The sequence below is a fragment of the Pyxicephalus adspersus genome, chromosome 2, assembly GCF_032062135.1.
Source record: "Pyxicephalus adspersus chromosome 2, UCB_Pads_2.0, whole genome shotgun sequence".
Taxonomy (NCBI): Eukaryota; Metazoa; Chordata; class Amphibia; order Anura; family Pyxicephalidae; genus Pyxicephalus; species Pyxicephalus adspersus.
In genome coordinates this window covers 68,947,866-69,019,954 of record NC_092859.1, presented here as the reverse complement: position 1 = coordinate 69,019,954, position 72,089 = coordinate 68,947,866, and the positions used below count along the sequence as shown (strand labels likewise).

The following is a 72,089-nucleotide window of genomic DNA, read 5'->3' as shown; positions in this document are numbered from 1 at the left end:
AATTTCAAACTTTTCAGTTTTCCATTTTTTCACTGACATAGACACTCTACATAAGTTTTGCATACCATATGGGGAGCTCAATACTTATCTTGGTCCCCCAGTTTAATACCAAAATATGCAAGATATGCTTGTTTCACACATTCCGTAATGTTTCTTCTCTGTTTTTGCTGAGAATATGTAGCAAAATACATTAGGGTCATTTAAACAACTTCTTCTTGAAGAACTCATATTTCTGTAAAAAAAAAAAAAAAAGGTATGCAAAAAAAGGCAAATGAAAGTTTCATGAAAATAATGGTACATTTAATATATAAAATGCAAAACATTGGTGTAAATAAAGATTGATAATAATATGTTGTGTTAACATTTGTTGTTGGTAAAATTGTCTATTCCGATTCCTGTATCACAAGAATGTCATTTCTGGATTCAGCAAACCTGAAATACACTAAATATTTAAAAAAAAAATTTTTTTGAGCTGTGTAATCATTGTTCTTTACTAAATATAGTAAAGGCCTATGTATGTTAATTCATAGGGGCTTATTTAAAAAGATATAAACAAGCTGTTCCTCACTTATCTGACGTCAGTCAATAAAAAAAGTCCAGCACGAGAACACCAATGGCAACTTTTGTATTTCATTAATGACAGGTTTTCTCCCAAAAAGTCAGCAGTTTTTTACATTTAAAGCTGAACTCCACCTTAACTTCAGTCTTGCCCAGTTGTACAGGTTTCTCTCCTCTAATGGAAATGCTTGCTTTTATTTCTCTGTACACTGTGAGTATGCATTCAAAGTGGCAGTAAATCAGACAAATCTTCCTTATTTCCTTCTTGGAGGACATCCAGTATCATTTAGTTCTTTCCTTCTTGGCCTGACCGTCCCTGGCCTGCCCCATTTTTTTCACTGGACTTCAGTTAAGTGATGAAGGCTCATCATTATATGTGGACAATTCATTGGGTGGTCTCCATACAAATGCTGCCTGCCTCAAAATGCCCACTCCTCCAGCCAGATACCCACTCATCAAGATATTTTGTTATTTACATACCTCGCCTTAAGATCCAGCTCACTGCTTGCATAAAGGCAGATGACTCTTGTTAGACGTACTGCAGGGAGCTGTGGCATCAGAAAGCTATGTATAACAACCTACTAGCCTTTCTCACGGGCCATGGTCTGCTGCACTGCATAAACTAAAAGCACATAGACCCACTGCTAATCTGCTAATATCACTGGGTCCTAAATATTGTAATTTTATTACATACCGGTAGTATAACATAATAGCATGTGATGAACTATGAACTAAGAAAGGAAAAAAAAGATTAAACTTTCATAAATATTTTAGTAGCAAAAAATATTTACCACTATGGACATTATTGGATACTGCAAAGTGTGGATTTGGAGCTTCTTTAGCTAAAGACCAAAACTGCTAAACCCCATGTTGCTACACACTGTAACATGTAGCAGTCCATTAAATACACTAGAAATGTGTTCTCTAGAACAGTTAGGCAGCCGTTTTTTTCGTCTTGGATTTACCACCCCACATGCTTTTAACTAGTGGACATGGAAAAGCTTTAACACAATCCTGTTAATGTTTAAAGACATACATTGCATCCCTCCAAGTGAAATATTTCACTATGCACATTTAAAGCAACTAAGTTAACTTTTTACCTAAATACCACCTTATAACATACCTCCTTGCATTAGGTCTTTTATTTTTCAAATGTTCCTCTATTAGGTCTACTAAACGTAAATATTAGAATGAGAGAAAGAAATTGGTAAATCTCTACTAGATGCTGCGTTGATAATTGGACCTCTGCAACCAAAGATTCTAGAAACATTGTAGCAGTAGAAAACTCTATAGTTTGTTTTGGTCTGTAGTTGTTTTATTTGCTATTTCACCCTATACCCTAAGCAAAATATGTACTCTTTTTTGCTTTTCAAGGCTGACAATCAGAACAAACCACATTTGGAGGAACTGTCCACAAGCAAATCATCTATGGATTTAAAAAGAACAAATCAATCCACAAAACAAACTATAGGCAGTTCTTGGATATTTACAACTTTGATTTTTGAAGCATTATGTAATGCATACATGTAACCATGATTAGGGAGAAATTAGTACCTTGATTGCTTTATATTGCTACATTTCCAACATTTGGACCCCCTTGGCTGGCAGATTCCAAATAAGACCCATTTGCAGCAAACCAAAAAAATGCAGTTCACTACCTCTTCACCCCAACACATTTTATTCTTTTAGCTTGCTTCTTTTTTATTCTCTGCTTTCGGTTTCATCTGTTCCTAACTACAACCCCACTATACCACACAAATAATTATTAGACAGAATATTTACAATTGCTACCCCTGAAACCAGTAGTGTGCGCACTCCGCTTTCTTCTCCTTCACCCTTGATATCCACTAGCTATGAAGCCTTTGGTGACCTGTGTATTTACGCTTTTGCTTCAGGATGAATCCAGATTGCCAGATTACTAAACGCCTGCGCATCCACCATTCCCTATGTGACTTGGGCAACTCAACACTTGTACATGCTAAATTTCTTGTCTTGGGTTTACATATATCCTGTCCTTGATTTTATAGATCTATTACATGTACATCTTACCTGTCTTATTTTATGGCAAGGGAACCCCACTAATAACTTATTTCTTATAAGATATTTTAATAGAGGTTGAATCAAAATCAAGAAATTCAATAGAATGGAATAGAATTCAATATACTATTTGACTTTTTGGTTGACACTTCTGCCTTATATCCCTGGGGTCCCAGGTTCAAATCTTGTCCAGCTATGACACTAGCTGCATGCATTGAGTTTATATGTTCTCACCCTCTCAAGCCTGTTTGTTTGGGAGAAAAGTATCAACCCTATTAATAAATGTGTGATATTCTTTAATTAAAAAACAATTGTTTATAGGCTCAAATGGGAGAGCTATGGTCTGTGAAATCCAGCTGACTGGCTGAGAATCTTTAAAAAGTAGCATAACCTAAAACTGCAAAGCAACCTGGTCATCAACCAAGGTGTAGTATGTTCTAGATATTGAAGTGTACATCTGCAGACATCCAGACGGTGAAATTGCATTTCCTTATCATTTATGTGGATTTTGATAGCAGCAGAGTAGGTCTCTGCTGACTGGTCTTGTGCTGTGTGAAAGTCTAAAACAACACTGGGGTAGAAAGTTGCCTCTAGACCAATATACATTCTGTCTTCCATAACAGACTAATGTTTTTCTTTTTTTTAAATATTTAGACTCTCGTGTTAACCGAAAATATACTCGGATTATAAATAAATCTGAAAGTAGGACATTTTAGGACATTTTTATCACTTATCAAATTTAAAATGACATAAATGAATTAGATCTAGGCTAAGATTCAACTAAGCCCTTCAAGATGTTGCTCTGGAATGCTTTAAAGTAAAGCTGGATACCAGTTGTCAATCTGTAGTCAAGAAACCAATTCAATGCAGCCACTTAGAGTTCTCATTTCAAGGTTTTCAATACAACTAGCTAAACTCAAAGTTTTCAATACTTTTAAAAAGTATTTAAGATTTTCTGGTAAAAGTGAAGATATGAAATTAATTCATTTTATCAGAGTACTTTCCAAACTGAAGTTTAATCAAAACTTGGACCAAAACTATTATTTGCAGTTTTGGATTAAGATCCAGTGTAGGAATGTTTAACCAATGACAAGCTTTGCTGCAGGTGAACAGAGCTGCAGGTGCAAGAAAACCTGTTCAATGGACAACTGTCTAAAAGGAGAATTCCCTCAATTCAGAAAGGTTTCCACTTAGTCCCTTCAGAACAGGAAATGAAGGCCTTTAATATATCAGGCAGCATCACAGTAATAATATCATCAAATACAGTGATTAATATCACACTGAAGATATACAGACATAAGATTTTAGATAGGCTTATATTTAGATTTGTATTGGTAGATTTTATTATAACAAGTGAGTAGTGCCACTATGGTAGTTGAAATATAATGTTCAGCCTTAGTTATTGGTGTGTCTAAAATAATAAAGGCCAAAAAAAACTAAACAGACCTGCACTGAAAAATGTATAGTGAAAATTTACACCTGAGCTAATAAAAACTGTTAGACAATGCAGATATGTTTTATATAAAACCTATAGATACTGTATATATAAATGACTTATCTAAAAATGTTTATGACATACCTAATAAATATATTTCAAGAGGAATGTGCAAAGCACAAATGCATAGTACATGACACCATGACATGTTTGGCTGCTTAGGGTCACTGCCCTTCATATTCTTTGCAGTTGTATTACTTTATTAAATAAGACTTAGTCATACTTAGACTGAGTTTTTCTGCAGTATCCCATAAAGGGTGTAAGAATTAAATTGTAATGTCAAAGTTTACAAACACATGTCTATAGTAAGATGAGTAAACACTGTTTATCAAGTGCCTTTTATGAGTTATTACAAAAGTTATTACAAAGACAGCAATAATCTAAACAAACTAAGATTTAACACACACACACCAGATCTGACAGCTTGCTGTAGTGGCTATGGAATGTAACCCACCATGTACAGTATACACGGACTGCTTGTTGATTGCTTAATAAACTTATCACTCTGCTGACCTAATGAGGAACAAAAATAGGTTGGGAGCAGGTGGCACAGCTTGCTTTGACCAATCAACAGGCAGTTCCAGGAAAGGTTGTCCTTTTGAATAGTGACTGGGTTCATCAAATATTTATTTTGGTTTCTATTTATCTGCAATGTGTCCAGCCTGAGGATTTTGGAGACAGGTTGATAGTTTAACACATGAGGCACCGGACTAATTTACATACAATTTTTTTTTAAGTAGCTAAAAAATAAAACAGACAATATGTGCCTTGTTATGCTAGATAAGACTTATAATATTAAGTTACCTTAAACTACACAGCACGTAACTACCAATAAGATAAACACGGACTAAAGCTAAGATTAGATTTTGTATGTAATTTTTCTGTACATCCTGCTGATCTCTTTAAAATGAAATTTTTATTGAAATGATACTTAATAATTGTAGATGCAAAAGAATATCTCTAGTGATGTTTAGAACATCTCTGATGTTTCTAACTAGTGTTTCAGGAGCTGTGTACTGTCTATATCAGCTACACTCCAACAGCTGCTCTACGTAGTACCTACGAACTTTGTCTAAATTATGATCCAATGCAAATATTTAATATCTGTTAACAAGTTTATATGGTTTATATTGATAATTTTATATATTTCTTACAGTAATTTATAAAATCTTAATTTTGCTGCAACCAAGGTTTATGTTTACTGACATCATATTTCATATATAATTGACAAACTCTGCCTTTAGTTGGTCAGGTCTAGGTTTAACAATGTTATGTGCTCCAAAAATGTGGTCAGTTGATTACCTGAATATACTGAATGATCAAGTTTTTGCATCAATGTTTCTTCTTTGTTCCCTGATAGCACATTCTAAGAGACAATGCTAGGATTCATTGGGCTTAAATTGTGAAAGCATAGTTCAGGGAATAGGGCAAATTATTCACACATGGATTGGCCACCACATAGTGCATGTCCTAACCTCATTGAGAATTTTTTGGGATGTGCTGGAGAAGACGGAGTCTCCCATTATCAATACAAAATCATGGCAAAAATCAATGTTGTGACATTGTGCTTATTTAAACAATACCATGGTGAACGTGTTTAGTAATTAAAACTAAAGGTAGCCCAAGGAAATATTAGAGTGTGTGACAGTATACATTAAAATATTTGTTCAGCAAAATAACTGTAGTAGGTTTTAAACTTTCTGAAAGCATCTAAGCATTCCCTATGCCACTTTCCATCAACTGATGCCAACACAACCTAAAAAAGACTACCAGGGGCAGTTATACAACTAGTAGCCTTTACTGTAGCAATGGCAACCAATCATCCTGAACAGAAATGGAGAGTCTGGAAGACTTTTATTGGGACATTGCAGACTGCATGTATAGATAAATTGGGCAGTGAAAGCTGAGACACTTTAAGTTAAGCCATGAGATAGCTTTTACACCTAAAAGCAAAAAAAAATTGCCTTGTTTTAAAAGGCAGCCTGTCATGAGAAGAATATGAGGTCTGCCTCTTATGAAAATGCCAGTTGTCATAACAAAGGCTCATCTTAACAACTAGAAAGAATTTCTTCCTCACCTCCACTTTCCCCTTTGCCCTGTGTACTAAATGTTACACATCTTATAATAATAATTTCTATATGTGTTTGTCATTGTAAGATTAAGGTCATTGCCACGTTAAATTGAAAATTCTTCCAACAAACCAAAATGGACTAAGAACGTAGCCCAGTTACCCAAAAGTATTAGTACTATGATTCAGCCTAGGCATGGCCCCTTTAGTGCCTTTGGAAGTAAACGGCACCTCAAGGGACTAATACATGTATGATGCATTGCTGAGTGTCTCCCTGCCACAGCACCAAAGGATAGGCCTAAATGTATGTATTTTTAATTGTATTGTGTCTATTAAAGAAAATACTATTTGACTGGCTGTTAAAATGTGGTTTCAGTGCTTCTGGGGCCTAACATTTTTTTCTGAGATTTGTAATACAGGAACAATATTGTAAAATTCACTGCAAAGGAAATACTGCAACTGAAATCATTAGATGACAGATCATCTACAGGAAACCTCTAAGAGCAAGGCATATTCTTTAACACACTATTGTACTCATTTAGGGCTACTGCTTGTTTCTAATTTACAGTTTTCAGAGACTGCCATATGGTAGTTGCAGAATGTTCATTCTGTCAACTACAAAATATTTGGCTATCTGAGAACTATGTTCAGGTGTTAGCAGTTGGTTATCTAGGTTCAATCTTCAAGCAGTCCACTGAGGCTTGGTACCCCTTGGTTCATTATTTTTCTGGACCTTTCTGTAACTTACATCCAACCATTTGCTGCCAATGCTCTTCCCTTTATAGATGTTGATTGCACTCCACCTGCTGCTTTTTTTCCAGTCAATTTATCTCTGCCTGTCTTCTGAGCCTGCTATGATACTAATTGTAAAAACATTTCTTACTAAGTTGATTTTAACTACCACAGCCAACACCTTTGTATGTAAAGAAACAAAAAGATACATAGAGCAGGCTTTATGATCCTGACAGTATTGTATATTGTGACTTAAGAGCAGTATTGTACGCTAGGACAGGAAGTGTGTTAGTACTAGAAAACACATCCACTTATAACATGAAAGTGTTCTAAACTTCACAGAAATGAACTGGGGAGGGCGGATAACATTACTTGAGGTTTCCATGAGCAGGAGCTCTATAGATTTCTGAGGAACAACAGTACCAAAATGCTTTTAATGGTATGTTTAAAAGACTAAAGGAGAGCATATAAGAGAAGAATAAGAGATTGTTAGGAATTACATATACTTTGGTATAAACCAAGGCTGCGTACACACGTGTGCAGAGGGGGGAGGAGGGAGCATGGGTGAGTGGCACCCCGTTTTGCTTTCTTCCATTGATTTGTATTGTGGTCATTCCCCATCAGTCATTCATGGATCCATCCATGAACATTGTAAGGTGACCACTGTACAGATGTCAGATTCTTGCCCACGAGTACAATTCAGGAGAAAATCATCTGACTTGTGTAAATTAGTGTAAGTGGCCTGAGGGCAGTGTTGTGGAATACAACTGTTTGCTTTTACTAGTAGCATCAATTTGCTCTTTAACTAATAGTAGTATTATAACCACAATTTTTAATAAATAATAGGATTATGGAATTTTATGGACTATATAGAATTTTGTCAACCCTGCACAGGAACATCTTTTATATTTATCAGTATGAATGTCTTTAATTTCTTCACTCTGGTACTGACATATATAAAATAAATGCAGAGTCCATTGTAATTCTGTGGTAAATTTTGGGACAAAAAGTCAGTGATCAGTCTAACTACAAATTGTGTACTATGTCCCTTAGAAATAACATGTAACATCATGGAGCTTTGATATTAACTGCAAGCCCTTTCTGTTTTTGTCATTTGGAGGCTGATTGTAATTATGTGATTGGATGAAAAGACCACAGCAATTTGGCAACATACATATTCATACTTGTTTCTCCTGAAAAAGCTTTTCAACAAAATGTGTAAAGAAACATAATAATGTCTTTGACTGTAAATAAAGATGTGTTGGATGGTATATATAACAGAAATGACAGTGGAACTAAATTACTTGGATATCTGTATGTAATATTGTAAAATGTTTGGGTAAAAGACTTCATTGCCAACCTATGGCCTCCCTTTTATATGATGTTTTAAATGATGGGGATGTGAAATAAATGTTTAAAATCATTGAACCTTTTTTATTGAAGCTCACCAAGACTGGAGAAGAACCATTATAGGAGATCCTGGGTGATCCAGTAAAGCAGAAAATGATTTCCTAAAATAATTTGGTATTATGTAGCAATATTTTCAAAATATAAAATTATAAACACAATTTACAAAATTTACAATATCAAAATAATATTATATACAATTCCAGGTTTGCTAGATCACGCAGGTTCTCCCATAATAGTCTATTTTCTCCAGTCTTGGGGAGCCCTGATAAATCAGGTTATTGAAGCGTTTGTTTTTATGCAGTTGTTTGTAATAAAACAGCTACAAATAAATGCTATTTATATCTAAAAGTCCTGGTTTTACCTAAAAGTCCCACTTATGATGTTGTGCCCAGCACTGTCTTACATCAATGGGACATTGTAAAGACCTGACAGTAACTACACAGCATGCAGGATTGAAATGGTGTAAAAAGAAGAGAGTAACAAGACTGGTGGTGGAGAAAATCAGCAGAGGGCTAAGGAAAAGTAAAAAGCATCAGGGCCAAAAGGTCACAGATGGAAAAAAGGAGCAATTGGGAATGTAAGCTAACTAAGGCTTACCAGTGCTAGAGCAGAGCAGGGACACAGCAGCTGATCAGAACTTGTGAAAGATCTACAGCTACCATGCTGATAGGTTACACTGTTAGAATGTTAGAGAACAACAGGAATTGCATGCATGTCCAAAACAGTGATAACACTAAAAATAAGCAAAGGACATATAACGATAGATATGGTCTATAAGCCAACCCTTAAATGAACAAGCCTATACTCTTGCTGTTCCAACTTTAATTCAATCTTATATACAAACTAATAATGGAGTAAGCTACTATATGAGGCATATGCCTAAATGAGTCAAATTACGAAAAGGCTACATGATACTTGCAGGTTGTGTCATGTTGCTGACACAACTTGCTAGTATCATATAACCTTAGTAGTTAATATTCCACAGTTTTTTTTAGCAAGTCCCATTTTCTCATGTTTTATTGGCAGTATATTAAACACTGCTGCATTATCAGTTTTAGTGTACAAACAGAAAAGTACACTTTACAATTGAATACACACATTGTGACCCAAGGAGAAACTGAGTTTAGTGGTGCATGCAAACCTTATACAACACAAAGCAACAATTTCAGTACTGTAATTTATTTCCTAGAAATGAAACTATACCACCAAATTCACAGAAGAGCTGCTTTATGAGGAGTTTCATATCTGTACTTTGAAGACTTTCAAATACATTAGGGTGTTGGTTACTAGTTAATCTCCAGTTTAAAGCATTTCATCTTAAATAACAAAGTAGTTTACACTTCATTATGGAGAAGAAACAGAAATCTGGACTCTCCAAACCTTCAGGTTTTCATACACAACTTAAAGGAGAGCTATAGGGACAACACAAACTTTGTCATAAATATGTAAAGTCAGACTCTGTTTACTTGTTTTTGATTGCATTGTGTGCTGCAAAAAAATGATACGCTTTAAGATGTTTTGTAAAATTCCTAAAATCACTTCCTGATTTTACTGATATTGGATTATAAATTAGTGGAGAATTGCATTAAAAAGAAGTTGACTTCTAACCTTTCCAATTCTGCTTGCTGAACCTGTAGCGTGTTTTTGAGCCTGCTGATTAGAAATAAATTGTCTACTGTGTGAAATTGTCCTCCAAACTCTCAATGCATTTCATTGTAGCTTCCTACAGGAGAATGGAGGATACTGTTTTGTACAAATGTCAAAAAAATGTTTTCTGTGTGTTATATTGTAATAGAAATGTCTTGATGAGACATGTGTTCTTGCTATTTGTAATAAAACAATTGGTTTTAAATGGTTTTAATTATTTATTATGTTCATATTGTACCTTTTACTTATCAGTACCAGTAAAAATCCCTATCATACTTTAATTGAATTCAATATCTAAAAAAAAATAAAATAAACTCCTAACAGTGATAGCAGTGACCCCTACTAGTACTACTGTATATATATATATATATATATATATACTGGTATATATATAAAAATTTGTCTATATTTATACTGCTCTGTAATGATATTGGTATTTGCATTGTACGTGTTGTATATTGAATGTGTATCCTGTTAGCAGACACCTGTTATTTATTAATATATTGACCAGCTCATGGAACTCAAAGCAGAGAGCTAAGTACACAACTGAAATACACATGTGTTTAATGATTATTCATGCAAAAGAATTTGTACTGACATTTTTTGCTCTCTAAATATGGTGGAAAAGTCATTCATACAATATGTGCCAATAATTGACTAAGTAATGATGCCACCAACTTTAGACAAAAGCCATTTTAAGGATGGCCATGCATAGGCAATCACCACCCTCAGAATGATGGGTATGAAGTTATCTAGATTAAGCGGTGCATATGTGGTGGTACTGTTTTCTGTTCTTCACCACTGAATACAAAAAGAGCAGAGCCTGCTCAAAGACTATTATGAAATAATGTGGATTATGCATGATAACAAGCTCCTCTGACAGCAAATGTATTTGTTATCATCTTCTAGGACAGGCGTGTCAACTGCTGTTTATTGGATAACATGTGGCCTTCTTTCTTCTCCTTTGTGGTTTAAGAATTAGAATTGAATAAGGCCTTTTCTGTCCATCAATTGATAATGACTACACTTACATCATATATATTTTATGCATCCTTTTTTTGTAAGTGACTGATACATTTATGTTAATGGGATTAAGTTCATTAGTACTATTTTTATTGCTGTAACTTGATCATAATGATCGCTCAGATTTCCTTTTTACCCAATGTAAACATATAAAACCCTAACCTTTCTTATCAAAATTATTCCTGCTTGAGATTAAACTAATAAAAGATGAGTGTGTTTGTTTGTGTATGCAAAGGGGATCAATGTATAAAAAATGAATTCCATTTGGTCATGTGGTACATAAGGACTAACAATTTCTAAAAAGATCAAATGAACATTATATAATTATTGTCACCCATTCCAGTCATTATTGGTAGTTTGGATGATTACCGATATATATAAATCTCAGGAGAAGGGTTTACTGACCAAACTGGATTTTATATACTATAGTTTTCTGAATTTACACTGGCCGGACATATAGCTGAGCACATTGACATGTTTCCTTGTGCAATAAAAGCATCCACTTCTACATATATCATTGTGGTATGTGATTAGGCTCTTGTTTACTCACATTTAGCATTATTTAAATCCCTGTTGTCAAGAAGTAATGTCATGCCAGTAAATGATTTAAAGCAGGACTAAAGTCAAAATAAAAAAAACACTTACCTTTATTCCAACAGATCCGTCGATCCATCAGGAGGTTTCTTCGATTGTGTCTTGTCTTGTGCCCTAAATTGGGCATGCGCAAAAGGATCAGCCACGAGCCTCCAATATATCAATATCACACAACGCGGCGATCAAGACAATTTTAATTTATACAATTATTACTTTAAATAAAAGGGTTTTCTACTGTTTTATGTAAAGTAAAAATTTTGAGTTTAGGTCCCTTTAAATACACAGTGCAGCTTCTAATGGTGATAAATAGACAAAATTTTCCGGCAGGAGAGAAATATACCTCCCCACAGGAGTACTAGGACCCACCACAATCTGTGCACAGCACTAAAGCTTTTCATACTGTATATAGTGCCTTAGTAGAAGATAAAGGAGAATGAAGGATTAGACCACACTCTCTGGGGAAATTTACGAATCTGTATGATAAAAATCACTGCTGATGATCAGATGAGCTTCTGTTGCTTTTTTTACTTAGGTCAATAGGCCTGATTTTTTAAAGCTCTCCAAGGCTTGAAAGGATACACTTTCATCAGTGAAGGTGGGTGATCCAGCAAACCTGGAATGGATTTCCTCAAAGTCACTAGCTATTTGCTAGCAATTGTTTTGAATCCTGGACTAGATCCATTCCAGGTTTGCTGGATCACCCAGCTTCACTGATGAACATGTATCTTCTCCAGCCTTGGAGAACTATAATAAATTAGGCCCAATGCCCCAAAGCTTTCAGATAACAGTTGCCAGTGAAGGGTTGCCATGTTGGGCAAAGATGAAAAATGTGTACAGTGGTCCCCCAACGTTGATTATTGATAAAAGATCGATTGAGGATGATCACTGTGAATGTCCACGAAAAAGGGCACATCATGGTGCCACTTGCTTGTCCTCTCCTCTGCATAGAACAGAATGATGTTGTATGTACAGCACTCGTTTATCCATCTGTCTCTGGAAACGTTCACGATCATTTCCAGCTACAATCTTGTCTGTAGAAGACTTAACTATTGTATGCAACTTAGTTGTTAGTTCTATTTCTGGTGACAGTAACATGTATAAAACAGGTCCCAGATTTCCATTTTGTCCACCAGTGTAATCTGCCCTGGTCCATATTGTTACTACCCTTGCATACTTAGGGAAGAGATATGCTATTGTGTTGGATGAGGCACATTGTGAGAATGTGTATTGTGCTGACATTCATTTTGAGTGGCACTCCAATGAACATATATAGAAAGGTAAAATACACTGAATATCAGAAAGGACTGAACTCCAGTGTCCATGCACAGGAGTTTTGTGATTGCGGTCTGGACAATCAGGATGGCCAAAGATCCTGAACCTGTAAGAGAACTGGATGAAGATATCAGTGAAGTTCCTTCTGCAATAAACAACCTGCCTGGTTGCAATGTTTTTATTTTTGGTTCTGCTTTAATGCTTAAAAAGTGCATTTACTTGGGTAAAGGTGTACTGTCATTGGTTTACAAATCCATACTTCTTGCTGGATGCTCCCACCCACTGCCTTATGTCTCCTGACGGGAGGAGGATATTGGACGCACTGTGGATGAGAAGCAAACAGATATGGGAAACTGCTGCACATGGCATCCCTAATGTATCGTTTCATGAGGCTAAGTACAAACTCCTTCTATGCTGGTACATGGTTCCCACTAGGTTGGCCACTTACCGCCCTGGCTGCTTGGGTGCCTGTTTCTGTGGCTGTGGGGTGCCAGGCACTCACACTCTCACTACCACATATGGTGGCAGTGCCCTAAAATTAAAAGATTTTGGACGGGCAGCTATACCATCTAGTCTATAACTATCTATTATGTTGATTTAGTTTTATTTTTATGTGCCTGTAATTGGTCTCACTGTGCCATACTCTGAAATCCAAATGGCACTTGTCAGCCCGTAGAGACTTTCCCAAACTATATTGTGCAGTGAGTTGTCCAGTTGATTCTATACAATGTTTTTCTTTTTTTTTACATCCCACACGCCATTTTGTTGATGCCTTAAATGCTGTTTAATTCTGTCCCTCTTATTTGTTTGTTGTTATTATTTGATAATTGATCATTTTTATTGAAACAAAAAAAGTGCATTTATTTGTGTGAGTTTATAGACAAAAACAGTGTAAATAGACCCCTGTTGCAATGTTTATTCACAGCTCACTGACTCTTACTGCATAAATCTGTTTGCACAGTTAGGTGATCATTTGCCGGACTCTCCAAGTTGTTGGTTCTTGGCTTACTTAAGCAGAATAGATAGCCCCCCCCCCCCCCCCTCAGTGGGCCTTGTGTGTCTATGACCTGTTGTTTCTATGATACCAAGGCAAGCTAGACAGCAGGGTTAGGAAGGGGGCAGCACATGACTGTTGGCCTTGGGGGTCAGGAAGTATAAATCTGACCCTGGAGTCTTAGCAGCCAATCCCTCCTAATATGATGAAAGGGAGAGGCTGGTTGAAGCTTAGTGTTGGATACAGAACTGTTTTTTCTTTGAGACACTTTCAATTAGGAGAAACATTGTATCCAGTGCATTCACTTTTTCAGTAGAATGCCATAGGATATTGTATTTAGCTTTATTCATGTAAATACATTTAAAACACAGTGTTATCTGCCAGACGCGAATTATTTCACCCAGATAGCAGCTTCCATTGTAAAAAATTAGGCTATTGTAATAAAAGGGAATAAAAGGAATACAAGGGAATTCTCATTGTTTTATAGTGGTGTCATGTAACGTTTCTTAACAAAGGTTGGTAGAATTTGCATTAAAATAATCACAAATTAAGTAAACTTTTTGGTAAACAAAAACAAGCTAAGGAAGTCCAAAATTAAGGAAATTTAAAACTAAGGATAACCTGGTGCTAGGTTTAGTTTCTATGTAAAAGAGACTCCTGTTCCCTACTACTTTTATTTTATTCGGGTCTGAATAGTATTCATGCAATGTTTGGAAGAAACGTCACCACAGTTGGATTCTCCTTTTTTTCCTCATTATTCCTTTCCAGACCATGCCAAATGATGGAGCATCAGGACATTCTTACGCCTGGTCCACCATTCATTTTAGGGTCTTTGAATTGTCTGGTGCATGTACAATTTAATATAGGATCTCTATGATAACAAATGTGCCAATTAGTCACTGTGATAAAGGAAAATATATATATTTAAAAACACTGCAATACTACTAAAGAGATCCAATGCTGTATTTGTATTCATTTGTTTATATGGGCTGGATAATGTGCACATATATAAATTATGTGAAATCTCTAAAATAAGACCCAAACAAAAAAAAAACATCACATGGATTTTGAGATGGCATCCATGACTTGATATGATCATAAATTGGTTGCTCAATGCAACTAAAATAGATTAAAAATGTATTAATAAACAAATAAAAATCTCCCACCAAGGGCTCTCTTTATAAAACAGGGAATCTGACATTTCCTCAAAGATTCCCTGATGGGAATCATTTACTGATATTGAAACACATGGATCTGGAAGATTCCCACTGAGGAATCTATGAGAACCTATATTATAGATAGAGGCCCAAGGACCCTCTATTGGATTTAGCTCCCAATTTTGAGTGATCAGAACTGAAGTTGAACACATTAAATGCCATTCATAAGTGATAAATCTAATTTTCTTTCAATATTTTCAGATGATTGCATTGTTCAGTAATGGATAAGAAATGGTTTGTATCAGATTGCTGATACACAAATCACAATGTGTATAGCCGCATTGCTAAAATATTCAAGTTCACATGTGAATATAGTGATTTGTACTATTTATTGTACAACATTGCGTAATATGTTGGCGCTATATACTGTTTAATAATAATAATAATAATAATAAAAATGATAATAATAGAACAGACCAGCAGCTGACATGTTTGAAAGTGTGAGTGTCATGGGATATGTAACTTTATCAGCCTGCACAATTTTACCCATGGATACCATTGGGCTGTGATGCAGCAAGTGCAATGTGTGCACACACCGCCTGCCTGTCACCACCAGACACCACCCAAGCCTCTGGCTGACCTCATTACACGCGCACTGTGCACAGCCCTCTCAGCAGTGACCTGAGTGGGCGGGGTTAAGACTGATGACCTTTATGGGAGGAGTCACTCTCTTCACGTACTACCTTCAAAGGCGGTCTCCATCTTTCTTCGTTTCCTCTCGATTCTTTTGACCTTCTTAGGAGTGGCTTGTGGATGTTCTATCCTTCGGCACCGCCTACTTCGCTTTGCGATTGGCTGAGGCCGGCTGAAGGGGTGGTGTCGTGCCTCGAACCGGAAGCGCCTCTTGCTCCAGCTGGTTGTCATTTCTCTGTGTGCTCGGTTCTGACTAGAAGGACGGGGAGGAGCAGCGGAGACGGACTCAGGCTCCAGAGAGATATACACAGAGGGATCGCCATCTCCCCCTCCCCCGCTCCCGGACACCGACACATAGACCCTGTCTTCCTTCTCCTCCCCCAACCTTGTCACCGACACAAATAATCCCGTCCTCCTCCCCCCTCAGCGCCTTGACACACGGCCATTCCGTACGTCTCACCCCTGACACACACACAGGGCTGTCACCGGGGCCGCACTCCTCATCCAGCCATAGGCTGTAATGTCACACTGAGGGGAGCTGCGCCAGGCACACTGACGTTGTTCTAATCCACCGAGGCAGCACCTAGCCATAGAGATCCGCAGGAAAACAGCTGCTGTCACTGGAAGGCTGGCTTCATGAGGTAATTATTGCCTGGGCTGCCCTGTTGTCACCCTGCTCTGCCACCATGTCATCCTTATATCTCTCAATGTATATTTGTGTATGTTTAGGAAGATGCATTATTGTGATTTATTCTGAAAAAATGAGGGGTCATGTTATTTCTTTCTTTCTTTTTTTTTCCCCCTTTGGATGATGGGCGAGCCAGGGTGTTGAGAGGAAGACGCCGTACAGCCAGCTGCAGGAATCCAGAGCAGATCCCACTGAACCCCATTCTATTTTGCCTTGTTACCTTTTAGATCTGTGCAGGAAAAAAAAAAGAGAAGAGATCCTCTCAATGACAGAAAAAACTCCCCATTGATCTGTGAGCTGCACTTAATGGATTGACGCTGGGGGTGAGGCAGAAGGCAGCGCAGGCACAACCCAGTTTCTTTAAACCAAAGATATTTTGGTATATTCCACCCTTCCCTTTCTGAAGGAGCCACGTTAGTCTGTGGTAAATGTCTGAAAAGGATTATTGTTAGGCAGATTCCTTTTTTATTTTTTTCACCAACGTATATTTTGCAATCGGTGTTCAGGAACGATTGAATCCGGAAACGCTTGAACATTAAGCACAATTTGGCCTCTAGGAAAAAAAAATTTGTTCTAAATGGGGGATTACGGGTTTGGAGTGCTGGTGCAAAATAATACAGGAAATAAATCTGCTTTTCCAGTCAGGTTTCATCCACATCTGCAGCCTCCTCACCACCATCAGAATGCTACCCCGAGCCCTGCTGCTTTTATAAATAACACCGTTGCCAATGGCAGTAATGCTGGGTCAGCTTGGCTTTTTCCTGCTCCAGCTGCCCATAACATTCAGGATGAGATTCTGGGCTCAGACAAAACCAAATCTCAACAACAGGAACAGCAAGAATCTTTAGAAAAACAACAGCTTTCCCCCAGCCAAAGCCAGGAAGCAGGAATTCTACCTGACCCTGAGAAGGTGAAATCCGAAGAAAATCAAGGAGACAGCTCTTCAGAAAATGGAAAGGAGAAAATCCGAATTGAATCGCCTGTGTTGACAGGGTTTGATTACCAAGAGGCATCAGGGCTTGGGTCTTCAAATCAGACCCTGACATCCTCTGCATCCCCTCTTACTGGTTTCAGCAACTGGTCAGCTGCTATAGCCCCATCTTCTAACACTATTATTAATGAAGATGCAAGTTTCTTTCACCAGGGAGGGGTCACTGCTGCTTCAGCAAATAATGGTGCTTTGCTGTTCCAAAATTTCCCCCACCACGTGAGCCCTGGTTTCGGGGGAAGCTTTTCTCCACAGATTGGACCTATGTCGCAACATCACCCCCATCATCCCCACTTCCAGCATCACCACAACCAACATCAACAGCAGAGGAGGTCTCCTGCGAGTCCACATCCACCCCCATTCCCCCATAGAAATGCTGCTTTTAACCAATTGCCCCATTTGGCCAATAATCTCAATAAGCCTCCCTCTCCATGGAGCAGCTACCAAAGCCCATCGCCTACGCCATCTTCTTCATGGAGCCCTGGTGGAAGTGGATATGGAGGTTGGGGTGGTTCCCAAGGTAGGGACCACCGTAGAGGACTCAATGGAGGAATAACACCTTTGAATTCCATCTCTCCTCTGAAGAAGAATTTTGGGAATAATCACATCCAGTTGCAGAAGTATGCCAGGCCCAATTCTGCCTTTGCACAAAAATCTTGGATGGAAGAAAGTCTGAACCGAGCTGACAACATTTTCCCATTTGCTGTAAGTATCTCTATATATGTATATATGTACCACGTACATATGTCTCTATATATGTACCATGCCTGTGTGTATCTGGACCTGTGCTAAATCAAATGCATGAAAATAGGGGGTGGGGATGGCTTCCTAACCTTTCACCCCTTACATCTATAACATCAAGCACTAAAATCCTTGTATTATTAGCTTTGCCTAGGAGTGTTTTGTGCAAATATTTGCTTAATCGAAAAGGACCTTTTTTTTTTTTTTTTTAAGAAGACATATTGTTACAGCATTAGTACAATGGCTTCAGATCCAAGCCATCTTAATGGTTACATTAAAAGATCCTGTAAGATGTATGAATTGTATACTAGGCCTCGCATACAAGACATAGCTGGTAAGTGCCTTACCCAGCTATGGGCAGTCTTGTTGGCACCAGGTCTCCTGTAGACATTGCTCCATCTGATGTACAATATGCTGGTTTCAGCTTTATAGAATAATGACCGGGCCTACACCTAGCTCTCAGCAAATGTCCCCAACACATCCATCATTCCCTGTGGCCAAACCTGACACATACACACTGACTGGGTTATGGCCTACGGGAAATCTAGACAATGTTAGAGGATGCCATAAGGTGGAAAGGCTTAGTGATGGGAGCCTAAAACATCTTATGTCTGTGGTCTGGTATAATATATATGCTGTTTATTGGAAATGAAGGGGGAGGGGAGGTTGAGTAAGTGAATTTGAAATGAAGATTTTAATCACCCTTTAATTCATAATGCAAACAGAACCCATCTTCTATTATATTTCCTGTTCCTAAATATTGAAGTATAAAATGACTGGAGGCTTTGGGTAGTTACACTTTGTACATTTTTCTCTTGATGTATCCATATACCTATAGATAAAGTAGATAAAGGCCATCTTAGACTTTCCATGTATTTAATCAGCTTATGTTTGGATGGTGGATGCAAATCGGAGTGAGAACAGCTTGAACAATGGAATTGTTGAGACACTGCTTCAGTGAATGTATGCGGATGTATTGCTTCTTCTGGCCTTTGAATAATTGGCCAGCACCTGCGATATCTGTCAGATCAGACTGCCTACTACTAATAGGGTGTGGGTTGGCTCATTCTGCAATCCCTGTAGGTAAATCATGCTTCTTTTATTATAAATGAGAGAAGTGCACCTGTAGAAAAGTTTAATGAAGCCCCAGACACTCTTACTACATTTATTTTGTAGGAATGCATGGCTTCACAATAGTTTCTCACTGAGCTGTTTGGGTTGGCCTCCCGTTTCTCTGTTCTCATTAACATGAATGGTTGCGTAATGCTTGACCTTGAAATATTGCAGCAGAGCTACAACACTTGCCCATTGCTCATCACTTGTGCTGTTTGACGATGCTCTTGTGCATTGCAGATATCGCATCAGCTCCTGGCAATGACCCATACCTTGCCATATATATATATATATATATATATATATATATATATATATATGAGAAATCATTTCTGATTTATTCCCAAAATAGAATTGTTTGTCTTTCTCCCAATATTAGAACAAGTGTTGGCTCAGAATTATTTTAAGAAAACCATTTGTCATGATATAATCAGTGCTGTTTATGTTATGTATAATTTTACTGCTTCTTCAGTTATGAAGATGACTAATCAAGACAACTTCCAGTGCTCCATTCCTCATTTATTATCCTTCTTTTTTTATATAGTAGCAGGTCATCTGTAATAAGCAATTCTTATTTTGCAACCTTTATGATTTACATAGAACAGTGCTCTATAAAAAACAAGCATCAAGAATCAATGGTTGTAACCAGCAGTGATACATGATTGTGCTTTTGTAGCTCTGATATACCACTTACATTGGGCCTCATATTACAGACTATATACACTGTAGAATCTGGTTGCCGAGGGCAACAAATTCTGCAAAGCTTTGAGGTGAACAGAAGCTTCAATTCACATCAAACATTGTAGCAATGCATTAGAGGCACTGCATTGGGTGTATTGCTGTGCTCTCTGGGATATAATAAAGCATTGATCCATACTATGTATGCATTACAGTCTTCAGTTAGCATAGAAAACAAATCTAGAAGATGTCCAGATGCTAGGCACTGTTGGCTGTGTGAATAGGACGTAGTCCATGGTTTGCCAAACAGGTAAGTTATGTACTTACCTTCAGTCAGCTCTTTGGACTATAGTATCAGTAATGGTTTTTGGAAGGCATGTAGCTGTGCTGGTATAAAGGTACATAATATCAAAATTATTGTATACCTTTTAACAAAACAAAAATGTTCCTTGATAAGTAAGCTTATATATTTTTTTCTATATTTGTTTTGAATACTGGTGGTTTACACTCCCAAGTATGTGAAAATGTGTGCTGACTATTATTATTGTGTGTGTGTGTGCACGCCCTGCTTCTGTTCTAGCTTTTAGGGGAATTCAGGAGAGGGAGATGCCCTCCTCCTGTCCTTTTGCTTTTTTTCCTGCAGTATTGATGACAAAGCATATTGCCATATTCTAGGTAACACCGCTAGCAGTGCTGTACTTGCTGAATGGCCATCTTGTTCCTATGGCTGTGCATTGCACATTACCATATGTTTGTGAGTGCAACTACTCTATTTAAAGACTGACCAGTACACCACAACATGGCTGTGCTCTTCATAGAGCAATGCATGGTAGTAAGTTGCCATGCATGGCTGCTTGTTGCACTCCACTGATAAGGTGTGCTTTGGGTGTCTTTAAGGATGATTGTTAACCTCATCAGCTGTGTGTTGTGGTAATGTGTAAATTTACCATGTCTATTCAAACTAAATTGCCTAGACTACTTATCCAAGTGTAAAGTAGTTTTGAAATGTTTCTTAGCAAACAATGAAGATATGGAAGCTGATGTTGCAAATGTGTTTTGAAGAGGCAGGATAAAAGATTGCCAATCTGATCCTGACTTCACTAACTAGTAAGTCACAGAGACACAACAGTTATGTAAATAGTGGTTCAGTCTGCAGATGTCCCTTCATAGGGGAGCCATAATCGGGGTATTGGCCCATTAACGTGTACCTTTAAAAACACATCAGCAGTGGGGGTTCCTATAGTTCATACTGGTTCTTCAAGTAAATATTTATGGCTGAGCTTTAGTTGAATCAAAATAAATAGTTCTTGTCCCCCACAGACTGAGACTGATCACATACCTAGGTGTAGCCATGCCTCCTGTACAGTAATTAGGAGAAATACACTGCACTTTGTAGCTGTTATCTGTACTACCAGAATTTCATAATATTATTATTATTATGGATTCAATTAGTAATACAGCTGCATTGTTTCTGTAACTGACTGTATGAGGCATGTAATGATAAAACGGTTCCATTTTGTATGGAATTTTCTGCATCCAGTAAAGGTGAATGCTATCTCCTTCAGCGTGTTCGTAGTAATTCTGTGTTGTAGGTTGCCATGGAAACAGTCAGAACATTGGATCCAGTGAGGGGGTGCATGAGTCATGATCCAGACCTGCCCTATTTCTTCTTATTGATTTCCACTTATCCTTATCAGTGCTGTTCTGGGGTGGTATGGGATTTGGGCACGAATCTGTCCTCATAAACCCCTACAAAATTAATCGAAGAATAAAACATAGTTATCATTTTACTCCCAGGCCTCTAAGTGTTTTTAAGCACACTGCAAGCTTTCATTGTTCAAACATAACATTTTTCCAGTATTCCACTCAAACATTTGTCAAATGCTTATATTATACCTAAAGATCTGCTCTGGAATGTAAAAATACAATGAATCGAAGCGAGGGTTGTCTTCTGTTCCCCTACATAAAAAAATTGTTAGTGACCACCCCTAATAGATCTATTTATCCTAATAGATATATTTGACTGATTACAACACTGAACATAAATGTGTAGTTTCTACACATTCACAGGTGTTGGACTGTTACGGTCGGCTGAATTTGATGTCTCTAAATTCAGCCTAAACAGTGTGAATCTGATTAGTTCTACAACCTTTTGAATTGCAAATGTCAGCAGGTCACGTGGCTAGAGAGGAGACAGGCCAGGAAGCACAGCTCATCTCCCTGCTGATGTTTGCTGAGATCCGATCAGGATGTGTCCCCCATTGAGTGGTTTGAATACTTATTGAATACTAGATTCAAAAACAGCTCTTCTCACTTCAGAGTGAGGCAGAAGCATCCCCATTGCTTTTCCTGATGCTTCCCCTGCTAATATTTCTCTGACATCAGTGGCTTTCAAACTGAGCACATTGGTATCTGATTTAGATTTCACATTATGAATCCTAAGAATAATATATTGTGCACAGCAGGTGGAAAGTTGACCAAAGGGCTCTATTTTTTAGTAGAAGACCTTCTTAATAGAAAACTCAGAATGTAACCAACCAATCAGGTCACAGATTTGGGAAATAGGACTTTCGTTATTAAACTATCATCATGGGGTCTATCCTGGATTATATTTTCCTTTTAAAAGGAAAGGATTATGCAATGGGAGCAAATCATCTATAAAAATGACAAGAGACGATCCTTTTTTTTTTTTTTTTTTAAACAGTAATTGGATAATTAGCAGTCATGCCTTTTATTGGTTAAATAAAAGGGAACCTATGGGAATGGAAATATTATAGTCGTCATTGCTAACCTGGCTCTGAAAATTAAACCTATAAAACTTCCTATCAATGGCAAGATAAATGGATAAAGCAAATTTAATATTTTGTATGGGTGGGTTTTTACTTTATTTTTTTTTCAGGTTTAAGGATCTGGTAACATTTACTTTTAGTTTTCCTTCAAGAAATATAGCCGAGCACCAGGACACCTGTATGGGATGATTATAGAAAAGGACAAGTTTGTGCAATTGTCAGTAGTTTGGAGTAAAGCTTGTGCTTGCATTAAGGAGTGATTAGTCAGCACATCCAGTATCTGGGTGTGATGCTTTTTACGTGTGCTGAACAATTAGAATGTTATGAAATAATCTTTTCATAAATGTGGATTAGGAGGGAAATAAGACATTGTGTGTAAAAAACAGTATCTGAGTAACTAGTGTTCATGCAGTATATTTTAATTCTTTACTGTCTCACACATTTCTTTGGTATCATAATAGTTTCCCTCAAATCATAGTTCATATTTGTTATAACTGACCCTAGAGAAAACTTTACTGAGTACCATTTAAATAATGCAAAATCAAGGTTTGGTGGTGAAACTGTGTTTAATATATATATATATATATATATATATATATATATATATATATATATATATATATAATTTTATATATATATATATAATTTTCTGACACTAATGTTACCACATATTATATCATGACTCAACAGTGTCCCTGATGCATTTGGAATTACAGATATCCGCATGATTTACAGCTGCCAAAGATTTTTAGGCGGAGAATTGCTTTTACAGATTCTAGATTCAAGTTTACCCCAGAAGCTTATAGTGAATCTGTCGGGTTATAGATATGGATATGCCATTACTGAGCTTTTAAGAATTGAACTAAAATTCTGACACCCCTCTACAGTATGCTTGATCCAGGCCTGTGACTCCAAAAATAAGCCACAAAGCTAGTAACTAGCATTTATAAAAGAAGACCATTAATGGTAGCTCCTAATGATTGATAGATTGCATTTAATATCCACCCAGTGTACTGATGTGCTGCAATTGTAATAGGATTCATCAGAGCCAACAGCATTTTTCAAGTCATAATTTTTACCTGCTGCACTTTAATCAGTTTACCAAGAATAGAGGAGCTACCCCATTTCCTCATCTTCAGCAATATTATACACTAATGAGTACAACACATTCGCCAGAAACAAAACCATTATAATATATTAATCAAACTCTGGACTGACAATTTTTCCTTTACCTAAAATGAAGAAAACCTTGGAAATCATGAATTTTTAGCAGTACCTAAATCAGAACTAGGCAGAAATTAAACACATTTCTAATAGTAATAAGCTATCTTGAATTTCAGCTTTAAACACCAACACAACCTGTAAATGTCAAAATTTTACCTTCGAGCATCCTGAGATACAAGATTTGAAAGGCTGCTGCAATTATGTCTAGACACCTCTGGGTCTGTACCACCCCCTACCCAGGTCCTTACATTTAGGCCTGAGCTGTAAAATGCTTACATGACATTGTAGGCTAATTTAAGTGCTCCAAACCGAAGTGCCAAATGGAACAGTTTTTTTTTTTTAATTTTCCCATTTATACTGTGTATAAATATAACATCCTTTGAATGTACTAAGGGGGCTTGTAATATTGGGATGCTACCTCGTATTAGGAATGTTGTGGTTTATACTTGGGTAGGAGTAATTTCTCATTTTACATAAAAAAAAAAAAGTCTGGCTAGTTACTCAAATTGTGTGTGTGGGCTCAAAATGAAGAATTGTGCATGCTGATGCTCTGTAATCTTTATTCATTACAACAGAATGCATTTCCATAGTTTCTCTCAGATTTTTCCTAGATGATGAATCAATGCTAGATCTGCCTCTTCCAGGATGGGATATCTCCTCCTTGACTGACAAAGAAATCACATGAACTAGCATGCTTTTCAGAGTCTGCTGTCACTCAGGATGACATGGCAGCCAGGCAGGATTTATCATCACAGTGCACAAACATGTACATATATTAGCAGTACGAATGCAGAGGCTGTAGAAAGTCTCATGATTACATTTACATATTGTCTTTTTGTAGCTAAACAATAACTGTTAGATTTAAAGTAAATACAAATCCAATTGCTTGCCTCATAAAAGCATTTACCATGGTAATATTGTTTTAAAATCTTCAGCTTTCATTTAAATACTTAGTGATCTTGCTTTGAAGTTCTTTGTTGACGTATTTCCTGTGATAGGGTTAGATTGTGAGCCCTTTTGAGGAACAGCTAGTGATATGACTATGAACTTGTTAGTGCTATATAAATACGGTATGATAATAATAGGGTGACAACTATAAAATCCTCATTACCTTTTGTGTATTGCTATCTGGTCACATGTGGTCCCATCAGAGGCTGTGACCCTTTCAGTATTATTATTATCCAGTATTTATATAGCAATTACATAGCACTTAATAAATACAAGTCCATTGTCATGTCAGTATCCCAAGGACACAGATTAGGTTTTGCCAATAATATGAAGACATTTAGTATTGGATTGGATGATTGAAGGAGAGCCAGTCAAGCCAGGTCAAGATTTGATGAGGTGAAAATGCCCGTGGGGGTGGACCATTCAGCCTGACATTCTTTAAACCATTAACGTGCACTGGCAAGCTTGGCCACTCTTCTCATGCCAACCATCATAATAGTTTGTGTATGTGTGTGTGTATATATATATATATGTTTATGTGTATATGCATATATACTGCCTTTAAAGTCCCTCAATTTTAGGATTTTATTTGTTAATTTTGGGATGTGGCAGGTGTAACTTTGCTGAATTAAATATGGGAGATTGTACATATTCTACACAGTCAGAAATAATTTTACACATCTACCTGATCTACAGCAGATCCCTCTGTACACCCTGCCCTGATGGACACATATAATTAAGGAAACTTTTCCATATATATGCTTGGGGGGGGGGGGTTGGGGGGGGGGGGGGAGGGGGGGGGGGGTTGGGTGTGGCGGTGTTGTACAGAGCCCAGTGTCAATGCATTGGATTCTGATCAACTTCAATATGGAAACTCTTTGCTTTTCACACTATTGGATGATTAATGTGAACATTTATTGAACCTATTGATCATTAAATCCTTTAGTAAATCGGTCCAACTGAATGATTTCAGCACATTCTATATAGCCAAACAGTGTTAGGGGCATGAATGTGTGGATCTCCATGTATACAGCTGAGCTCTGGTTTCTGTAGAATAATAATACAATAGTGCAAATAACAATACAAATTATGCAGTAGAGCACTGTGGCTTTTATAATAATCATATTGCACACGATCAAGCAAAGTTATGCAGAGCCCGCACTGAGACCGTACTCCGTGCAGAGAACTACTTAGAATGGGCGTGGTCCGTGCGGGTCCGGCACAGCACATGCCCACTACAAACGTAGGAGATTCCCTGTGCTCACACACAGGCCACAAAAATGTTCATATGATGACAGGCTGCATGCCAGTGAAAACCTGAACATGGGTCACTAGTAGTCCCCGGGACAGACTTTGTACATGCCTCTTACAAAAAAACAAAATAAAAAAAACAGGAGAAAATTTGTATCATAGGATGTAAGTTTATTCCTACTTTCTACCTACTCACTTTTGATATGCTAATGTAGAAGTTGCCTTTTACAAAGTGGGGAAAAAATGTACTTCTCCATAATCTATATTATATATTTGTTTATAATTGTAATAATATAATAATTGTTTATAAATATTGCTAAGTGGTATTCCCCTTTAACACCCTTTTTCTGATTTGATATTTACATTGATTACTTGTGGTTCTCTTGTCTATCAAAGTATTGTTTTGATTCTGTGAAATTCTGTTTTTTACAGGATCGCACTAGAACATTCGACATGCATTCACTGGAAAGCTCCCTGATTGACATAATGAGAGCAGAAAACGATTCACTGAAAGGTAAATTTTCAGATTCATGGCCCCATTTCATTGAATGTTTCATCTTTCACAGCCACTCTGTTGTTTTACTAAAGGTTATGAGCAGCACTTAATTTTATAGAAGTTGTAGGCCTGTTTTAATGCATTTAGAGAACATTTTAATGTTCAGCTACCTCTGTGTTCTTTGCATGCCATGTGTATGTTCTTTTTGTTTCTTTTAGCTTGTTTTTTCCTTTTAAGATAATGTTTTATGGGTGTGTTATGAAATGTAGCCAGTGCAGTGGGGTGTGGGAGGTCAGGGATAAGGTAAATACCCTACAGACAGAGGAAGGCCATTCTAACAGCTACATTACAGTCTTATCTAAAAGTGTGCACCTTACTGCTACCGACTCAGACGCCTGTCCAAGTCTCCGTCTTATTTCCCAAGCACTACCCTTTATTTTGTACCCTTTGTTTTTGCAAGGGATACATTTGGGACATTTCTCTAATAGTTTTTCAAGTTTTCTATGAAAATGATGGTTCAGAATTGACACCAGTTCCCATCGGCTGTGGATTGTTGTGACAGCTGGATTTTTGATGTTTAACCCTTTTGCTCCTGCTAGGAATCTACTTCCTTTTTGTGATGGGTCTTTTTCAGACTGTTTTTCTGTGAAAACAAACAATTTTGAAATATTTTCAATTATACATCTCATCATTTGCCAGTTACATATGCTTGTTGGATATTTACAGCAAGTTACAAATTTAACCATCATGCCCATGATGTAATGTTAGGACATAAATGATCGAGAAGATTGTACAGTAGCTGTGTAAAACCTCAACCCAAATATTGTGTTAATAGTAGTCATCTATAACAAAGACCTCTAGATTACCTCCTTGAATGTTCCCTTATGAATATGTAGTATGTATTGACTTCTTCCACTAAGCACTGCATAGCCTCTTCTTGTCCAGCTTTCTCTCAATATCATGTCCCTACTGTAATTCCAGGCACTTTTACTACACCCTCACTCACTAAGCACGCCTTTCTTAATTTTTTACACCAGAGAAACCCTTTAAATACATTTTAGTTGTTGGTGAATTGCTGATAATAGGAAATATTGTGGTGGTGAGAAGAATGTCCATAATTTTGTGGTAATCAAGGAAGAATGTCCTTTATAGTCTTAGTCAAAATGCCAGACAGCTAAAAGATCATTGGTGTCATCCTACTGGCTCTGCCTTATTCCTGATTGATAATGGCTACACTAAGCTGTGTTATTGGAGAAGTAGTACAGATGGTACACACTTTAATGTCATAACACCAGTTGTCACTGCTTCTACCCACCACCAGAGAAGAACAGTGATGGATCAGTCACTTGACTGTTACTTTGAACCTGTTCTATTAAAATAGGCAAAAATATTTAGGGATGATAGTTTTTTTTCAGCATGAAGTTAAAAGATAAGTATACTTAAATAATACTTAATAAAGCAGCCCTAAATCTTTCCCCACAGGGCTTGTGTGATCTTTCTGCCCTCTCTACATAGGTGTAAATAGTCAAAAGCAAAATTCTGTGTTGTATGGCACATGAAGTTATGTTTGGTGTGAAGGGTTGTAGAGTACTGAGAGTCCAATAATAAAATTAGATCACACCCAGTACCATTCATATTTCATTCTAGTTTGCCAGGGTTCAATGTGTTACTCTGCCAATGTGCAAGTATCCTGTTTTGAATGCAGTATATAAACACTTAGTATGGGTATGTGTGCCACCCGTAGTGTCACATTACTTTTCTATCATATGTTTATACTTGTTTATGTATATTCAGTTTATAAAACATAATGGGCTAGATTCCTCTCTTTGTTATTTTGTGTTTGCAGCTATATTTGCTGTGCTGTATGATATATAATCTTCCCAACTCAGATTTGCATTGTGCTGCAATTCACCCTGCTCTGATATATATTTGTATGGTATGATCTGTAATCCACCCTGCCCAATGTATATCTTCAAGAATGCACCGTACCTCACCACTGTACACTGCATTGTCTATCCTTTTATTATCTGCTCTGATACATACTGTGCCAGTGTTCTTCCCAGCCCCTGTTAGCCGGACACACCACCACTTTTCAATAACCACCCGGCTGTTTTCAGGTGGTTACCGAAAAGTTGGGTCACAATACAAGGGCTGCCACCCACCTACAATTTCATCACACTCAGCGTAAAAAAATTCTGGGTTTAACACATGTGCTATGTGATGTATGAACCGCCCAGATTCTATATACATAGTGCTGTATGCTATACAAACAACCGTGCTGTAATGTAGACTGTACTAAAATGTGCTGCACAAATATACACCTTATATTTCTGCTCAGATGCTCACGGTGTTGCACTTCAGTGCTCTCACTTGGTGTGCTGGTAATTATATAATGAGCTATACTTCTCTATATAGTCTGCCCGGCTCTGACATACCCTGTACTGGACTATAATCTTCCAGTCTCAGTGCTCTGATTTCTCAATCAGTGGTCAAATGGACACACCGTTTCTAGTATATGTTTTAATATTAAAAAGCCTCTAAATGAGGAGGTTTTAAAGACTGAGCATTTTTCAGTACATAATGCAAAAAATAGTTTGTTATTGCTCCAGTACTTCTACAAACTTCTTAAACAAAAGGCCAGACTGGTAATGTGCTGTGTACTACTGCAACCAATTAAATACCCTTTAATTGCAGTTAACCTCAATCAAACTAACAACGCGCGGATTTTATTTATTGGCTATTATACAATTCTTTGTATATAACATTTGACAACACCAAAAACTCTGTGTGAGCCTTTTACAGTATAGTCAATAAATTCTTTTTTTTCTTCTTTTTGAGAGTAGTATTTTAAAAAACCATATTTCCTCTTTTTGAGTGGTAAGCCCACATTGAGAGTGGCAGTGCGTATTTCAACATATCAAACTGTTCTGCTATTTTGAGCAGAGTTTAATTACATCAAATTCCTGTTTTATCAGTCGTCATACATAGCCCTAAAGAGTCAGGAAAATCAGACCTCATTTCTTCCAGTGCTTTCCAGGCAAGAAAGTTCATTTGTTACACTTTAGTTTCATTAAATCCAGCATAGCCACATTTTTAGGTTCTTGCAGCTAAACTCTGTTCTGGGGAAATGTACACTTTGAGTGGGGCATCCTCTACATAGGGAGACTTGTCAATCATCATTTTGACTAGGAGATGGATACATTGAAATACTTTTTTAATCTTGCTTCCTCAGCAGCCAATGCTCTCCTACAAAGTCTGACACTCTCAAGGCATGGCCATTCTCTTGCCATTCTCACATACTGAGCCTGATTTGTTAAAGCTCTACAGGACTGTAGAGAAAACGCTTTCATCAGTGGTTTTGTGTCCAGGATTAAAAAAATTGCCAACAAATAGCAAATAACTTTAGGAAATCCATTCTAGGTTTGCCGGGTCACCCAGCTTCACTGAAGAAAGTGTATCTTCTCCAGCCTTGGAGAGCTTAATGAGTAAACTGAAAACTGCCTAAAACAAAAAAAAAATTCACTTAGCTTCATTCCCGCAGGGCAGTTCAATCCATCCGAAGGGGTCTTCCGTCGGGTCCCGCGTTGTCCCGGCATCTGTCCCCGAGCCAGCACACGGGGTGGCAACATCTTCTCAATTTTTCTTCTTTGGTTCTTCTTCCTACATCACCCAATCCAGGCGCGAAATCGGGTGACGTAGGATAGAAAAAAAAATGCTCGGCTCCAAGATGCTCGGGCATGTGCAGAAGGAGTACCCAAGAGCCTCCCGGGTTGCACTTAAATAAACAAAACAAAAGAAACAGAATTTTTAGTTAACATAAAAGGGTTGTCTACGCTTTTATGTAAAACCCTTTTATGTTAAGTGAAATTTCTGAGTTTAGGTACGCTTAAAGTAAGCTTAAATAAGAGCCAGATCAAGCAATGAGGAAGATTGACATTAAGAGACCAGTCTAACGAAGAGAATAATCCCTGCTGGAGCATGGAATAAATTATTTCTTATTCGTATTCCACTAGACTAAATGAGCATTTAATCTTTGCAGTGCAGAGAGAACTGCTAGGCTAACTTTGGAGTGCGGGTGGTATTTTACCTATATTGTGTGCATGGTTTCTTTTCTTGCCTGTGGACAACCTGTATGCTCCTTGTATGTACTTCCTGGGAAGAAGGAGAAGAAGCCAATCCCGCAGTGATAAGGTTAGAAAATACCACTAGAGTGGTTGCCGAGCCAATAGTACATAAGAGAAAAAGTGGAAACATAGCGGCTCTTTACAGCAGAAAATAAGTCTAGCATGACAAAAAAACTTTGATTTCAATTACTAAAACATATTCTTCTTAGAAACATGAATATGTATATGTTAAAACATTATGAAGTATATGTTTTAGTAATCGAAATAAAATGTTTTATGTCATGCTAGACTTATTTTCTGCCATAAATAGCCGCTATCTATTCAGCCCCAGCAGCAGCAAAGGATTAGTTGTACTCCAGAAGTTGCTGATACACTTTGTGTTCTTACAGCTGCTTGTAGTCCAGCCTAGAAGTGCAGAATAATAAGAGGGTGATCACAACAAGGCCAAACTAAGAGATTGGGTTGTCCCCCTAGGGCAGAAAATGTCCCATGATTTTCTGATATGATTTACTTGAAATCAGGACATATCTAAATGAAGGAATATTTGTTTGAGTTCACATACACTTCATAGATACTGTCATAACCACCACCATGCCATTTTGAGGTGCGGCTGCGTTTCCTGTTAACGTGCACTGAACAGGGCTGGCTGTTTTTCTGAAACTTTCCAAAAGTGTTAGAGGCTCATTGTTCCAGCATTATTCTGCAGTACATTGCCAGGAGCAAAGGAAATGTGAGTACATTTCCTATACTTTTGGAAGTGGACAGGTAAGCCCCCTTTAACTGCGACAGTCAATGCAAATCATGTCAGGCCTCCCCCAGTTTAAGCAGAAAATAAATAAGTTCTGTTAACAAATTATTTTTAGCAGTAATACAGATAAGAAAAGCAGCCATGGCTTCTGTAATAATTACATTCAAATAACATCCAGGAATATCCAGAAATTATTGTACACGGTGGACTAATTGTTGCAGGCTCGGGCATTTAGAAGATGAGATTGAGAACAGTATGTCAAGTAGGGCAGATAAGTAAAAACATAGGTGGCAATTTTAGGACAAAGCTAAATGTATCTAATGTAATCTAATCTAACTTGGAATATTTACCTTGAAAATATCCTAAAATATTTAAGGGTTTAACTAGTTTGTAAAAACATTGAGGGACTTGTTCCCAATGAAATTTAACCCCTGATGTGTGTTGTGCTTAAGGTTCCTTTGGAAGTAAATTGTAGCAAACCTTATGTAAAGGCACCAAAGGATTGCTGCACAAAATGTTGGGAACACATTCTTTTACGAATTCAGAGAACAGCATGGCAAACTGCATTACAAATCATCTGTTTTTTTTAGGTGTGTTGACTCCCAACAACCTTAAAACGTACCTTAACTCGGAAATTTCACTTTACATAAAAGGTTAGACAACACTTGAATGTAAAGTAAAAATTCTGTTTTTTTTAATTTTTTTTTTATTATTTAAAAGGGGGCAGCACCGCCCCCCTAATTCTCGACCGCCTAGGTGATAGAGAATGCATGGGAGCGCAAAGCTTCCCGAGATACCTATGTCAGGCCCCCCGGGAGGCTCTTGGGTGCTCCTGGGCATGCCTGAGCATCTCGGGCATGCGCAGAAGGATCCTTTTTGCGCAAACAGAAAATTTTTTTTCATCCTACGTCACCCGATCTCATGCCTGGGTCAGGATGTGATGGGACAGTCAGGATGAATTCATGGAGTTATGAATGCAAAAATTTTTTTTATTATTAATTATCACTACCACTTTCATACTGCAGCAGAAATAGAGATTTGTATACCAGACCAGGTATTTCCAGTCTGTAGTCATCATATTGTGTTCCCTGTAGTCTTTTTTTCAAGTTCCTAACTGAGAAGAGTTGAACTTGCCATTCTCTTCTAAAGCTGCAATTCATCATTTTAGAGATGTTGCTTGTTCTTTCTATCACCATTGTCGAGTATTTCCAGCCCTTTGTCGGATTGAAAAAGTCTGGTCTTATTCCTTCTGTTACCTAGGTTTTTTCACCCAAAAGCCTGCTGTTCATGAGATGTGTTATGTTTTACATACAAAGTTGTCAGATTCTGAAGCGACCACATCTGACACCAACATTTATTTCAGTTAAAGTCCCTTGGATACCCTTCTTCCCTATGCTAATATTTAGTTCAACACCACCTGGCCCTTTACCATTTATTTGAGTTTTTTATTTTTTTATTTTCTGCTACTGTTCACTATTTGGCTATGTAATAATAGGCAGACATTCCTGATAAAGCCCAAACAAAGGGTTCTATGTCCCATTTGCTGGCTGCCACCAGTCTCCGTGATTCTTTGTATGTTTTTGCTTAGTAGATTCTCAGGGACAGAAAGTTCATCTTCTTATATCTTACCATATTGACACTTCACAAAACAGTACATTATCAATACCAGTGTAGTGTATTTTTTTTTTTTTTTTTGTATTGCAGTAGTGTTGAATGAGGAAGTCTTCAGAATACTTGTCTCATTTAGAATAAAACTGAAATAAACTGCAACTGTAGTCCTGTATATAAAGGGCTATAGTGTTTGACAACATGGTTGTCTTACTTGTGTATAAGTGTGGCTTCTTGTCTTTAGAATATGACTGTGCTGGAAGTATACAAGAGATCAGGTTACTTGTACACATGCATTTGTATCACAGCCAGCAGCTGATTGTTGGTAATTTCCAAGAATAGAGGCAGTTCATTTGTGGATTTCTTATAGTTTTCCCTTCTCAACTTTTGGGAACATCTCATGCCTTTTGAAATGAATAACCTTATGAGTTACATATAATGTTTGACTAAAAAGCTTCAACTTAGTAAAAGTTCTGCTATGTTTATTTGAAGAATTTTGTCTTCTGTCCTTCTGTCCTGCTCCTGTCCTAGAAATATTAGCTGCGTTTTTACTACAGGTTGATGGCAATTTTCTTAATATGAGAAGATAAGTACATGCAGAGCTTGTCAGTTTGTGTGGCAAACCAGTTGTATCTCTATCTATTAAAGGAGTGGTATCTGCATAATGTGGAGTTTAGTTGGTATGTAGCTACAGTCACAGAATAATTCAAAAATGAATTAAACTGCCATTCAAGAAGCATATTAAAATGCTGAATAATCATCATTAAGGTTCGAATAAGATTCAGATATACTTATCTGTTAATATGTTTAACTAGCAATTGGGACTCCCAAGTACAATGTTTGACCTAAGGTGTATTTTTTTTTACTTTACAAGTGCTGTGATGTCAGCTTAAAAAAGCTGTTTCAGTAAATTTTATTGTTGGTATTAAAGGCAAGCAATGTAAGTACCGTATTGACTCGAGTAAAAGGTCGATCCAAGTATAAGCCGAGGTACCTATTTTTACCTTGGAAAACAGGAAAAATTGATTGACTCGAGTATAAGCAGAGGGTGGGAAATGCTGCAGCTACTGGCAAGTTTCAGTTTTCAAAATTAATACCAATAAAATTGCATAATATGGCCATTACAGCCGTAATAAGGTAAACTAATACCATAGTGAGAATTTAGTGGTTAGGTAGGTATACTACTTACCATACCTAACCACTAAATTCTCTTTAACCTCTCTGGCGGTATGTTTATGTCCAGAAGCAGCATATGGTTATGATGCTGCAATACTCAAGTTTTACAAGCGCTCACATAGAAGTTAGCAGAGTGACAGAATGATGATCTCAGCAGTCTGTTTCTTCTCCTTAGCTCAGTCACAGGTTGGTGGCAGGTGGGAGACCTTGTTGCATTACTAGACAACCCTTTTATGTAAGGTAAAAATTACCTTTTTTTGTGCTCTTGGCAAAAAAAAAAAAGAGCAAAGCCCTCTTCTGTCTTTATCGCTATTGGACCTAATACAGAAAAGTTTCAGAGGGATATTTTTTTTTTTTTTTTTTAGTTTAGTTTTGCTTTAACTGCAGTATCCAATTATCGGGTAACCTTCTCTGCCAGAATGCTGTATGCTGTGATGCAAAGCCGTGTAAAATCCAGAACTGGATGGACAGATTTATAAAAATCTGTTTGAAGGTAAAATAGGTAACATATGTATTCTATATGTGAATTTACCAGCTTGCCTGTAGCTCAGTGTCACATTTTCAGTAGTTTTGAAAGGCTTTTGGCGTGATGATTCAGTTTTAAAGCTAGCTACATGTGGGAGTACTACATAATTAAAGATCTGATGTTTTTAAAAAGAAATTACCACAAATTTTCCAGTTGGTTCCTGGGGTGAGAAGAGTTACTTGAAAGGATTACAGAGTTGCTTGGTCTGTTCATAAGCCTCTTTCAGTGCCACACCTTATAGTCTGCATGCCTCTGTTTTAACACATTGCTGATTATATTTGTGGAGTGAAACCTAAATAGGTTAGAAATACAGACATGCCAGTGATATATAAGGAACGGTGTACCAGCATAACAATCCGCATATCACAGGGTTTCTCACTCCTTCAGTAACCACTAAACTTCTGCTTTCCCTGATGCCCTGACAGACAGGTGACCAGACCTTTGCACAATTTGGTAAATTAGAAGCATATAGAGTCTGCAAGAGCATTTAGGGGAGCGGAGCTGTCCTACACAGTCCTGAAAAATAACCCGAATGGTGTTCGAATTTGAAGGTCGATCACCCAAACAATATCCCTCTAATCGATCGAATAGCTGTCCAATCAAATAGTGAGATATTCGACCAACACTAGTGAAGAGTCCAAAGGAAGTAATGGTCTTACTGCCTGTAGCAACCTATTACATTGTTGCTATGAACCACAAAATGTATAGTGGATAAGTGAGAAGCACTGGACTAGATCTTGTGGTTGCAGATGGCTGGTAGGAAGCTCTTTTAGTTACTGAGACAAGGCAATCGCTGTGGAATTGTAGAAAAAAATTGTGAGGGCTCGTTCATACTAGTGCGTTGAATTATTGTAACACATGGCAATACACAAAGCATGTGTTGGTTCACTTGGTTGCCATTCATTGTTAATTTAATGGCGCTCAAAATGCACTGTAGGAATACCCTGCTGCTGTTCCCTTTAAAGAATGCAGAACTGCGTTTGTGTGGATTACTGGGTTTAATTTTCCAAACCTAGCCAAAAAAGTGACTTGTAGCATGTTCTAGTTACAGATTAGAAGTGCTAAATATACTTGATAGTGATACTGAATTTTTATTCTTATAAATTTTACGTCCGCCTTTTTCAGCATTTTCAAGACAGCTGATGTGCTTACCGCCAGACTTTTTATTCTTAAGGCTGATTTTAGGACAAAAGGCTAAAACTGTGCAAACACTATGTTAAGTGTTGAAGGGAAATGTAAGGGTGCTGTCATTTGAGCTTATCCAGCTCCAACCTGTTCTTGGGAAATCTGCCGTCACTGCATTTTCTTGTTAAATTGAAGCAAGATAAGCAAATGCTGTATTGACAATAAACTCTCAGAACAAATTCAATAACAGAAATATGCACCAAACAATTAAAAGTAAGTCCAAAAATACTCAAAGTACAATACACATATGAACTGTGCTTTCAATTTTAATTCATAAAGTGTTCATATTACACATCGATATTCAGTATAGGAAAGAAGTGCTTGGATCTAAAGTAACCCCAAATGTATCACAGGCCCCCCAAATATGACTCGCTGGTTGTAGTTGGGTCAGACAGTACTATCATCATAATATATATATAAATATATATATATATATATATATATATATATATATATTTTTTTTTTTTTTTTTTTTTAACTAAAGTTTGGCAGATGCTGCACTGTCAATCAGATGTTTGTTTTCATCTCAGAACTTAATGAAATCTTAGATAAGAAACTATAATTTTCTAAGTGAAGTTAAAGTGGTTTAGAATGAGAAGCTGTTCAGTTTGCCCTGTATACCCCAAGGCATTCTTACACAAAAATAAGATGACAGTCACATTATATGGCCTAAATAGGCAAAGTGGAAGTAAGTGTAGGTAACCCTCTGTATGCCTTTTTCAGCCTGACATTTTCCCAGGCAAATGTGAAAGATTTGAGTTTGTTCGTTCTTGTGCTCTGTTTCTGTCTCTGTTACCCCTCCTTCAATATATCGCTAATTGCATGAGCTGTGTACACAAAAAAAAAAAATGACACTTTGACTACAGGGCAAGGAGACAGGGTCACTGCAGAGGTCTCGTGGACCCCTTATACTTGCCTTACTAGCACACCTTGCAATTCCATTCCTCTCCAATTGCTAGTTGTAATTTCTGGCACTTTTGGGTATGAAGACAATGTGATATCTTTTCTCTTATCATGTGTCTTGCCCTACCAATGGCTAAGCCTGAGACACAAACAGGGGTAGCTGACACCAGCCATTTCAGAGCTCAGCGTGGAGGAGGAAGAAGCAGTGTTTTCTGCTACGGAGAGTCTAGAGGAGCCTTTTGAAGAGACAATGTGATTTTGCTCTCCATAAGCTGGATTTCAGTATCTCTCTGAACTGCCAAATTAGACCATCAGTATGCAGAGTAAATGTAAAGAAGGTATTACATTTAAATGTTGAATTCTGATATAATCATATGCATTGCCCACAAAGTAGGTGAAATTTGAATGAAGTTTGTACTTTTCAAGTTTTATTTGTGTATTTAAGGCACTTCGGGTATGGTGTAGCAGGCAAGTGGGCCACTTTTGAGTCAGCTGCGTGGAAGGGAAGAGCTGTGAGAGTCACACTTAACAGTGGTGAAGGTTGTCTTTTTTGGAGACAAAATCATCTACAAGGACATTTTTTGATTAATGAGCTAAAAAACATATTTTTAACACATTTCTTATTTTTTCGCCAATATTCCCATTTTTGGTATGTCATCAGTGTTTAGGCCTCATTTTTTTTAAAACCTGAATAGTACAGAATTTAGTTCCTTAAACTGAAATGGATATTTCCAGTATTTTTAATAAAAGATGGTTCACCTGAAGACCCAACATGGTTGTCTTCTGGTCCCACACTTTCCACGTTATACAGTATGTGGTCAGGGATCAAGTGATTTTCCCAGACATTCATTCAGTGTGGGTCTTTCTCATTTCTGCCCAGGATAAAACTTTTGAACCATATGGTTTGCACCGAGAGCCTGTTTGCAAACCTTTGAGATAAATCAGGACACTTAGGCTTTCATTGTGCAACGAATTTTAATTGCCACATAGAAGTGATGTCCTAGGACAGAGAACAAAAACTGCTTTCACATGACTGCCAGGAATAGCCAGAACAAGACTGGCTTTAGTTTTTTTACAGCCAGTTATTTTCATCTCGTAAGACAACTACAGATTATTTTATTCTTTTGCCTTTTGTTCTCTTGATGGATATTTATTTTGTGTTTCAGTCTGTTTATTTTGTCATTGTGCTTGTGATGATTGTTTGAATTAGAGAAAAGTATTTTGAATAAGCTCTAAAGAGGAGGTATTTCTCACAATGCAGATGGTGAACCTTCACACATCCATTCCTGCAGGGATTGCACCTAGCCTCACTCCTGTTATTTGTATTATAGGTGCAAAAAATGAAATGAAATGTTTTCTGATGGTGTCAGGAAATATTATATATGTAATATCGCCTATAAGTTTTAGGTTAGGCTGCAGTCACATAATTTGTCTCCTAATTACGTCTGGATTGTCTCATAGGCTAGTGATGGGAGCTTTAACTCGAGTGTCAATGCACATTGGTCTGGCATGGCAGAAAACTCAGGTGACAAATGCTGAGTTGGACATTGTCCACTGTTGTCTTCATCGGCAAAACCAGCCTGAAAAAAAATTATGGTTAAGGGGCACATTGGTTAAAAGATCCATCCATTAGATTCCAGAATAGTCCTTTTTCCTTTACTGAAATAATGGCACTGTGATTGGCAGCAACTATATTTAGATGAATTTATCTCTGCTTGACATTTAATATTACTTAGTGACAGGTGCTGGAACGCAGAGAGTGTTTAAGCTCCACCACCTTAACAGATGGAGGACCCAGAATAGAGACATTGGGGCCCATGTTGGTTCCCTGGACTGCAGATAAATTGAGACCATAATTTCTTGTGTTCTGAGAATGTTTTCATGTTTTGCACTTACAACCTCTTTTCAAAGATCTCAACCACCAAAATAGGGAATTCTACAGCTCAAAGTAAAATGCACATTTAATGAAATGATTTGATGATTAAAATAAATGAACGTGGAATGAAAGTGGTGGACCAGAAACAGTCAAGCTGGGGAGGGAGACAGGGGGAACTAGGTAAATCTGGATGTGCTCCAGCCAAGGAAATACCAGCTGTGTAAGGCTGGAGCCAATCAGGTTCTTAACCATTATCTGAAAAAGTTCTCGTCCCCCTATGTGTGTCCCCTTCATATCTATGCTGCAGCATTTGACACTTCCAGGGGAGTCTTCTGGGGCACACAATAGTTTCCTGCTTGACCCCAGCTTGTTTTGGGGAGTCAGCTGTGTCTTAAGAGCCAACAATTAAAACAACACAGAACGCACATGGGCATAAAAGAAGGCTGGCAAAGGCTGCGACTCTGAAATGGAAGGGGAGGTAGGAGGCACTGGCTGCCAGTGGTATGTGTAATACCGCCTATCTTGCAGAGAACTTTGAGCTGGTTGTTAAAACTCGACAAGGTCACCTTAATTGTACAACTTTTTCTTTTATTAACACAGTATTCTGTTCCATATGTGTGTAAAAAATAAAGAATTCAACATTCAATATGTATGTTTTGATGCATTGTCCGAGCCTCTGCTTTCAAACTGTTGAAATAAAATGTCAGCCACATAGGCTGTGCATTGTTTTCTGTGTGTCAGCAGACAGACATGTAGTATGAGGTTTGGTAATGTTCAGCCATTGTGTATTGCTGCAATCTGCATATGTAATGAGCAAATATGGCAGACCACGTGTAAACTGTACATTAAAAAAAATACACTACATTAGGATTCTGCATAACTTTTCATTGATTTTTTTTCTTGTAGTGGATATCCATTAGGGTAAAGGTTCTCAGAAAGTGTAGATGGGTACTTGTTTGGTGATCTGTGTTTATTGGGCTGTAGAAGCTGCTTGTGCCCCAATGTGGTATGAGCAGTGGGTGTGTTGTATATTGCAGCACATGCTGTTATCTGTCAGGAATGTTCAGTGTGCATTATAAAGAGATAGAGGGATTGCCTGCTGGTTGTCTTTGCAGTGTTTGGGATGTTAAGTAGTCATAGCCTTTGGGAACTTGTATATGTAAAAGCCTGGTGTGTGTGTTTTTCTCTCCAGCTTGTAGAAGCCTTTGACAAAGAACATTGGTAGCCTCCTGTGCCAAATACTTATTTAAAAAGGGAGTGGACTCTTAAAGAACCACCCCCTCCTTTATACAAGAAGCTAATCACTAATAAAAGGTTTTGTCTCTGTCATTATGAACTAATGTCTATTATTGGTAATACATACTGACTTTTAAATGTTTAGATTCTGGCACAGAAAGTCAAAAAAATATGAACTCTAGTCCACCCAGACCGGGTTGGCTTTAATGTATTTTGGTGAATCTGTGTTTGGCTTACCAGTAACTAGTTTCAGCAGGTTAAACAAACTCATTTTATGGATTTCCAAAAAGCCAGAACTTTTTTTTCTAAAAAAGAGTATTCTCATGACCTATTGCCCTTGTTGTTGGGTAATTTCCTTGAAATACTGATTTAAATTGGCTTTTTCTAACTGTTTAGTGTTCTCCCCAGAATTTTTTTTTTTTACAGCCGGGTGGTCAAAAAGGTGAGTAGAGCAACACAACAGAGTTTTAGTGTTCCCAGTTGTTTGTGCTATTGGTATCCAGTAAGCCCTGTAATTGTGGCCATTTTCGATTGCCCCCATATTTTATTCCAACTTTGTAATGCCTTTCCTCCTAGCCTGCACCTATTTTGTAGTAAGCTTAAAGGATGCCTAAACTCAACATTTCTCTTTACATAAAAGGGACAACCCTTATATGTAAAGGAAAAATGTAAATTTTTTTTTAAAAAGGTGCAACACCTCCACTTCGAGCGCAAAGCCTCCCAGGATACCTAATCTCAGACGTGACGAATAGGAATTTTTTGTAATAAGGGGAAGAGATGCTGATTTCATACAAGCCCTGTGAGATAGTCTCTCTCTCCCCCCCCCCCCCCCCACACTTTTCAGTGGGTACATCACCTGATCTCGCACCTGCACATTCCGGTGACGCACCAAGAAGACAGAAGAGAACACTAAAGATGGTGACGCCTGATGCTGATGGAGGCTGTGGAGCAAAAAAAGGAACTTGTTAATAAAACCATCCTTGGGAATAAATTGAATCTGATCAACCATATAACACACCCCCCTCTGAATCCCTCAGTGCACAGAACGAATTTCATGGTAACTATCCTAATCCTACATTTAGCATCTTATTTTGGTGGGTGTTTCACTAGCTAGTAGGATGTGTTTGGTTTCAGGCAGCTAGGCTAGACCTGGAGACCTGGAAGCATAGATGTCCTGACATACACCCCAATTTTTGGGTCCCAGAGTTGTAGAACATGGGATCAGATAAGGCATGCAGTTACATGGAATTGCCTCCTTTTCATTAAGCATTACTTTCATCCTGTGCAGAGGTATAAATCATTATTACATCACGGCTGTAATATATTTTTTACAAAATAAACGGGGGGGTCCTGAGTTTGTTGTACCTGTAGAGTAATATATAAAGTAAGTAAATGAAGTGTTCTGAACTGTGAATTAATGCTGTACTCATAGGGTCATGCAAGCTGCACGTCCTGACATGGGAACCTTCCATGACAAACTGGGAATACTGTGTGTGTTAATATTATTTCCTGTCTGTAAACAGTGACTTGTCAGCACAATTTAACTTCTCCAAAGCACACAATGTCAGAGGCAGAAATTCTTTTTTTTTTTTTTTTTTTTTTTACCAAAGGTTCCACCAATTTTATGTTCAGGTCATATTACAAACACAAATCTTCCTATGGCTTACTGATATTTTAAAATGTTCTAGAAGCAAAATTAGATCACACACTTATTTATATGTGCAATAATACATGGCTGGTGACTTTTTTTTTACTGGCTGTTAGGCGAAGTGGAGACATCTCCCACTTGGTAATTAACAAAATGAACACCACTTTGATAAAATGAGAATAATGAGCACCTAAATTAGGTAAAAATGTGCATTGACAGTCAGACATTTTTCCTTTATACTGAAAAATGCGTTAAAAGCAAACATGTCACCTATGAGAACACTTTCTTCAGTATATTGTATTTTGACTATTTAAAATCAATGGATAGTCATCTGTTTGTTTTTAATATATATTCTTTTTATAGTCATGTCTGCTAAATTTTAGAACCTATTCAGATCTCTCTAGTTATTTTATATGAACACAACATATTTTCATGTTGTGTGTAACCCAGTAGACACTGATAAAATGGGCAAAAGTAGGAGGAAGCTGTTCATAGCACTACATTGCATCACCTTTTTTTTTTATTTTTTTTTTTGTATGGAATGCAAAAAACATGTCTATTACGCATTTCTGTTAATTTTAATTTGTATGCAAAATGAAAAAGCTAGAATGCTGTAGCATAAAGTAATAAATAGTTAATCCTGTGTATATGAAACCCACATTTATGAAAAATGGTGCTAAAAGTAAACCTTTCATTACAACGAAATCGAACGTTTGAGAAGAAGACAATGGGACACTGGGTGCTGGGCACTGCCTTTTTTTCATTTGACCATTCCTTTAGGATACTGTGAAACCTGCATGTCTACAGTACGTAAATGCCAACTTTGACTTACACTGGAACTAAACCCAAAATGAAATACACCTTTATTCCGTCGATCTGTTGGTAGGTTTCTTTGTTTGGATCCCGCGTTGTCCTGCTATTTGTCTTCGGGCCGACTTTACCCGATCTGGCACCACACAGGCACGAGATCGGGTGACATAGATGGGGATAAAAGATTTCCGATCTCACTGTGCATGCGTTTTTTTTTTTTCCTTTAATGAAAGGGCTCCAAAAAAGGGGCATGCACAAGGGAGCAGCCAAGAGCCTCCTGGCATGCGTGACGTAGGTATTAAAGTTGCGTTTAGATCCGCTTTAAGTCCGTGCTGAGGCACTATTCTTTCGCTGTTGTGATGCAAGGGTAGTTGGCAATGTAGGAGGAACATCCCATATATTCGGGGGTTCCCTGGGAAGCCTGTAGCAATGGTTTAGGAACAGACACCAAAGGACACCTGACGCTGCCTAGTATTTTAGTTGTATTCTTTATGGCTAAAATTTTCCAAGCCTGATTTTCTGTCTGTGGGTAACTTAAATTTGGTGTAGTTGTGCTCAATGTTCAGGGGTAATGATGCATCATTATCTACATTTGTCTGTGCTCACTTGATATATTACACACATTCATGTGCAGTCTCCCCCTTCCCCATTATCAGTTAGCATGTGTTCCGAATTGCATGCATGTAGTTCTGGTAATGACTGATTACATAAACTGCAAAATGTCTTGACTGTGTCTTTATTTTTTCCTTGTGCTGAAAATGTATTTTGAGGCAGTAATGCCATGTGTGCTTCTAGTATTGTAAATTCTAGGCATTCATTTCAGAAATGTCAGTAAATGAGATACTGTACAGAGGTTGTAATTAGATTTCCTAATCACGATGACATTGTCTGAAAGGCTCTTTTCTTTCCCTGACACGCAGCAAGGACATATGGGCGAAGGAGAGGTAATATTTCTGCTTTTCCATTTTTTTTTTTTTACAATCTTTCTATTGTCAGTGATGATCACCAGATCGGTTTCCAAAGCTGTCATTTGCTAAAGATATATTTACCAGCTAAATGATTTATGCCATTTCCTGTTGACAGTCCCAACTGAGTAATGAAAACATTGCCAAATGATGGGGGAAAAATAATGACTTTCCAGTGTTTAACGGCATAGCCTGATGTAATGGCAGGTTTAAATTGAAGTAGACCATACAATAATGTGAATTGGATTGTTGTATTTGCATACTCCCAATGTGTGTGGGCTGCTTGTAAATGTTCGTTATTGTCCAGAGACTTGCTCTGATTGGATGGTTCAGCCTATTTGGCAAAAAAATGAGTTAGTCTAGTATTGTGGTACAGATCTCTCATGCTATAAATAATAGGAGGTACCAAATTGATTCCTGAAGGTATGTCCTAACTGGGTGACATTTTACTTTCATGGAATGGTACCAACCATAAGTCCAGCCATACTTAAAGTAGTGCCTTTTTATTATATTTCATTCATATAGCACTGACATATTACATATGTGCTGTACTAAGCCATAACTGTCCCTCAGAGGGGCTCTCATGTCCCTTACAGTCAAGGAACATTTTTGTTTTTAACCAGGACAGGAAAGCCATGCTAGGAAAGGGATGAACCACACAAACCTCATACCATGTTGGGTAATGTCCTAGCCAAGATTCCAACCCGGGACCCTGGTGCTGGAAGGCTAGACTGGGAGCCATAGAACCAATGTCTGAATCTTGGCACTTGTGTTTATAACCTGCCCTGCGTATGAGATACAAAAAAAACAAACCGCAGGACAGATTCCCCAATACAAACACTGATGTTTGATTAGGAAACACTATTTTTTGCAAAGATATAGAATTTCTTTTGCAGTTGAAATGGCATAAAAAGTACCCCTAACAATGACTTTTTCCTTATTTTAGCAATCTTTTATGATGCAACTGAAGCTTCTTCTATTATGCTATTTGTAAGCTCTGCTTGTCAATATGACGTAGCACAGGGAACGGATACAGACATAAATGTTTTCAGGATGTTTGTGCAAAAGCTTTTGTCTCATTGAAGTGAAAGTAGGTAAACATGTCAGCAGAGGTTATTTCAGCAGCTTCCCAACAGTAGCCAGCAGATTCTTTCCACCACTGTTTCACCCTTTCAGAGTTACACTAGTAAGCAGTGGGTTAGATGGTATGCAGAAGGCTTCAATTATCTGTGGGTTTTATTATCTGTTCCTCATGTGTGTATCAAGTGAGGAAGATCTGTTTGATAAATGACATGGTTGTTCTTCTGGCTACTAAGGGGTTCTTTTCCACACTTGTTTTTCTGTGGACTGTATGTAGGGTGAGAATTCAGTGTTCCCTAGAAATTGGATCTAAATAAATACTTGAAAGGCAAATGTTGCCATGAAGCCCCAATTTCCATCCAATTTAATTTTATCTATTTTATAGCATGTCAGTGAGATACTTGAAATTGCTGCCATGTGCCCTTTGTAAATATGTATTATTATATTTTATATAATCCCCATCACCCTCTGTAGGAGTATTATTGTATATCAGCGGTCCCCAACTGGTGGTCCACGGCTCTGGCCGGTGCTCCCCCCAGCGAGGTCAGGATAAGGTCCCTGTGGGAAGCACCAGCCAGAGCCGCAGCCCATGTCTCCAGTATGCATTGCAGGCTCAGAGGAGTGGGCGGTTTGTGTCCAGAGAAGGTCAGACCTGTGATGGGAGAGTGGCTGGGTTCTGGCATCATGACGTTACTCTTCCCCTTTGAGTGACACACAACTCTCTGGCATGTGCTGTCTGAAGTCCTTAAATTTAGTGGTTCCTGAGGTCCAAAAGGTTGGAGACCACTGTAAATCACAGATCCTATATGATGACCTCAGGTAATGCAAAGTTTATGTCTTTGGACCCAAATACAGTTTTTTTTCCATCTACAGTACTATTCCATAAGGAAGAGTGGGGCTAGAACCTGAGCTTCTCGAGAAAGTCATTCATTTATATGGAATTTTACTGCTCATGCATGGCCAGGGTCAGCAGAGGGAAACATTGTTTTGAAGGTCATACACAATGTAAGAGCTTGGGGTAACCTATAGTTGTTCGATCATGGTGATGATGTGAGCATCTGGAGTCTATAAGGGAGCCTCCCCTCCAAAAAATGCTGGTTTAAATGCTTAATTACCCTCTTGCATTAATATGGTGTTCCTGATTTGGGACAGATATGTTAATGAGAAACAATGATATCTGCACGTGTGTTGGCAAAATATTAAAGCAGTGGGTCACCATAACAGCTGGATAACCAGGGATGTGTTCTACTGTAAGCATTTTTTAGGTTGTGGGCCATTCCATAGTCTAACACTTTCATGTAGTAGTGAACTAGTAATGCTGCTTGGTTAATCCTATTATGTTATCAGCAAAGATGTTTATATTCTTAGCACTGATTTAATAGACCTACTTGGAAACCGATATCTCTTCCTGTCGTTTGTAAATATTTAGTCTTCAATCAAACCATACCCATATGCATTAGACTCATTACTGCCTGTTATTATACAAGACATGAGGCTGACAAAATTCTCATACACTCTGCACTTCTAGCACACAGGTGAGAATGTTCCCTCAATGTTTTGGTCCACCACAGAGTATCATAGTGGTGTATAAGTTATACCCTTTTATTTTTTCTAGTTTTTGTTTTATTATAGTATGAAGACTATTAAAAAAAACTGTTACAATAACAATTCATTTAGCTAGATTATGACACAATGGACGGGAGCTAAATTTCTTAACTGGTTGTGTCTACAGCATGTGGTATAGCGATTTAGATCTTATGCCTCTGTCTCCATGTCTCCTCCACGTGATGACACTGCTTTTAAATAAACAAAAACCAATTCAGGTGATTGCATTTTTTTTAAATTCCCATACACTGTGATTTATGATTATTATGTGCTACACACTAAACACAACACTTCAACAAATAAAAAGTCATTGTTGAGGCATGTAAAATGCATGCAGTGACTTGGATCATACATGCTAATTTATGCATATGTAGATACGTGAAAAGTCAACAGAAGAATTTCTTATGGAATGTAAAACAACGTAATAAATCCAGGCTTTCATACTTTCAGAGCAATTTTAATCTGATTGGTTGTTACTACTTGTGTATGACAGTTCATACTGCAAACTGTTATTTTGTATAAAAGGAAGACCATTTAGTATGTCTAACTGTTTTCAGGAACACCAGTGAATCTGTCTGAACTGTGTAAACAACGTGGAAATGAAGAATTTGTTTTCTAGTCAACTAGTCAGCTTTTTATTCACCCACGGTTTGTGTGACTCTGATTCTGTGGGATAGACATTTAACATGAATCTGTTATTGTGCTACGTGGAGTCTAAATGATTGATTACTGCATGCAGATATTCTCATTAGGTTTCTATTTAATAAACTTTTACATTTTATGTTTTGTAGGTCAATCTTCTCTTTTTCCAATGGAAGATGGATTTTTAGATGATGGTCGAAGTGATCAAACTTTGCACAGTGGTTTGGGGTCTCCTCACTGTTTTCCACACCAGAACGGGGAAAGGGTGGAGCGATATTCTCGTAAAGTATTTGTTGGTGGCCTGCCACCTGACATAGATGAAGGTGAGACCTCCTCTACAAACATTCATCAGTTTTTTTGATTTTAAATAAATTACTTTTTTTTGTTTTTTTTTCACTATTTTCAGAAGTCAACTCACATAGATTACTCAGTTTATAGTGCCATGACTTGACTTGATCTTCCAGTTTTGTGGTGCCAATGTCCTCAGCCCTGCCCAGTTGTTGATTTTGTAAAACTACTGAAAACTCTCCCACTCTCTATATCTATGCTTCACGGCATGGACATTAATTTTTCTGTTGTCCAAGATAAAAACTAAGAAAGCCTATCAGATTTCTTGGGATAACACAGGACACGTTTAGTGACATGGCCTGTTTAACTGACTAGAATGCAGCAAATAGGAAATGTTCATTGTAAGGATTATACATACACCTAAAGGCAAACCTGGTGTGTTATACTCAATGGACCAATCGCAGGTCTCTCTAAAACTGAATATTTTGTTGTGTCTGTACAATGTATTTTAGTTACTGAACTAAATCCTTTTGAAAGGAATTTTGAGTCTGTGGAAAAATACCTATTACAAATTTTACAGTGGTTGTTAATTTGATTAAACACCAAAAATCTTCTCTTTATTTTTCCCCACGGTGAAGCAGCATGAACATCACAGCCACCTTCGTTACTAAAAGCAAATGCTAGAATGACTATTGTGTGTATGTAATACCAAAGGCTGTGTTCCCTCTACCTGATTAGCAGGTTAGACAGAATGGCAAGAAAGGCTTCATTAAAGTATCTGGAGATTTCAAAATCTAATTTGCCTGCGTTAATGGAATTCCCATATCTCGGGAGGGAGAAAATGAAACGCTGGCAAGGCAACCATGAAACAAAGGAGCTTGTTTAAAATAGTTCTCCATTTCTGTTGTTTAGTGAGATGATTGTAATCAATCTTTATGTCACTCTTTAAACTTTAGTACTGCTTACTAGGGAAAAATGTATATTTAGAAATTGCCAGCATGATGGGAGTGTAACACAAATGAAAAAATTGTTTTGATATACAGTATGTTAATATGTTTGTAATTACAAAAGTTCATATACCAACATCTCAGTATTTAGTCTAATAGACGTGCATTACATGCATATTTAGCCATGGTAAATAGACCTTTTTGCCCTCCTCACTGCCAAAATCCTCACTGTGTGAACTCACTGTCTGTCTCTCACCACCAGAACAAACACACAGCTTTAGGGGAGAGGCAAAGGGTCCCAATAATGGTTTCTATTTGTAGAAGGTTACGTATTGCTATGTAAGCATTATTACTTACTGAGCTGGTAAACATAACATAGTTGCATAGGGATTAACTTTATAACAATGTAGTGAAATATGCCATAACAAATAATAAATATTCCTTTTGACCATGTATATATGTCCTAAATAAATATATTGATGGAATATTGAAAACTATTCATGAACTGACCTGAAGTCTGCATGTCTGTGTTTCTCAAAGGAGTCAGCTCTGACCCTGTCCCTCTCCCTCTTGTGTGATTACTTAGACCATCAGTCACTACCAGTCATAGTGAGATATTTTCCCAGACTTACCGGAATATGATCCAATACTAGTGAAAAACTACTATATATTGCATGCAAAAAACTGTCTGCCTTTGCAAAAGCTGACCGTCCTTGCAGGTGTTGTATGGTAAATTCTTCATTTGTGTAATTTCGTTTCCTTTCCATCTCTGAATGGGGAGTGACTGACAGCCTGTGAAATCACAAGAGGAAGGGGGTTGGCAGGTTTAGCACTGTGTACTGTAAATGAATTAAGAAACTGATCGGAAATAGATATTGTCTGATGAATAGGACTATTGAGAGACAAAGTGGAAGTTTACCCTCCTACTATTTAAAATTTAAAAGTGTTGACTTGAAGCAATTTTAATGTACACCTCAGGAGATAAAGCCTTTTGTTTATACATCAAAACCCACAAAAATCCATGCACCTGGAGTTTTTTTTTTTAACATATTCTATTTTCCTCAGCATTTTTAAGAAACTAGTAAAAAAATGTAGGTTTACTGAAAGCTTATCATTTTTGTCAGGGATTGGTTTGTATTAAAGCTCTTTAAATACTTGTTAGGAAAATGTAAATGTGTGTCCATAGTTTAGATGCAAGTGCATGTTAACTGCTAGGTCAAATTTCTTGCTGAGGCTAATCCAGCCCAAGCTTCTCCTATATTTTAATATTTTTTGCAATCCAAGCAACAGGTTAAATAATAATAAAAAAAAACACCCACTCTTAGCCTAGGTTATAAAGGTAGGGGTTGCCATTGGATTTACTTTGAGCTGGCATAAATAGGTAGAGTACATAGGTACATATCCCACTTGCTCCTATCTTCTGCTCATTTAAAAGAGCACTGAAAACCCATTTTTTTCAGACTTGCCTCCCTGTCTTCTTCTGTCTCTTAAAACCCTATCTACTTCCCATCACTATATATCTCCCCTCCTATTGTGTGAGACTTCCCCCACCTCTTAGATTGTAAGCTCTTCTAGGCAGGGTCCTCCCCTCCTCCTGTGTCTGTAACTGTCTGTCATTTGCTACTCCTACTTAGTGTACAGCACTGCGTAATATGTTGCCTCTATATAAATCCTGTTTATTAATAATATTATTACCTTTGACCACATGGTACATTTTGGAAGGTAGAAATCATTATGTAAAATAAGCTATAATTAAAAGAATGTATGTTTGTGTATGTTTCTAAGGCTGAGTGTTGCTAACAGAATACAGCTATGTTCATTTTTAGCCTAAAGAACATATACTTATTTCATAATGTTTATTGTATTTATATGTTTTTTTTTTTTTCAGATGAAATCACTGCTAGTTTTCGTCGGTTTGGCCCTTTGATCGTTGATTGGCCACATAAAGCAGAAAGTAAATCTTACTTTCCTCCCAAAGGTAAAAGGAGTGTTACAGGATAGGCTTGTTTTGGAAATATTTTTTATTTAAGGATAAGAATAGGTTCCTGTCTAGCCTAAATCCTCATTTACTTTTGTTGAATATTCAGGAGAAAGATAAAGAGGAAAGTAGGCTTTTGAGGCATTTATAAGATTAACTTGTGTTTATTGTTCATATAATCTAGGTAGTCCTATTTCCAACATAAGTACTCTTATTAGATCTATTGTATTGCTAATTTAAAGTTTTTTCAATTATTCTGCCTCAATTATATACATAGACTAGGAGTACTATGTTGGGAATAGGACTACCTAGATTCTATACACAATAAAATAAACACAAGTACTTTCCTCTCTATCTTTCTCCTTCTGAATACTTCCAAAGGTAAGTTAAACATGGTGCTCATTGTCTAGATCTCATTTCTTTACATTTAATAGAACTCTGTAAGTTTAACAATGTTTGTCAATGTAAATTTGAGAAACCTGACCTATTCTATCTGAACATATACAGAAAAAAAGCAGACATGGTGGTTTCTATTAGTACAAACTACAATATGAGTGTCATTATTTATTAGTATATGAGAATATGATTAGTAGATCCAAAGATATAGATTGTTGAAATGAAATGCAATTCTGACAATTTTCCTGTTAGAGTTCAACTTAGACCTATGTCACGCTCCTTCCTATTTGTCAGTGATGATGGTCAATATTTTTTTGTATATAGTTATTGATCCGAATAGCCAATTTCTGCTTTGCAGAAAAATTTAAAATTTTATGCAATTTACTTCCTTATATCTTCAGATTGAATTGCACAGGTTTGTAACAGCTCTGCTTTGAGGGTGGTAAATACCTAAAAGAAATAATTTTTTTCTTGTTGAAAGCAGGCAATTAAAGACAAGGTACACATTTAACAATAGAAGACTTTACTAGGGTAAATGTGCAATAATGTATATACCGATTTATTGATGGAGGTAAAGTTATTATTATTTCCCTTAAATCCAGGCTATGCATTTCTACTGTTTCAAGACGAAAGCTCTGTGCAGGCTCTGATCGATGCTTGCATTGAAGAGGATAGTAAGCTCTATCTCTGTGTGTCGAGCCCTACCATTAAAGACAAGCCTGTGAGTATTCATTCTCCAGAGTGTCATCTTTTCTCTTTGTAGTCACTTGTACTAGCAGAGTTTGAAGTCGAAGTATCACCTAAATGGCTGAGCTCACTAAAGAAATGTTCATTTTAAACACCTCCAGTGTTTACCTGAGAACTTGAAAGCTTTAACTGGGTGGAACTTCCTGCTTTGTACTGTGCTTGACAGCTTCAAGTACACTTCACAAGATCCTCTTCATTTCACAGCAAGACAAACCTTCAAAGTATTTTCCATGTTCTGCTTGTGATGGGCTTATTAGCTGTAATGCTTACTGTGTAATATAGAAGAAAATATCAGGAATGCATGTCTTTATTTTGTATGCAATATACTCATATCCTAATACATATTATTAGTAATAAAGTTCGGTACTTCAGCTACAGACCTTTAAAATCTCATGGAAAAAATAGGAATTTAGAGAATGGAATATGATTAGGGTGCCCTATCGTCTGATTGGGCTGTACTTAAAGCTCACATCCACCTCAGGTGTTAGAGAATTCTCTGTTGCTCGTTAATGTTTTTTTAGCTTCCGGCTTCCTCTTCTGCAAATACAGAGAAACTTATTGTGCAGTGAGTATATATATATATATATATATATATATATATATACATACATACATGACACTGTAGTACACCAGGCTGCTTGTGCCAGAAGGGTGTTTGGCTGTTCCATCTGTGGACTCCAAACAGATTAAAAACCCTTTTTCCTTACACTGTGGTAACAATGACCTAGGCTGAGCACGCGTTAAAGTGCATCTGACACCAGAACTTTTCAATTCATATCATGTTTTATTGCTGTTTTTGTAATCTCTGGGAATACTTAATTCTTTGTACCTTGTCACTGGAATTGAAAGTCAGCAAGTGTATTGAAAGCTTTCTTCTTATTGCTTATTTTGTCTATAGGACCGAAAATAAAGAGAAATATCCCTATTGGGACACAGAGGACAAAAAAAAAAAAGTCTTAGACCAAAATATTTTTGGTTTTAGATATACTTTAAAGCGTACCTAAACTCAGAATTTTCACTTTACATAAAAGGGTGGACAACCCTTTTATTTAAAGTAAAAATTCTGTTAGTTTTTTTTTTTTTTTTTTTTTTTAAGTGCAGCACCCTAGCCGATTGAAAATGAATTGGAGCGCAGGGAATCCTGTGTTACCTACGTGTCACATCCCAGGAGGCTCTTGGCTGCTCCTTCTGTGCATGCCCGAGCAGCCAAGTGAATTTTGATTTGTTGATGTTTATCTTATTTGTCACACTTTATACTATTTTGATTAAGACCTGTAAAATGGTTGGAACATTCCAAGTAAACAATCTTAGTTTGTTGTGATTGTGTCCTGGGATCCTGCTGACTGAAAGAAAAAACTCCAATGGTGTGTGCCCTGAATCTTAGTTCTGTGTCAATATTTATAATCTTACTTTAAAAACTACATGTGCAGCTTTAGGCATGTTTCTAGCAAGGTCTACTTGAAACTGGACTGCATCCTATTTTACAGTCTTCATATATAGGCCCTAACTGTGCATGTTCAGATTTCAAATGCAGCATCAACATCCTAAAACAATGTTTTCTTTGTTGAGTTTATGGAGTTTTACTACTTTACTAACAGGTTCAAATACGCCCTTGGAATCTCAGTGACAGTGACTTTGTGATGGATGGCTCACAGCCTCTTGACCCAAGGAAGACTATATTTGTTGGTGGTGTCCCCAGGCCTCTAAGAGCTGGTATGTTTGTTTTTTGTTTTTGTTTTTTTCTATTAGTGTTTTTGTTTTGAATAAATAAAGATTATATTATGACATATTGACTGTATTAAAATATCATTTGAATGCACTTTAGTGTCAGTCATTAAAGCTATATACACACGTGCAATAATTGTCGTTTGAGACAAACGATTAACGACGGATCGTCCGATAATCGTTAACAAAAAAAGTGCACAACGACTGGTTATTGAATTAGGAATGTCGTTGGAAACAAAGGACCGTGCCGGCGGATCTAATTTGGCGACGATTGTTCACTACGTATTTTGTGTACGGTCGTTCAGTGATCGTGGATGGTTCAGCGCTACACTTTGTCTGGTACTCGTCACTTCTTGCATCGTTCAAATGATCGTATCTAGTGTGTGTACATTATTGGTAGATTATATTTGAACGATTGTATCGTTACAGCATGTACAGAATCGTGCACTATATGATTGTTCAAAATAATCGTGAATAATCGTTGATCGCTCATTAATCGTTCCTTTTCTAACAATAATTATTGCACGTGTGTATCAAGCCGCTAGTAGCTGGCTTCCCCAGACAGATGATCAAACAGATGTTGACGCTTGCTGAGATGATGGAAAGATCTGATGAGATGATAAGATCTCTTCATGCATAGCTTAACTGATGCATACTTTCCTTGGTCTACCCTTTTGCAGAGTCAAGGTTGTATGTGCAATCAAGTAACTGATCCCTGCACAGTCTGACACTTCAAAGGATTTAACCTATGTAGCCATGCACTGAACTCTATTTAAATATTTCATTAGGGTATTTTCTTTCCAAAGCTCTATAATTAATTAAAGGAGGAAATTGATCCAGTTAACTTCACAGATCAATGTCCGTTTCTTAGAGGCATGTAACAAAGTTGGACAGTGTGGACTACTCTTATCTACTGACGTAGGGCTTTTTTTATTTTTTTTTTATTTATTTTTTTTTTTAAGAATGTCTGTAACTTTTATGTTTAATAGGCACAAACCATCTTACATGATGGGAAATCACAAGGACAACATGACCTGACCACCAAGCATTGTTGAGGCCAAGAGCTGATTGTGTGTGTGTGTGTGTTTGTGTTTCCATAAAACACTATTCCTGTTGCATCTCAGTGCTACTGCTATCCTTATTGCCTTTGATCCACTGACTGTCCATATGCCTTTTCTTACACATTGCTTTTGCAAACTAAATTATTTCAATTAAGCACATATGAGGTAGTTTATGTGTTTTGGTTCTTTTTGTTACAGTGGAGTTGGCTATGATAATGGATCGTCTTTATGGAGGAGTATGCTATGCTGGCATAGACACAGACCCTGAGTTGAAATACCCAAAAGGAGCGGGGCGTGTTGCCTTTTCCAATCAACAAAGTTATATAGCTGCTATCAGTGCCCGCTTTGTTCAGCTGCAGCATGGAGAGATTGATAAGCGGGTGAGTTTTTGGTTCTTTTAAAAACTTTTTACACCTGTAAATCTGGAAAATGTTGGGTTTTCTTCATACAGGTTTTCACCTATGGTTTGTTTTACATTCAGAAAAGTAGAAAATTCATCAGTCAAAATGATTGATGTCTTCTGGCCTCAATGTGCCCTGTGCAGCAGGTTTTTTTTTTTTTTTTTTTTTTTTTTTTTTTTTTAAGCTGCCGCATTCACCCTCAGCCTGTGGGATCTAAATATACTTATCTTTGTTATCTCGTTGAGGATTAGAAAACAATTTTGATGATTTACTGCAACTGCGGCAAACCAGAGACTGACATGCTTATATGAATTACTTATGTTTTTAGTGCTTGAACTATGAAGGTATTAAGCAAAATATAGCATTGCATGAAAAGGTGAAAAAAGAAGTGGAAAGATGTTGAGTGTTACAAAGGGCAAGGCTGGCATAAGAAAATCTATAATTGTAATCAAAGGGCTTAGACTGACTTTGAACATGGTGTCTGTATGTCAGAAAAGCTAGGATTGGTAAACTAAAAACAAGGTTGAAAATAGGAAAAGTATGTGTCTAAATGTGACCTTTTTAAGCATTTCTCAATCAGGAGAATATATAGCTCCATAAACAGTGGTAAGGAGCACTTCTAAAGGAAGGTATAATTGGAAGTGTAATTGGTAATCCAGTGCTGGATATGCATAACCTTTCAAAAGGATACCCCCATCATAAAATTGATTTTTTTCTCAAAGTCTTATGGGAATCATCCAGGCTTTCTGCATTTATATCTTCCGAATGTACAAAGTAAGTTAAGTTGATTGACTGAACGCTCACTGTGGTCCCTTTGAAGGAAACAGTAGTAACAAAGAGGCCAATGGGGGGAGTTGCATTGCACATCACGGAATGCAGGTATCTGCCACACCAGGAAACATTGGATGCTGAGGGTTATTCTAGTGGATGTAATTTTACAAGAGAACCATTGGTTCACGTTAAAAGGGCCTGACCGCTGCAAGTGGACATAAAGGTTTGAGTTTAGATAGCACTCTGCTGGCCTTTTTGAGAAGTGAAAAATATTACCACTGATTCATCTTTTCATCACAAACCCAAGATGGAAATTATTTATTTGATGCACTGTCCTCAACTTTTTTTAGTTATTTTATGAATCTTCTTTTCATTCCAAATCCCCTCATCTTTTCTATTCATGCAGGTGGAAGTGAAGCCATATGTCTTGGACGATCAGTTGTGTGATGAGTGTCAAGGAGCTCGCTGCAGTGGCAAGTTTGCTCCATTCTTCTGTGCTAACGTTACCTGTCTGCAGTATTACTGTGAATATTGCTGGGCTGCTATCCACTCCCGTGCAGGGCGGGAGTTCCACAAGCCGCTGGTGAAGGAGGGAGGTGATCGCCCAAGGCATATTTCATTCCGTTGGAATTGAGTGTCCCATTTACTTAACTTCCTTCCCAAGGATCCAAATAAGTGCACTCTTCTGTTCTCTTAATCTCCCTCCCTCCTTCCATCTTTAGGAAAGCATGTCCTCTTGTTGTAGTCTGTATTTTAACAATAGTATAATGAAAGAATGACCTACACCATAGGTATTTTGTAGAGTCTTGTGTCATTGAGAACTGTACTGAAACGCCTTTGTTGTTCCTAACAATATCACTCTGATGCATGCCAGTTTAATGCTGTCCTCATTGAAAACCAAGGGAGCAGGGAGACTGCAACAATTTAATATTATTAATGTATTTTTTTATTTTGTCAAAAAAAAGAGCTTCAAATGGTTAAAAATATATTAAGCAAGGAAAAAAGAAAACCATAGTATTTTTTATTTTAATTAAATTATTAAAATGTATTGGAAAAATACTATAAATGTAACCATACAACCACAATAACACTATTTGGTCTGTTTGAGACAGCTTATTTTTTACTTGGGGGAGATTTTTTTTATTTCCCATTTATTTAAGGTTTTTTTTTTTTTTTTAATCTTATTTTTTAACTTTTTTTTTTTGTTTTAAAAAGTTAGCTGTTGCCTGTTGCTAAAAAACCTACAAACAGCGTGCGTAAACATAATTTTATTTAGCTTTGTAAGTACAGATTATCTGTGATTTTACAAGGTTATAGTGATATCATCGTCCTTGACATGTTTCACAAATATATTGTAAGGCACGAAAGTCAAACCATCACATTTGTAGGTTTGATGATGCCAGAATGGGTTGTTGATGAATCAGTTATGCCATAAAGGAGATTGAATTCCTTGTTTTCATTTCCACAGAGGCCTACAGTTTTGAACAACTGGCATTGGAATTCTCATTGCTTTTCTAATAAAATCCCATTGTCGGTTGTGACTAACTATATGCTTCTGAAAACCAACAATGTGGCCACTGGGGAAAAAAAAAAGAAACTCCCCTTCGTCACATTAAATTGTGCTTCAACCTGCAATTTACATTTTTTATTAACTCACTGGCCTTCCTTATAATACGATTTGTTGAAAGTACAGAGAAATATGGTGACGCACTTTAGGCAATAGCAGATATCTTAAAAATTACCCAAGCTTTGTTTTTGTTTTTATTGTTCTTGTTGGATCTTGAAGTGAACTGGCTGAATCTAAACTATTTTAACAGTAAACTTTTTGCATTTAAGCTTGTTAAGAATGTACATGTTGAGTGAAGTTACTACTGAGGGGAGTGCACTTATTTATTTTTTCACTGAAATAAAAAAAAAAAACTAAAAAATATGAATACAACAATGTCAGTTATAACCCACCCTCCCACCCCCAAAAATAAAAGAAAAAGCCTACCAAAGCTCAAATAAGTAAAAAGGTTCAGTTACAGAAGGCAGAATTGTCCAAAAGAACAAATGTATAGATTTTTATTTTTGATGACTAATTTATATCTATAATCTGAACTCACTGAACCCAACATCAGATGCCAGCTTCTGTTCTCCAGTTTATCACCGGACATGTGGAAGATACCTCAAAGATGGCATTAGATGTTTTGATTATTGGTTTACAATTCTGGACTGTAAAAGGAGCCCATTACTGTTTCAGTACTCCCTTTACTGTCCTTAAGGGTCAGTCCCCAGAGTGGTTTTGGCTGAGTTTATGTGGCTTGAGTCACCCACTGGATTGTAACATTGATTGCATGCTAGAGTGGTGGCTATTGTGATAAAAGTGATTTCTCACTTTGTGGTGTTGGAGGACAGATATTCTTTTTGGGTGACTCAACACACCTTTGACATAAAAATTATTTTTGGGTAAACTGACCCTTTAAGGTACCCACACATGCAATCAGTCTTTTTCACAGTATAAATAATTTCATTCAACAATCTGTATGCAGTAAAGATATGTGTTACACATGAGCGCGGAAGCCTTGAAGAAAGTTGAAAAATCTTGGCTAGGTCCTGGCGGAACATGATTAGATGAGTGTGGCCCTTGAATAAAAGCTTATCAGACAAGGGTCTGATTGTTACATAAGTGACCAGAAGCCAGTTTTATGGGTACCTTTAGAGTAGAATGGCAGCACACAACAGTTGCAGGATTAAAACTTGCAGATGTATTATGACCCTTTGGCAAATAAAGGGCTGAAGAAGGGCTTCCTTCAGCATAAAGTCACTTTACACACCTGCGTTGTCTGTCTGTCTGTCTTGGGCAGTGTGGAGAAATTGTATCTAGATGAGTGTAATCTGTATAATGAGCAATGAGGAAATTTGGGGAAACTGCTCGGTAAAGCCGTCTGTCAAAATATTCTGATTTGCTTTGCACACGGTAGTTGGATGTCAATGAGATGAGCAGCAAATTATGAACATTGAATCTATTGTTAGTCATTCGATATACGATACTTTGCTCGATAAAACCCATCTAGAACAGAATTTGGCTTTGAAACTTCCAGTACCTAGTTTTCAAGCTCTTTGGCACCGAAGACTTTAAGCTGCTTATACTGCTGGATAATCGTTTGATGCCTTAACCTTTCAGTGGGCAGATTGCACAAGCAGTTAACAATTTTGCCAGTCCCTAGTAAACAACAAATTTGGAGTAAGGTTTAGAGTATAGGATTAATATAGTTGCTGGTTGGTATATTTTTTAAACACTTTTTACTTTGGGGCATATTTTATAAAGCAGTGAAGGGTAATGTTCCTCAAGTATTGGCTGACTTGAAACACACACCCAAAAGTTTCACCCACAGTGAGTGTTAGGTTAAGTAACACCTTTATGAATATGCCCCTTTGGGTTTTCTTAAAGTGAAGCAAATATAATACTGTCATGACCATGTTTGATAAAGCGTATCACTTGCTATTTTCTGCAGTGTGATGCCCACCCCTGTTCACAATGAAGTTCACACCACTTGCTGCAGTATTTCTATCACATTTTCCATATGGCAAACAAACGGATGAATCCAATAGGGCTCATAAGGACTAAGAACTACAGCTAAGAAATAATTACTACACATGGCTATGCCCTCCAGTGAGATTAAGGGGCAGTATGTTTTGGGTGGGATGACACTTTTAAATTGTATAGTAACTACACTTTCCCTAATTTCCATTGATTGTGCAAAACTGTAAGTGTAATGCACACTAACCTGCTGCTACCCACCACACATTTGTGGTTATTAGCCTCTATAGCCTTAAGCAATGGACAAATTAAGGAATAGATGTAAGTGTATTGCTAGCATTAACAGCAGAACCAACAAGTAATATTTGTGACAACAAAATTAAATTCTATCTTGCAAAATAAACCTTATTTTTTTCATTCTAATGAGTCTTTCACCCAAACGCACTGTAGTAAGCTATTATTTGGGCTTAACCAATATTCAACATTGTGCCTAGTGACTGGGAATTGTAAAATCAATTGCTCCCAAAGGCACTCATTAGCTCATGTAATGGTGATATTCCACATTCCCTTGGTAAATTATTGGTGGCACCCGTAAAAACAAACAAAAAAAACAATGCGCTACCAGTTTACTCTTAACTAAAACCTGCACTTTTCAATATATTATGAATACCAGAGGGTGTACTCTTGGTGTCTGTTGTTTTTGCTCTTAGGACTGTCATGAGAGTTTACAGTGCAATTTAGTCCAATTGGGTTTAGTCTAGCTGTTAGCATAGAGAAGCGGGTGTTGGCTCCTATAATTAACCAGCTCTTGAAATCCTGCAGATCTAGCTGGTTTCATGGAGTGGATTGTACTGTTTTAGTGCTTGTTTCATCATCATAGGTTGTGAAAACCAAAGACTTGCTTTAGTGCTGCTGCTTAACTCTTGAAGAGTCCCTAATTCACCTTCCAGAAGGACAGCTTAAGTTGTAGAATGTTGAGGTATTTTGCTTTTGTGAAGAAAGGAAAACCGTTCCTCCTTTTCCCTCAGCGTTAACGTTGCTAAACAATGTGGCTGTCTTATTGTCCTGATGTTCATTACTCTTAACAACAGAGGGGTTATGTGAACATATGTTGAAATGGAAATATGTACTACACAATAAAGCCCAACTCCAACCAACACTTTCCAATTTTAGGTTGCGTGCCGAGAGGTTGGAACCTCTGTTGTTTTTTATATTGTTGTCTGCCTCCCTCACTTCTTGTAAGGTCCTAGTAACCACACAGGTAACAAAAGACTCTGTTCTAAATGTTCTAAATAGGGACATATTCTACATTTTCCCCAGTTTACTGGTGCACCATTCTGATCTTTTTATTGCTGTATGTGTCTCCCTTGGAGACATTCTGTTATGGAGGAAAATATTTTTAATGGAAACACAACAATATAAAAAAAAAACTTACAGATGTTCTAAATCTCCTTTGCCCCCTCTTTTTAAGAAGAAAAGTTTGTCTGGAGTTGAGCTTTAATAAATCTTTGTAAGGGAGCTACTCATAAAATCTATCCCTGTCCAATAGAATTCCCGCACTGGGTGCTCTTGTATATTTAGTCAACAGATTTTCTCAGCTCCAGATCAATAGTTTATTTTAAATCTTTTGTACATTGGAAGAGATTATAGGTGGCTTGGGGTGTGCTAGAGTGCCATTCCTACCAGTAAACAGTGGCAAAGACTTAACTTTTTCACTGCCAGCAGTTTGCACAGCAGAGTCCGGTGGTGTCTTGCAGACCTACCGGAGTCCAAAAGCCTAAACTCAAACAAGATGCAAGATGATAAAATTTTGAAGCTGCTCCCTTCAGCAGAGAAAAGGTTAACCCTCCATAAATAAACCACTGTTTGGAAGCTAGTCTTGACAAATATTTTCTTTTTATTTCCCTTTGTACATGACCTGCTGAATTTCGGTACAGCGATTTTGTAGCTAACTTATTTTTGTCATGCACATATTGTACACTTGTTATGCACTAATTTTATATATCTTATGTTTCCAGCAGTGAGCATTTAGGCCCACTTTTCACTGGCGGGATATCTCTTTATGCAATACCTCAATTTTTCATATTGCAAAGAGTAGCTTTTTGTACTTTTATTACGGAGAGATCTTCATATAACTTCATTTTTTAAGATAAATAATTTTAATAAATTTTTATTTTCTTATATTCTGCTTTTTATACATTTCAGTGCTCTGCATACATTTTGAGCGATGGATGTGGTGCACTGGTAATGCTACTTCAGAACCTGCAGAGATTAAAAAACAAAAAAGCAAAAAAAAAAATTGCAAAAATAGCAAAAAAAAAAGCACGTGGTTTCAAATAGTCTAGTCCAAAAACCAAACATTTGGTGCATATTTCATTTCAAATTTAACTAGAAAATTACGAAAAAGTGAATAGAAACCGCATGAACGTGACAATATAATCTCGTTGTTTAGTCCCTTGGAAAAAAATTAAACAAAAATGTAGCATAGAAAATAACAAAAAGATATAAAATAACAAATTAAATGTATTCTGCTTCATATGTTTCATTTTTTAAGAAATTAAAATATCTATCTATAAATATATATATATATCTATATATATACACAGTCGCAGACTTTTTGGTGAATGTTTAGCCATTTTACATATTAACAAAAATTAATGTTAGGTGTTTATGATGCAGACATGTCTGCGATTTTAAGGAAAAAAATGTTTAAATGGGGGAAGTAAAAAAAAAAAAAAAAAAAAACCAAAAAAAAAAACCATACCTGGTTCCAGATGTATAATGTTAGTATGCATGACTAATATAAAGAAAACAAATTGTTACTACTAATATTCACTTGTTGTTATTGTGTGAAAAGCGTGTTTACAGACTTGATAACACTTTACAGAGCTTAAAGTACCATGGACTTACTCTTTGCCCAGAATAGCCGTTTTATGGAGTCATGGCTTTAGTATAATGTATGCTAGTAGATAATCGATTTGCCTTTCATGCCCATAGTTGGCACCTCATCTATTGGCTGGGAAGAAGCATGTGATGTATATCCTAAGTCCTTGTCTTTTCACATGCCAAGTTTTTTGGTTTCCTCTAACTTGCATTCTATAGAACTAGGGTTTGTAGCTGTGAGTGCAGTGCTGCTAACTTCAGCTGTAAAGCAGTCCAAGCATCACATCCCAGGGTGTTAATATGGCTATTTTCTGCACTGTAAAACAAAAAAAAAAAAAACGCATTGCTTATTATTTTAATAGTGGTGAAAACCCTCACTGCCCAATGCTTTGGCCTAGTATATACTTCTCCATACACAGACCTCTGCATAAAGCAGGTTAAAAAATAGTTTGCAGTGAATGACTGGCATTTAATAAGAAATGCTGTTGGAAAGACTTGATAATCCCACCTTCTTTTTAAGTTTATTTTTTTATTTTTTTTTTTATTTTGAGTTGTTTTGAAGCATTAAACCTTCTGTTTTTAAAAGGTGATTTAAAACTTGAATGTGATAATAAATTATGGCAAGTTGAACTTCAAGTTATGTGCAATACTTATCTCTGACTTTTGAAAGATCTTTGCAGTGTAATTCTTCATTGTTTTTAATTGCAGGCATTTAAAATATATAAAAAAAGATGTCGTTTTCTACTGTTCTAGTACTCCTCTTTCTTGCTGGTGTTTGTAAAGAAAAGAAATCAGAAATCAATCTTTCTACTAATGTAAAACTGAGATTATTTTTTAAAAAAATGGAAAAAGAGGTTTTGGTCATCGGCGTTATTTTGTTACCTTCTTTTTACCTCTGGTGTCCCAGAGGAGCCCGAGACTCCAGACTCTGGCCCTTCCTGGTATTCAGGGTTTAAAGCTACTGTGATTGATAACATTGTAAGAATTGGGACAATATTGTATTCAACTGTTTTATTTTTTATATTTTTAAATTTGAAAGCATAATTAGTTTTTATAATTTTCATCAGATTCCTTTGTTATATTTTTTTGGAAGTGAACTTATTAACAAGTGGGTGTCTAGTTTTTACTAATCCCTATTGTTATCTTCTTTTTTCCAGTGTATTGCTCATTTATCAGAAGGAAAAGTTATTTAAATATGTCAGTTAATTGTACCACTTGGCTGAATTTACACATAGTTTTTACTGTGTATGGGGAGGTTGTAGTATTTATTATAGCATTTTAAATAAAGGTAATTCATTTTTTTATTGAAGTCATTTTCACGTTTTAAGTTCATATTTTTGTATGTTCTACTCTAATTAAGTTATATAACACAAGTTCCTTTTTTAAAGAGTTCATTTGTTGAAGTGCTAGTGAAAAATTAATGTTATTAAATAGTTTGCAAATGACTATTTATACCAGTATGCATATAATTTTTAAATATTTGTAATGTGAGATGTTGAATGAATAAAACTTTTAACTCTAAAATAGTCTTGGTGTTTTGTTTTTTCTGAAATGCAAATTTTAATGAGGGGGTTTCTAGGCATTGTATTGTAGGCATTATACAACCATGTAGCAACTTTTTCTACTCCTATAAAACCTGGTAAATGTTTTATGCAGTGGGAAGATGCCACATCTCTTTATCTGTTTGGAGCTTGTAGTGACAGTGTAACTAAACAACAACAACTGTGTGCCACTAATGGTTTGGTGGCATTAGAACCTAAATTAGTAAGGCATTTTGAAAGTGGACCCGAGCTGTGGAAGCTGTGCCCAAAACAGTAGGCACAAGGCAAAGGGCTAGTCAGTATTGTCTGTACGCTCCATGTAGCTGATCTTTTTCCATTACTGACTTACAATGTCTCATTTTACATTACCTGCTGAGACAGCTCTGACACATGAAAACCATGCCCTGTTTTTGTAGATAACTAACTTTGTGATCATTGGTCATCCCATAACTGTTGGGGAATATTCAAGAAGCCGTAAAAGAGGTTTGCAAAGCACAGAATGAAGGGAAATGCGTGAAGTTTAGATTTCTCTCCAGCAAGAAGAAAAGCCATTACAATCTTCAACTCGCTCTTCAAATCTCAGACATCTCAATGCACCCAAAGAACAATAAGGTTGTAGTCACAGACATTCCTAGGGACATGTTCATACCAGAAACCACACTGGTTTTCAAGAGGGATTTTAGATCAGAGGTACATTTTTTGGTGTGCTCCTTGGCACATGTTATAGCTGGTTAGGTGAAAGAAGCAACAAAACTTATGCCCATGCAGGTCAAAATGACAGCAGGTTTTCTTTAGGAAAGTTAAAACCCTGACAATGATTGAACTGGTCTGGTATAAATATACCATTAAAAGCTTTTTGTTTTTGCTGAATTATTGTAAAATTGCAGCTCTGTTGCACTTTTTACCAAATCAATGTTAGTTTCAAGGTACATTGGTTCTTTAAGAAGACTGTATATATCTTGTACGCACTGCGGGATATTACTGTTTTGAGCTGTGTTTAGTGAATACGAGATAGGGACTGTAGGTTTGATGAATTTGTATGTAAGTCGGAACAGGTACAATTTTTTTAATAAATGCAATTAGGACAGATGTTTGTCTCAACGTATTATTAGGCAGCGTGGTGTCAGTTACTCAGTTACTGTATAAAGTCCTCACTGTGAGCTAATCCCAAACAAAGCAAAAAAAAAAAACTATGGAGCCTAGACATTCATTAACTTCTGGAACAAGCTGTGCTTTGATATGCAAAAAGAAACTGCAGCGTTCGTCTTGGTCATTAAAGAGTTACAAGATGTTGCAGAGAGCTCAGTCCCTAAGATCACCCACAACCTCAGTTGTGTTTAGCAAAAGATTTCTTCTGCAAGTCATGCAAACTGACCCCCTCCAAGCCTCCATCCTGCACACGAATGAGCAGGGAAGGCCCTGTTCATATCTAGGAGTTGTCCGTATGTGGGATGTCCTTAACCCAGGGACTACCTTGTACCTACAAGAAGTTACATAGGTAATACTTGTCCATACTTGTCACCCCATAGAAGTAAGGGTGCCAGTGAACAGTTTAGTACCACTCACTGAGGCCCACTGAGAAATGCCCTGTGGTTTGAGTAGTAGGGACAGTGCCAGTCACCGGGAGCTGTCCGGGATCACTTGATCCTAGTACAGGTCTAACCTGCCTTATATTTGGCTTGTTATCTATCTTCGTTCTCTCCAGTCCTCTATTGATAGATTTTACAGACCATCGCGGGGCTAACACAAGACATTTGTAATTTTAAGCAGATTTCTATGTTATATTAGATATAAAGGGAATTTAGCAGCCAATTGATGGAGACTGATTTTTGGTGGTTTAATTCTGTTGTTGATGGATTGGATGAATATCGATCTGAAGTAATTTAGTGTATGAATGATTAGGTATATCCAGACTTTCAGTCACTTTTCATATAAGAATATTAGCCTCTGACATGTGTAGTGTTTTAGGAGTATTGACGAATCAATAGCATATCAAATCAGTTGGGGGGAGTGCAAGATTAGCAGCAGATTTGCTTGTGTGTATAGCCCTAACTTGCTCATTAGAAGCATTTAGAATTTCTTTATGTGAACAACAGTAAGTAACCTATAGTGGATGTTTTAAAATCTTAGAAATATCCCAGCAATTCCAGGGTATCAACAAAGTGACAAGTGTGATAGTTAAAAAAATATCTGGAATAAAAGAAGAGCATACCAGTTTTCTTGTTGAACCTAAGAGAATATGCATACATGTGTTCATCTAAATCTATAATATTTATTGACAGTGATATAGAAGAGCTCGTACAGTTTAAGACGTTCCCTGAGCAGAAACTAATTATGGGTCTACAGACAGACTCCCTGATAACAGGGCCTTGTCTACTAAGCTACAACAAAGCTGTCCATTAAAACTAGTGGGTGTTATATTTATTGTACTCTCAATCATATCTGTGTCTGCTAGCTCATTACTGATCATATTGGTGACCACTTCCTTGGACAGTTGATGTTCAAGCCTATTGATAAAAGTGCAGGAAGTGAGCTGTTGGGGCCTAGCGGTTGTCTTGCTAAACCTGTGTACTATCAAGGGAAGATGATCACGTGCATCCTACAGTTAGAAGCACCATGTTTTCTTTCCATAAGCAGGAATATTACTGTATCAAACGTGTCTTCCTGTCCTGATATGATAGTCATGCAGTGTAAGTGTAAAAATGTAATCAAGGAGATCAATCAGGACAGATTTTTTCCTTTTACTATTGAATGTTTTACTCCCAATATGTGCTGGGCAGTTCGGTAGCAAACCACAGGCATAGAAGCGGATGTTTCTCATTTCATGCTTACCCTGCTGGAGATGTTGATCTTACACTTGATGAGTGATTCCAGCATGTTGGGAAGTAAAGCTGCGTACACACTTGCAATTTTTGTCGTTGGAAAGGATCTTTCACGATCCTTTCCAATGACAAGGGAGTGCAAGATGCATGAATGATGCTGTACATACAGCACAGTTCATGCTCTATGGAGAGGGGAGGGGGGAGAGAGACGGAGCTGCACCCTGCTGCGCGCTCTCCCCTTCACTTTCATTACAATCGGCTGTCGTCCATCGTCCGTGGATCCGGCAGGTCGGTCGTCCGGAAGATGGACGACACCGACTGTACACACGGAAGATTTTCGCCCGATAATTGGCCGATGCCGATTATCGGGCGATAAAAATCTGCCGTGTGTATGTAGCTTTACTTCTCCTGTAATAGATTGATACTATTTTCTTTCTTCGGAAAATGGGAGCAATTTATTGATGGAAAGTCTGTATTGCATAGGGTTTATTCATTAAAGTGGTGCAAAGAGTAGTTTACGTGTTTATATAATTTTATTTTTTATTCAGTGAACAGTCATAGATACTGGCATAAAACATTAAAACATACAAATCACTAACTGTGTTATCATCTTCCGCATCACAAACATATGAACAAACAAGCAGAATGACTGAGCACAGGCAATTTTCAAAGTATTAACAAAAATAACCAAAGAGAGAAATAGAAAGCAAAATAAAGGAAGAGGGGGAGGGGCACGGCATTGCAGGCCAGATTGAATAAAGGCCAGACTTAACACAGTAGGGAACACAGAGCAATAATTCAATGACATCCTCTGCATTCAAAACAGATTGTCGGCATTATCAGCCGCACTGTATACTGAAAGGTACGCTTGAGTAGTGGTATACTGTATCCAATAGAACCAAGTATTTCGGAATTTATCCGTTCTACCGTCCCGGCTGGTAATAGGGTCTTCCATTGCCATAATGTAATTTACTCTTTTAAACCATTGTAACAAGGTGGGAGGAGAGGATTGTTTCCACAGGGCTGAAATACAGATCTTAGCAGCATTTAAAAGATGTTTGAGTAAAGAAGCATGGTATTTCTTTTTAGACCAATCATTCAAATGTAAAAGGGCTAGCTCTGGGCTGTTACGTATATCTACCTCTGTCAATTCTTCAATAACCGCCGCCACCCCTGACCAGAAAGATTGCAACTTAGAGTACTCCCAGAATATATGAAACAGGCTGCCAGCAGCCGCTTCACAACGCCAGCATCTATCATTTACTCCCGGATACATTTTGGCTAACACAGTCGGCACTCTGTACCACTGCGTGAGCAATTTGTAGTTTAGTTCCTGGTAAGAGTTGCTGAGAGCGGCTTTATGACCAGTGTACAGGAGACGATCCTGCTGTTCTGGGGAGAATGTGGTGTCAAGATCACTTTACCATTTACGCAGAAATGGTAAAGTTGAGGTCGAGGGGGCAGTATCTGTCAATAGCATAGTTTACGTGTTTAAACAATGATCTGCTAATATCAATTACATGCGTAATGTACTACGGTAATACCTGCACTTTGCACTGGCTCATTGAAAATCATGTGATTGCTTTGTTATTCAATTAAAGATACACATAGTGGCATTGTGAGTATAAACCTGTAGATACTAGAAAAGCAGAATGGTACCTTTGTGCTACACGGACTAAAGAATAGAAAGCCTTGTACAGACATGAAAGTACTGGGGCAACAGTTATTTGTTGTGTGTATGTAGCTTAAGTCCAATATGTATTAAAAGAGCAGTGTTTCCCAACCAGAATATCGTTGGACCCTGGAGGTACCCTGAGAAATGAGCAATTTGTACCTCTCAGATTATCTTAAATTGCACTGATAATCTATTTGGCTATCTGAAAGGGCGCCATTCTTCTCACTGGCAAGGTACAAGGCATTCTTCCTACTGACCATCATGCTAATATACTGCAAGCTGTGAGTGTAGTTTTAATAGAAGGGGTTCTCTGAGGACCTGAAAATTATTTTAAGGGTTCCCCCATGTTAAAAAGGTTTAGAATGGCTAAAAAAGCCTTCTTTAGAAACCCATGTGTGTTGTCAATATATAGTAGCAAGTTTTTAAAAAAATTCTTAATGAAGGATCAACAGAATAAATGAAAGCTGCACAATAAATGACAGCAATACATTCAAGCTCATACAGTTAGGTCCATAAATATTTTGACAGACAACTTTTTTCTAATTTTAGTTCTGTACATTACCACAATTAATTTTAGATGAAACAACTCAGATGCAGTGAACAGCAGACTTTCAGCTTTAATTAAGTGGGTGGAACAAAAAGATTGCATAAAAATTTGAGGAACTAAAGCTTTTTGTTACACAATCACTTCATTTCAGGGGCTCAAAAGTAATTGGACAATTGACTCAAAGGCTGTTTCATGGGCTGGTGTGGGCAATTCCTTCTTTATGTCATTATCAATTAAGCAGATAAAAGGCCTGGAGTTGATTTAAGTGGGGGGTGCTTGTATGTGGAAGATTTTGCTGTGAACAGACAACATGCGGTCAATGGCGCTCTCCATGCAGGGGAAAAAAGCCATCCTTAAGTTGCAAAAACAGAAAAAAACCCATCTGAGAAATTGCTACAATATGAGGAGTGGCAAAATGTACAGTTTGGTACATCATGAGAAAGAAACAAAGCACTGGTGAACTCAGCAACACCAAAAGACCTGGACGTCAATGGAAGACAACAGTGGTGGATGATCGCAGAATCATTTCCATGGTGAAGAGAAACCCCTTCACTACAGCCAACCAAGTTAACCAACACTCTTTAGGAGGTAGGCTTATCGATATCCAAGTCTACTATAAAGAGAAGACTGCATGAAAGTAAATACAGAGGGTGCACTGCAAGGTGCAAGACACTCATAAGCCTCAAGAATAGAAAGGCTAGATTAGACTTTGCTCAAAAACATCTAAAAAAGCCAGCACAGTTCTGGAAAAACATTCTTTGACAGATGAAACCAAGATCAACCTTTACCAGAATGATAGCAGGAAAAAAGTATGGAGAAGGTGTGGAACAGCTCATGATCCAAAGCATACCACATCATCTGTAAAACATGGCGGAGGCAGTGTGACGGCTTGGGCGTGCATGGCTGCCAGTGGCACTGGGACACTAGTGTTTATCCATGCTGTGACACAGGACAGAAGCAGCCAAATAAATTCTGAGGTGTTCAGAGACATACTGTCTGCTCAAATCCTGCTAAATGCAGTCACATTGATTGGGAGGCATTTCATAATACAGATGGACAATGACCCAAAACATACAGCCAAAGCAACCCAGGAGTTTATTAAGGCAAAGAAGTGGAATATTCCTGAATGGCCAAGTCAGTCACCTGATCTGAACCCAATTGAGCATGCATTTGACTTGTTGAAGACTAAACTTCGGACAGGAAGGCCTACAAACAAACAGCAACTGAAAGCTGCTGCAGTAAAGGCCTGGCAGAGCATTATAAAGGAGGAAACCCAGCATCTAGTGATGTCCATGAGTTCAAGACTACAGGAGATCATTGCCAGCAAAGGGTTTTCAACCAAGTATTAGAAATGAACATTTTATTTTCAGCTTTTTAATTTGTCCAATTACTTTCAAGCCCCTGAAATGAAGTGATTTTGTAAAAAAAGGCTTTAGTTCCTCACATTTTTATGCAATCTTTTTGTTCCACCCACTTAATTAAAGCTGAAAGTCTGCAGTTCAATTGCATCTGAGTTGTTTCATTTAAAATTAATTGTGGTAATGTACAGAACCAAAATTAGAAAAAAAAGTTGTCTCTGTCCAAATATTTATGGAACTAACTGTATATGTTTTTAGTGATTGGGTTAACATATATTGTAATTGCACAAAAACATGCATTTGCTGACAGCACAAGGAAAATGTTGCCCTAAGCAAATGATTACATGACACACCACTAGGAAACATTGTAAAACAAATAGTATTTTCTCAGACTACTTGCTACTGCACTCCAGGCTGAAGAGAACAAGTGCACTGTGCTTTGTTTCATAAGCATGTTACACTAACATTTGCCTATGCCTTTGTTTTAGCACCCAGGGAATGGTGCCCACTGAATTGAAAGCTCAGTCAGACCACTGTCCAACAGGCTTTTTGCTGGCCACAGGAAATTAAAGGGGGATAAAAGCCCTTGATGGCCCAGATGAAAGAACTGGATGACATCATGTCTTCCACTGCATAAAATAAACAGACACAGCTGAGCTCACTTTTTCAGTTGGCATAAAACAGCCTTTAACCCATTTGCATTATTTCACTGCTCTCTTTAGCTAAGGCAAGCTAACAAATTGAAATTGCTGTGAGACCTGCCTGCAGTTACAGGTTAATATATCAAAGCATGAAAAGCTACTTGTTAAAATAGAAGCATAGAGTATACATGAAAATGTACCATCTCTGCTATTTGGGGGCACAAAATAGGCTGCGCTTGTCTTTATACATGATTGAGAATGCATTTCTGTACAGTCTCGTGTCCTCGATGGTGGATACTTGGAGAGCAGGTGGCTGATGGTGCATACTAAACAAGGACAGATACCATTAACACTTCTATACCAAGATTCAGGACTTGCATGCAAATACAGCGTTCAGTAGAAACCCTTCTAATAACTGATGTATGCACTGGAGCAGAATGTACTGGCTTGAACTTTAACTCTAAGATATAAGCCAAGCAGAATAATTCCAACTTTTCTTGCATGGTGATATCATCAAACTGTTTATTTTTTGTGGAGAGCTGCTTTTAGATAGTTTCTTTATCATCATGCAACAATATCTCTTAACTTAATGTTACCATAACACATTGTAAATATTTGCATTGCAATTCATTCCTAATATACAGTACATATATTATTGTTATACACTGCTCAGCCAAAAAAAAAATTACACACTCTGATATTTCAATAACTATATGCAATGTCACAACATTTATTTCTATCCAGAATTGCATTACCTTTTGTATTGATGTTGGGAGGCCAACCGCTGCGTAAATTCTTCTCCAGCGCATCCCAAAGATTCTCTGTGGTGACCATCATTTCTTTGTTGGTGCACATAACTTTGTTGAACCTAAACCTGACTAACTGAAGCAACCTCAGATCATAGCACTGCCCCTACAAGCCTGGAGGCTAGCCCTTTAAGGATAACTATTTCTTTGAACTAGCATTCACTACCAGCACTTTAGCTCTACCAGTAGGGAAAGGCTACTGTCTCCCTAATATTATTATTATTATTATTATTATTATTATTAATAAACAGGATTTATATAGCGCCAACATATTATACAGCGCTGTACATTAAATAGGGATTGCAAATGACAGACTAATACAGACAGTGATACAGGAGGAGAGGACCCTGCCCCGATGAGCTTACAATCTAGTAGACTAATTTATGTGTGTCCTTGTTTCCTAATGTTTTAAATCTTCTGTCTGGTGAAATGTTGTCAAAACAGGAAGTGAGGGGAAATCTTTTTAATGCTGCCCAGATAGCAGAAAAAACAAATAGTTTTATTTATTAAACTGGGAAAACAGTTTTTGGCAAAACATACATTTTAATAGGAGTGCTTCCTATCATTATTAACATGAAGCTAGCTATCAGGCATTCCCAGAGATTCAAGTAGTTTTAGTACTGTAATGCTAAACCAGAAATGTAAAGATTATTACTCACTGACTAGTGAGGGTGCATATACAAAAAGAATGGCTCACCAAAATATCAATGATGATATGCCCTGCCTCCATGTTATCACAATATCTCTAGGAAATACACTGCTGGGGATCTGGGTGCCACTTGAAATTACCGGTATGTACTATGATGTTAAAATGAAAAAAAAACTGTAGAAGAAAAACTGGTGTCAAAGCCAGGTGTTCTCTCTCTTTAGCTCCTTGCTGCATTATCAATGTTCTCAACATAACAGCTATGCTGTTCACACTTATTCCCTCAAAGAAAATGTGTCACAAACATCGGCTGTTTAAACATATGAAAAAAATCATCGATAATCATTAAAACACAAAAGAGATACCAGCAGCCTGTTTCATCCAAATAAAACAAAAATGTAATTATTTAAATTAGAAAAAAATCAAGCTTCTTAGTGGTCAATGAGTTAGGACATCATATTACAATAGAAAAATCAGAAAAGAAAAATGGAAGAAAAGATGGCCTCTTATGGGCCTTGTATCCTGACTTAAGCTGGACCTCACTTGATCAGGTTACATGCAGCATTTTATTTTTTGGGATAATAAAAGGGTTAGAATATCCAGGG

General features: G+C 37.3%; 1 protein-coding gene across 3 annotated transcripts; it reads left to right on the top strand.

Moving 5' to 3' along the window:
* The first annotated feature begins 15,858 nt into the window (after nt 1–15,858).
* CPEB4 (cytoplasmic polyadenylation element binding protein 4) lies at nt 15,859–62,972 on the top strand. Of its 3 annotated transcripts, XM_072400939.1 has the most exons (10): nt 15,859–16,321; nt 16,505–18,061; nt 26,533–26,614; nt 43,357–43,380; nt 46,878–47,051; nt 49,852–49,941; nt 50,940–51,058; nt 52,683–52,797; nt 54,069–54,250; nt 55,449–62,972. In XM_072400939.1, exons 2-10 carry the CDS (start codon nt 16,946–16,948, stop codon nt 55,674–55,676), a joined length of 2,130 nt encoding a protein of 709 aa, XP_072257040.1. In that variant the 5' UTR covers nt 15,859–16,321; nt 16,505–16,945; the 3' UTR covers nt 55,677–62,972. The 3 variants fall into 3 exon arrangements, with proteins under 3 accessions (XP_072257040.1, XP_072257041.1, XP_072257042.1); XM_072400940.1 differs by having other exon boundaries at nt 15,859–18,061; XM_072400941.1 differs by lacking the exon at nt 43,357–43,380 and having other exon boundaries at nt 15,861–16,321.
* Nucleotides 62,973–72,089: the final 9,117 nt, after the last annotated feature.

Coding starts and splice junctions, on each gene's coding strand:
- CPEB4 (XM_072400939.1), top strand. CDS start 16,946: ATGGGGGATTACGGGTTTGGAGTGCTGGTGCAAAATAATACAGGAAAT. Junction 43,381..46,877: donor GACATATGGGCGAAGGAGAG/GTAATATTTCTG, acceptor TATGTTTTGTAG/GTCAATCTTCTCTTTTTCCA. Junction 54,251..55,448: donor ATGGAGAGATTGATAAGCGG/GTGAGTTTTTGG, acceptor CTATTCATGCAG/GTGGAAGTGAAGCCATATGT.